The following is a 72089-nucleotide window of genomic DNA, read 5'->3' as shown; positions in this document are numbered from 1 at the left end:
TAATCCTCATTATTTTTGTTAAGCTCTGCAAAGTAATTCTGAATGCTATTTCTTATCTGTTACTCGGGGCATTAGTGTAAAGGCATTTGTAATTGATTTACTTGGAATCTGAGTAAATATAGATTTCTTGCTCCCTGTGGAGTCTTCATGACTTTAAAAGTTCTCATTATACTCATCTGGTCTGGACGCTCCTCTGTTGTAAGTAGTGACTATCTTGTTAAAAACAGTTTAAACAAAATAATAGATACAACCTTTCAGTCTTAGAATAGCCAAGCCAGAACCTTATAATAGTTTGACCATTTTATTTTATTTTTCAGAATGTCTGCTTGAATATCCTTCCCCCCCTATTTTATGTTCTATTTTAGTCTCTGTAAAATATTGGCAACAATTTCAAAAAACAATTTTTCTTTTATTAAACAGCACCAGACAAAATTATTTCTCACTGAGGCAGATCATCATGAAAGATGAGTGCACTCACCTAACTCACTAACTTTATCAACATGAAGCTTCTGCTGACTTCTATGATCATAAAAGTCGACTTTACTATTATTTTTCTTCTGCTTTTTGGTTTTTTGTTTTGGAGATAGTATCCTCATTTTCACAATATATTGATATATAGATGTCATTTTTACCATCTATATGTTCACCATTATAATTTTTTCTGTATCTTCATGATCTTAATGCTAGAATTGTTGGCTTCTGTTGTTAATATTGTTAACAGAAAGCCCCCAAATTCTGTATAATAATTTAAAGAGATTTATTCTGAGCTGGACATGAGTGACCGTAGCCTGAGGATCCATACCCAACTAGCCTTGAATAAGTGCTCCTGAAGAATTTGTGTTACAGTTTGGTTTTATACATTTTAGGGAGACAGGAATTATAGGCAAAAATCATGAATAAATACATGGGAGGTATACATTGGTTTGGCTGAAAAAGGTGGCACCTTGCTGATTGGGGGCTTACAAGTTAAAAGTGTGTTCAGTGTCTCTCTGATTTGGTTAAAGAAATAAAGCTTTATCCAATGTCTTGGAATCAGTACAGAGGAAAACATTAAGGTAAGTAAGTCTGTTAATCATAGAATAGACCACAATACACCAACTGAAAGTTATCTGCTAGGCAAAAGATGGCCTGCAGGTGCAACTGAACTTCTGCCTTCCCTGCCTTAGGTCCAATCTTCAGTTAGCGTAAACTCCGAAAAGGAGGGGGTGTGAGAAGTGTGTCTGACTGCTGAGAAGTCCAGGGGGAAGGCGCTGTATCTGGCGAGGGCCTTCTTAGTGGGGCTCTCTGCAGAGTCCCAAGGTGACATGAGTCATTACGTGGTAAAGGGGCTGAGTGCTACTTTGCTACCTCAGGTCCTTTTTCCTTTTCTTATGAAGCTACCAATCAGTTCCACTATGACCCATTAATCCATTAAACTATCGACCAATTAATCCATGAACACATTGATCCATTCTTGAGAGTAGAGCCCTCATGATCCAACCACCTCCACTTCTTAATCCTGCCATGTTGGAGATTGAGTTTCAACTAAGTGTTGGAGGGGATGTTCAAATCATAGCTATAGCCATTAGTAAAAATTAAATTATATTAACTTACAAGTAGATTGTATTAAAAACAGATACAATAAACACTGAAACACATTACTACCTGGGCGGCGCCTCTGGCTCAGTGAGTAGGGCGCCGGCCCCATATGCCAAGGGTGGCGGGTTCAAACCCGGCCCCAGCCAAACTGCAACAAAAAAATAGCCGGGCGTTGTGGCGGGCACCTGTAGTCCCAGCTGCTTGGGAGGCTGAGGCAAGAGAATCGCGTAGGCCCAAGAGTTAGAGGTTGCTGTGAGTTGCTGTGAGTTGCTGTGAGCAGTGTGACGCCACGGCACTCTACCCGAGGGCGGTACAGTGAGACTCTGTCTCTACAAAAAAAAAAAAAAAAACAGCCAACATTGGTAGCACCTGTGGCTCAAGGAGTAGGGTGCTGGTCCCATACGCCAGAGGTGGCAGGTTCAAACCTAGCCCCAGCCAAAAACAAAAACAAACAAAAAAAAACAAACAAGAAATACATTACTACCTATGCATCTATATTATAATACACATGTATTATGAATGCTTTTGTGTTTTATTTATACCTTTTTTTCTGTATGGTAGAAACATGATATAATGATGGGCACATCTTTTTCCAACTCTGTGTTAGGTGACATCATGTTTATAACTCTAAAGTATCCATGATGGGAAAAAGAATGAAAGCGTCCATGATGGAAGTATTTGTACCATGAAAATAAGCAAGCATTCAAACAACCACCCTGGGCTGGTTGTTAAAATTTCACCATCAAACTACTTCTCTTCACAATTACATTATCTTATCCCTAAATAGCGGTCATTTCTATCTATGAAAATGCTATAACATAATTCATGTGACAGAGAATTGGTCTCATCACTGACATGTAATTCTGTAAGCCTTTGGTCTAAAGGTTTTTGTATAGTTTGCTATTTTACATATTGTGGACATGCATAGGTGAGTTAACTTACCGTTGCCTCCTATAGTAATAGTAAAAGAACAAAATACATTTTACTTGGGTTTCCAGAGGCCTAAAACATTCAACGCATTATATAAGAAGTATCAGGGAAGTGATAGATTGTTGTTGATCTTAATCTGAGCAAGGGAAAAAATGAATATTTAGAAAACAAAATGAAAAATACTAAAGATAGGATGTCTTATTTAGGCTATAGACAGCAAAAGAGACTTCTGTGGTTTGCGTGTTTGTCCCCATGTCCTGTTGAAGTTTAATGGCCAAGATAATGATATTGGAGGTTGAATCTTTAAGAGGTGAGTGGGCTACAAGGGCTGTGTGCTAATGGGTAGGTTTAATGCCTTTTAAAGAGGGCTTTTCTCTCTCTTTGCTTTTCTATTGTTCTGGCATGTGAGAAGAAGCGCTTTTCCCCTTAAGAGGATGCAGTGTTCAAGGCACTATCTTGTAAGTGAAGACCAGGCCTTTACCAGACACCAAATCAGGTGATACCTTCACCTTGGCCCTCCAAGCCTCCAGAACGGTGAAAAATAAATTTTGTTCCTTAGAAAGTCCCCTGTCTCAAGTATTTTGTAATAGTAGCATGACATGGACTAAGACAGGGACATATTGAAGGATTTTAAATCAGCTCTCTGCCCTCGGAAAATTCATATATTAAATAAGCAATAACTAGCAGAATTTGGAGTAAATATTCTCTTATCCTCCGTCCCATTGATTGTGTATCTCATTTTGAATCTCCTCACAAAGGTCAGAAGAACAAAAACCTTTATCCTCAATTCTAACTTGAGCTGGATGCAATTTATTTTACAACGTTAAGTCATGTGCTGATACATGCCCCGTGAAATCAAAATGAATTACTCTTCTCTATTAAGGCTACAAGGCTGTTGTTCAGAGTTATTTATAAAATTATAAATTTTCAGAACTTGACGTGGATAAAGCCCTGCCTCAGCCAAGTGTTTAGTAATGCCTTCTGCATTTTCCTCCAAATCACAAGTTTCCAGAAAACCATAGGTAAATATGAAAAGTGAAAGATAACATAAAATTAGAAAATTGCTTCATTAAGAACGAATCCTTGACACAGTTCCTCACTCTCTAATATAGAGCAGCTATGGAGCACAGAAAAACAACTCAAAATGGAAAGTTTTGCCAAGGCAGTTTTTTAAATTGGCCTTATTGGGTGACAAGCCCAATTCTGAACATTACGTAGAAACATAAAATTAAGAATACTGTCAAGAGCAATCGTTTAGTTTGCCTCATTAGGCAGAAATATATGTATATCAGTAGTTCCTAAAGTTACAAAAGATGTTAATAGGTATCTATGAATAAAAGGATTAGTTAAATAAGCTTGAGAAATGCTGCGTTTTGGTTTTTTGTTTTGTTTTTTTTTTTTAGCTTCATTCCGACTAGACTGCTCAGAAGCCTTAATATGCAAAGGCTTGCTATAAACCTTGAGGGTATTTCCTGGCAATCTTTAACCTAGGAGTTCTTGAGTCATGGAGTCACCTTTAAGGACCAATATTTCAGCCAACGCTCTGGAAAATGCTAATTTCTACCATATTAAACCAAGAAAGCCTGTCTTTGTGGGGAGTTTTCCCAAAAAATCTATTAATTATCCTTTAGTAAAGCTGCTTCTGTGCTCATTTTGGTGTCTAAGTTCTTTAATTTTTCAACTATACCCCAGGAGCAGGACTGTTGCTGAGTGTCCAGGTGGTGTTAGTACCAATACAATGTGCCCACAACGCCAGCCTGGGACCTGCTTGTTTTCCAAAGAGTGTAAGTGAAGAAGTTTTGTAGCATTATTACAGAGCAACTTCATGTCTAGGAATCTAATGATTAAAAATCAGAAGATTAATTGGGGTTTGTATTTTGTATGCCTCTTCATCTCCATTTTACTTTTCTAGTTATTAATTTTTATTTTTTTATCTTATGAAAGTATTGGTTCTCAGCAAATTGGAAATTTAACAAAAACTATGAGTCCGTCATGCCAAGTTTGTGAAGGACTTTTCTAGGTCAAATTCTATGGGGAGGAATTTATTTTGTAGCTATGTGATGTCTCTTTTCCAAAGTGATCCCATGAACTGGCACAAATTTTGATGGCAATCCCAGGAGAGGCATGAGGTCAGCCTGCTGAAGACCAAGCTCCTGTCAGTCTGCCCCATTCCTGCAGGTGACACTCTCCAGGTTCCGGGAACCACTCTGTCCTCGTGACCCTTCCAATCTTAGGATGGCAGAGCCCTGCTTGTTTCTCCTACACCGGCCCAAACATCCATAAACATAATGAAACCCTCATGAAGCTGCCCACTTACATGTGTCAGCTGCTACCTCCCAGCCTCTGCGTGATAATCACACCTCCATAATTTCCTCATCAGATCTACAAAGTCACGCCTTTTTCTTCTGGGGCTTAAACATATCCTAGGCCATGGAGATGAAGAAGTCCATTTTGGATGGACCATTTAGCAGGGGTCCTCAAACATTTTAAATGGGGCCAGTTCACTGTCCCTCAGACTGTTGTAGGGCCGGACTATAGTTTAAAAAAAAAAAAAAAAAAAACTATGAACAAATTCCTGTGCACACGGCACATATCTTATTTTGAAGTAAAAAAACAAAATGGGAACAAATACAATCACATCGCCTCATGTGGCCCACGGGCCACAGTTTCCCTGAAAAGGCTAAACAAATCCTCACGTCTTCCATAAGCACCTCGTTGGCTGCTGTTGATGGATAATCTTCCCAGATGGGGACAAAAAAGACTCCCAATAGAGGGTGGTGCCTGTGGCTCAAAGGAGTAGGGTGCTGAGTGTCCCATATGCCAGAGGTGGAGGGTTCAAACCCAGCTCTGGCCCAAAAGACTCCCAATAGCTCCTCATTCTAGATGACGTGTGTCATTCGTCTGAATGGAGACTGGACGACGTCCAGATATAGCCGCCATCCCTTAGATCTCCCAGAAAATTGCCTCAGAGGATTCGGGCTCAGACAGAGCTTGGCGATGGGTTGGGGCTGAGATCTCTCCTGTTCACGTGGTCCCTCTTTGACCCCCTTTCCCACTGCGTGGAATTTTATCTAGTCTTGGCACAAGAAAATACTATCTCTGTCCAAACGTTTTCTGATCTACACCTGGAGCTTGGTTTTTTGAACTTAAAATCAAGAATTGCTTCTTGGACTCTCTTACTTTCATCATTCCAGGGTTGATGAGAAAGCTCCTAAAATAGACAAAGAAATGCAATAAAGCATGAAGTGGTCTGAAACCCAGCGGGATGCACCCAACTGCATTTTCTTGCCACATAAATTTTGATAGGTTCTACTTCAGAAAGGCAGAGCTAGTACATATGTCTCTCTCTCCTTCCAAAAGTGCCCTTGAAATAACACTATAAAACAATAAAAGGAATAAACTTATCAAGGCCCTGGGAGTACAATGACAAGATACATGTTTCAACAGAGAGCTTTAAAGCCAAAGGCAAGTAAAACCAAATCGATAAAGAAATCATAGTGGAAGAGTCCAGAACGCAGCTTGTGTGGAGGAGAAGAAGGCAACGGAAGTGAGAGCGCTCCTTGCGACAGACCAGAAAACCTCTCACTGAACTGACAGGCACGGAGATCAAAAGAAGAGAAGGAAAACCACCAGAAACAACAACCAACTGGCCACAGGCGGCCTGCAGCCCAAACCTGTTAGGAAGGCACCAGGCCAAGAACGTGCCTATGATCTCCCGAGTCTTGAAAACAGGGAGAAAAGCGCTGGGAGTGTTACCAAGTGCAGTCACATCAAAAGCTGACAGATGTCTAGTGATGGAAGTCTTCAGGGACTGTCGAGGTCTGAAACCTGTGTGAGAACATGAGGGGAGATACTGTGAAGAGTCATCACCCAGACCACGTAGCAGTACTGAAGTCAGGCGGCTTCACGGGGATCCCAAGGCAAGAGGCTCTCACTCACCCCCCGGCAGTGCTGTGGGGTCTGCTGCGGTGCACAGCCGACCAGTTTGTGCAGTGGTGCCCTCGGCACCTGCAGGAACTCACGGACTTTACCTTGTGCATGATCAATGTTCTGCAGTCGCATCCTGACCCTGTCTGACTACCTGGCAGATTGGTGTCAGGAGGGGGACAGACCCGAACACACAAACAAATGTCAGATCACACTTAGAGGCAGGGTAATATACTGGTTATAAGTACAAGCTTTAGTTCCCAGCTGCCTTAGTGTAAATCTTATCTCTGATATTTAGAAAGTATGTGATATTAACCTCTCCCATCTCAGTTTTCTCATCTCCAAAATGGGGACAATATTTCACTTCTCAAAACACTTAAGACTCTTGTAAGATTTCTGTGAATTACTATGTAAAAATCCCATGTCCTTGTCATTTAAAAAAAAAATGTTTTAAATTGTCATTTTATTCTAGTTATTTTAAGATGGGGTCAGAAAATATTTTTTGTTAAAAGTCAAATACTTAATATTTTGGACTTTACAGACCAAATATGGTCCATGTTGCATATATTGTGTGTTTGTATGTTTACAACTCTTTAAAAATGTAAAAAGAAATGAGAATGATTAACTCATAAGCCTTACAAAAACAGGCTGCAGGTTGAATTTAGCCCACCTCTGTCTTAAACATTCTTTTATTTTCTATTGAGGGGACGAACATCCATTCCTTTCTTATTAAGAAATGGCAGGGGCCCGGCGTGGTGGCTCATGCCTGTAATCCTAGCACTTTGGGAGGCTGAGGCAGATGGATTGCCTGAGCTCAAGAGTTGGAGACCAGCCTGACCAAGAGTGAAACCCCCATCTCTAAAACTAGCCGGACCTTGTGGCAGCCACCTGTAGCTACTCAAGAGGCTGAGGCAAGAGGACCACTTGTGCCCAAGAGCTAGAGGTTGCTGTGAGCTATGATGTTACAGCACTGTACCAAGGCCAACTAAGCGAGACTCTGTCGAAAGAAAGAAAGAAGGAGGGAGGAAGGGAAGGAGGGAGGGAGGGAGGAAGGAAGGGGAAGGGAGGGAAAGAAAGGAGGAAAGGAAGGAAGGAAAGAAAGAAATTGAAAATTGAAATCACCTATAAAGAAAGAAAATTATTTCTCCAAGATTGGTAGACTTAGAGAAAACAACTGTATTGCCAGACTTTTCCTTATTTCTGTTGGGCCCTGTTCAAGAGCGTCATCTCCTCTAAACAAAATTATGCCTGTGGGAATAAATTATTTATCCTTTTCAGATGACTTATGTTGACAACAGTACATTTCAATATTGTTAGGAACCATGTATCATCCTGGAAATAAACTTATAGATATCAATTTTCAGACACTTTATCTAAACATTTTTCTATTTATACTGAACAAGGAGGGTTTGCGAAATGGAGAATGTTGAGCAAAGAAAAAATATATAAAGGAGATAAAAACTGGAACAAAGTAAAATGTCAGGAATGTGGGATGGGAACAAGCTGAAACCGGTACAACAAAACCCAGCAGGCCACAGCTCTGAAGACAAAGTAGGTCTGTGGAAGTGACATTGGGACAAACCTGGTGTAAGAACACAGGGTGCCCTCAAAGGAAGGACGTCCTCTACATGTGTTCTGATGCTAATTGGACACAGAAATTGAGAAATTGCAGTTTTATGTGTTTCTAACAGATAATCTGAAAATTCAAGCTCCTAGGAATCTCATTGGAGGAGAAGCATTTAAAATAAAACATGGAATTTTAAGAATAAATTGCTGATCATAGGCAAAATCAGCCTTTCAAGAATATGGCAAAACCGTATTCTAAATATATGGATATCATGGGGCTCAATTTACTGAATTATAAGAATAAAGTACAGTGATGGCCTTGGAATTCAAACTTAGTCTGTTCCAGAACCCCACTGGAGTTCCAAATCATTCAGGTTCCAAGACAATTCTCTCCTTTCAAATAATAGAAAGTGGATTAATCCGTTCCTGGGTCCCATAGATTCAAATTTTCAAAATTGTTTTAACAGTAAATATACTGGATTTTAAGGTAAAATATTAACAAATCATATCGGAATAAAAATATAAATTAATAAAATTAAAAATATAAAAAGCTAAAAATGTAAAGGCCTGTTTCATCACAATTAAACACTTGGTTCAAAACATCCCCCCCACTGTTTGAAAACTCCTTAAATTCCTTTATAAACTTTTCTGCTGCTTCTGAAATAGAACTCGCAGGCCCTCCAGACATAGCAACGCTATGGATCCCAGTCCTTAAAGTTCTCAAAACAGCCTCTACTGGCTTTATTTTATTTTTATTGTTTGGGATTCATTGAGGGTACAGAGAATTAGGTTACACTGATTGCATTTGTTAGATAAAGTCCCTCTTACAATTGTGTCCCGCCCCCAAGTGATGTGCCATCCACCTTGACGCCCCATCCCCCTCCCTCGTTCCCCTACACCCCCCTTGTATTAGCTCATCTCCTGCCTTCCTGTTAGAATTGAGTACAATGGACCCTGCTTCTCCATTTCTGTTCCTCCCGGCTTTAGACTCTTCCTTTTGAGCACCTGTATCAGGAAGGCCTTTCCCTGCATTCTCTGGAGGACCTGGGCTTTCTCACAAATGACTGGGAAAGCACATCACAGCCAGGTGTTTTCCATTAATCCAAACTAACAGGAGTCTTTCCATCTCTTCTTTACTTTTTGATCTCCTGGGGGTCAGCGTCGTAACCCCTTTCGCCATATCAGTTGCTTTATGGCTTCTTTACAGTCGATGAGGCCTCCTGAACTTGGCAGCGAGATCAGTCACACCGCAGGTGCACCGCTTTCCTGCTCCGCGGTTAAGATCGTTCGTAACTTCATTGCAGCTTTAACCGCTTTCTTCTTACTCTTGTTTTCCTCGCTGCACTTTTTAGGACCCACGGCTAATACACTTAGTTGTTATTATATATTAAAAACACACACACAAAAAAAAAGATACAAAAGCATAAAAGTAGCAGTGAAAATCACACGAGATGTTTCCCTGCAGCTTCCAAGAACCAACCGCGCCACCAACCCTTTGGGTGGCAGGAGCGCTGGGGAAACATTGGCACAAAAACACCAGGAAAGCGTGCGGAGCGTTTGGATTCCAAAGCAGCATTCGTATTTGGGGCAAAATTTGCTCCAAGTTCAGATTCCAAGTCATTCAAGTTCTGGGGTGTTCAAATTCTGGGGGCAATACTGTAAGGGATTTTATTTTATGGAAATCATACTGTTAACACAAGTTAACTTTAGGAGTATCCCATACTGTGCTTTGATCTATTACATTTAGCAATTACATATATGTTGGGATGTTTGAAATGAAAATTCCTATTGCTAAAACTTAATAAATTTTTTTTGGTCTTGTATAAAAATAATAGACGAAACATTTATGTAATTATTAGTAAAGGAGTTCAAAATACTATGTATAAATATAAATATAGTTTACACGTAACATGGACTACGAACTGTGTTATAACCCAATGTGCTATATGACCTATTTTGAGTTGAACCTCCTGGTGGAACGAGACAACGTGACCCGCAGAAATTGTTCCTCCGGGTTGTAAAATATCCTCATGATACTTGACACTTACTATCTGACCCTGTAATTGAAGTATTGGATTAACACAATAATATTGAGCTGGTAAATGTTTGTATATGTCCATTGTAATTCAATACCAAGGATATCTGAGAGAAAAGACAAATATTGACAAATGCCTGTGGAAATGAAAAGTTAATGGTTAAAGTTTAATTTTAGACAAAATCTCAAAGATTTGTCCTTCTTATTTCTAAATATACAGAATTCCACATAAGATACTAGGGTATCTTCTGCCTGTAGATTCTTTATAATTCCTTAGGGGAAAGGTATATATATATATATATATGTATATATTTTTACTTTTCAGACTATTTGTCTTCCAAAATGCTGATAAGGAGAGCTGTTTCGATAGCCAATTCTAGAATACTCTAGGCAAGAGACAAAACTAGAATAGGAGAAGACTTCTAAATACAGGAGACAAAAAGGTTGTTTATTCAGAACATGTGGAGGAATAATTTTAAGAAGAACCACTGCTTGGTACAACAAGTAACAACAAAACTACCAGAAAAAAAGAGGAATTAAATTTAAAATGTTCATATTAGATCTAAAATAGAAACTTGGTAAAATTGAAATCTTCGACATGAAATTGTTACTTTTTATTTAAAACGATATGTATTCTGCCTCTGTAATTTGGCTGGCTTTATTAGATACATCCCCAATTCTCATATAAAATACTAAAATCCCTACTTCTATCCCCTAGATTTGATCTTTATTACTATTTTTTAAACGAAAAGACCCAGAGCCCCTTGGGGAGTGTGGCTGATTGCATATTAAAGGCAATAGAATCCAGTGTGAGACTAAAATATCTTACTGAAGTTAGGAAGCAAAAATGCCCCTACCTGTACCATTGAGATGCTTATCACTGTATCTGCATCTGTATGAGTGCACAGTAATAAGTAAGTATAAGAAAATGTAAGTATCAGCTCGGCGTCCATAGCTCAGTGAGTGGGGTATGGGCCACAAACACCCCGGGTGGCGAGTTCAAGCCCAGCCCGGGTCTGCTAAACAACAACAATGACAACTGCAACCAAAAATAGCCAGGCATTCTAGCAGGTGCCTATAGTCCCAGCTGCTTGGGAGGCTGAGGAAAGAGAATCACTTAAGCCCAAGAGTTTGAGGTTGCTGTGAGCTGTGACGCCACAGCACTCCACGGAGGGCAACATAGTGAGACTCTGTCTCAAAAAAAAAGAAAGAAAGAAAGAAAATATAAGTATTGCTCTTTATAATTATAGTAGAACCTCTGTAATTTGACCACCCAGAGGACTGTAACAAACTGGTCAACATAAGGAACTAGGCCTACTGTATAGATGCATACATGTGGACATGCCTATGAAAATGAGGTCAGCTTAAAGCGGTGTTCAGTGTAGGGAGGTGGTCAGCTGTGGAAGTTCTACCGTATATAATTCAAGTTTATGTTGTGTAGTAACAAGGTGAAAGCACTGCTCCTTTTCATGCCATGCCTCCTCGAAGACCTGTATACAGTAAGAAACTTATTTCACAGAAAGCACCATGGCAAATAGGATCAGTGGCCCGGATATACAGTGAAAATTCTCTTTCTCCAAATGACTGTCATCCCCTGATTTAATTGCCTTGTGTCTGGCTCCCGATGATCATGAAGTGGAGGGCGAGCTTTCTGGGTATCATCAGCGTGCTTCCTTCTCCATTCTTCTCACCTGCTGAGACCCACAGACAGTTCCGCAGTCTCTGGTACGTTCTCAGTTATGTTATTTCCTCCCTTACGTGCTCTTGAAACGCACACACAGAATATCCAGACCTTTGCCCAACAGTTGAACAACTGGCTCACAAAACCCTAGAGACCTGACAAGCATCCCTTCTGAATGTAAGCTGCCTTGGACACACCGTTGGTCCTGTTTTCTTCATTTTGCCTATCTGAACCTTTCTTTATGCAAAACAAGCCACGTCTGGTTGCTTTGGGAAGCATTAATCCATATAAATTCACAGATGCTACTGTCTGTGCCACTCCCTAAATTCTACTACCAGTGTTCATGTTCTGGGTGGGTGGCTGAGGTTGAGACTGGCCGACCTGGTAATTCCCACTTGCTGGTGAAAGTTTTGCACGTTGTCTACACGTGTGTTGATGAAAAGGAAAGACAAGGAGGCAGAAGAGAAAGGAAAGGGAGAGAGTGAGAGAGAAAAGGAAAGAAAGAAGCACCATTCGCACCTGTGCTTTATCACCTTACACTTGTCTTGTGGAACAGTCTTTCTTATACACATAACAATTTAAAAATACCTTGAACACTTAATCTGTGTCTCATTCATTTCTTTTTCTCCTACAGCTCCCAGCTACCCATTTAAGCTTTCAATAAATATTTATCTAAAAAAATAAGATGAACAGGTAAAAGAATTCCCAAGTAAAAATGATTAAGTAGAAGATTATTTCAATATCAAGCCAAATAAATAAGTAGTCAACCTGCTAATTTGTTTGCCATAAACTTTTCCACCAAAGACAAGTTGGTATAGCCGGCTCATCGTCAGCCCCGTAATGGGGACACGCATCTGACTGCCTTACTCTGCTTCAGGGAAGAGTTTTTGTGCTTCACTGAGACAATCACTCTGTGCTGATAATAGATCAATTATTTGTTGGAAGACTGGTGTTCAGCGTAATTTCTTTTCTTCTGGCTAAATAGTACAGTCCCTACAGACATGTTCATCATGATGTGACTGTCAGAATGGATTAGAATTTCTTAGTTTTTAAGGGATAGATTTTCACTATATCATCCAGACTGGACTCTAACCCTGTCCTCCTGCCTCAGCCTCCCAAGTTGCTGGTGTTACAGGCAAGTGCCACCTCACTTGACTGTGAATTGGATTTTATATTTTACTCTTAAGTTGAGATACCATTCAGAGCTGTCTACCGTTCATGAAATTTGGTCCATGCAGATAACTCAGTGCTGAGCTCTCTGAAATAGTTTTAATATTTAACTCTATTTAAAATTTACAATTTTTAAAAATAAAAACAAACTATACTCTCAAAATGAGAGAACTTGTACACTTGGTTGTGTTATTATTTGCTTGCTTAATGTAGGAGGTACAAATCTTAAGCAAAATCTTATTTCATTATTGTCTGTGAATCATCTAATTTCCATTCAAAGTATATAGTCTCAACTAGTTGGTAAGAAATCCAAACCCAGTTATTTCCAGGCTTTCTCCCACCCCTATGTATGTGCTGAGGGTCTGCACTTTCAATCCAGATCTAAGTGTTAGAACATTGATTGCTAGAGAGATTCATCCCCATTGGGAAGAGCTGGGTTTTGCTGACGCACACGATGCCGTTTCTGCACTGGGCTTCACGCATTAAGGACTCCGTAACAAGCCTGGGACCCCGAGTTGGGCATCTAACCATGAACGTGTCCCTTGAAGTCCTGCCACACTCCTGGGTCTTTTCAGGGAAGAAATTCCTCCCTGTTCAAGGACAAGAAGACCCGTCCTTCCCCCGCAAACCTGGAGGAAGCTCGTTTCCTTTTGCAGAACCTTCCGTTTCTCTTGGTCACACACGGGGACACCAATTTCCCCTCCTCAAGTTCTATTATCCTCAGTGGGCAAACAGAAGACAAGATTCCTGCCAAGAATCCTTCAAGTAGCAAGAAAGTAGGGAACATTTTATGTGATTGAACGGAGGACAGAAAAGTGAAAAATTCAAAGAGAAAAATTAACATATTAAAACTTCAATTAATATCTTCACACACAAACTAACCCATGTTAGCAAACTGTCAAATATCATTCTTTTTTTTTTTTTTTATTGTTGGGGATTCATTGAGGGTACAATAAGCCAGTTACACTGATTGCAATTGTTAGGTAAAGTCCCTCTTGCAATCATGTCTTGCCCCCATAAAGTGTGACACACACTAAGGCCCCACCTCAAATATCATTCTTATGCTTAGGGATGTCTGAATTTAGGGATTTCATAGCTTCAGTCTAGACGGTCCAGTTTTCCTATCCCTTGATCTCCCCTAACGTACTAGTGTGGGTATGTTTCTGCCCTTTCTATCTACTTGCTCTTTGCTCAACAAAGATAACATTCTGCTTAAATATAGAATTACCTAAGGGCTATACTTCGGAGATACTATGAAGGCCCATCGCCTTTCAGAGATGCTCATTTCTCCTTCACTAATGACCTTCATGCTACTACTATTGATAGAAAATTGATGCTTTGGATTGAGGCGTAGCTACGAGGTACATAAAATAACCCATGGAGTCAACTAATCACTCAACAAAGATTTATTGATCACCTATATATGCCAGAGACTGTGCTAGAGACAAGATAGACCACAGTAAATTAGCAGCACACCTCCCCTCTCGTGGAGTTGACGGCATGTTCATGAAGAGAGACATGACAGAACTCACTTCTAAAAATGATTATTTACAATTACCGGTGTTAGGAAAACGGAGGCAAATGTGAAAACGTCTAACAAGGGAACTTTCCTAAAAGGAAGCAGAATTTAGGCTGAAATTTGAAAGTAAGTGAAGTGCAGAAGAGACTTCCAAAGCACAGAAAGCAGCACATCTGGAGTCCTTGAAATGGGCGGAATGTTGTTTAAACAGCAAAACAAAACTGAATAAAGACCCAGGTGGCTGAACCAGAAGAGTGGAGGAAAATGCCTCTTGAGGTCAAAAGGTAACCAGGGGCTACAGCAGGCAGAGCTGTGTAAACCGTGAGAAGGATTTCGGTCTTGTCAAACCACCCCCGCCTCAAGTGTCTTACACAGAGGAATAAATGATCAGGTCTCTATTTAACAATTCTGGCTGCTGTGCGGAGGAAGGCAAAACTTGAATATGTAAAACATTATGCCATTATCAGCTATTAGCATCCTAGTCTCTCAAATTCTTTCCAACTAGCTGTTGGTACAAGAATGTGACAATTAAAGCCCTCAGACTGAGATCCCCCGCATGCCCACATCAATCCTGAGCCACAGCTTCCGCTGTTCATTTCTCCCCTCCCCCGACCCTGTCTCTTAAACTTTCTACCCGGCATGTCAGTCCCATCACCAGAATCCCCATTTTAATCACATGGAGGTTGATAATCTCTAACACTCTGCATATTTAAGCCTCTTACCATGTCTTATGACCATGGAACTCCAGTCTAAGGGGTGGAGTTTTATTACCTGACCACAGGTTCACCTGTCAAGACCTCCCCCAAGACCCCTGTTATGATGCTTCATATCCCAGGACACTCCCTGAACCGTTCTTCTCACCATCCTTCCTGACAGCCCCCGCCCCAGCCCCAGTCCAGGCTTCTGTTTGTCCTTGCTTACCTCAGTGGTTCAGCACTCTAGCCACATGCCTTCCTTTCTGGAACCCCGCTTCCTTCCGCTGCTTTAGCCCCCACGACATCAGGCGAGGTCTTTCTAAACCAAACCTTTCAAGCCGGGCCATCTTCCTGCAGCCCTTCCACAGTCCCCTGTTTCTCCTCGTATGTGGGAGAGGCTCTGCACAGCTGAACACTCACCTTTTCAGTCTTGTCTCGGCCGCTCTCAGCCTCACGCTCTGTGTCCCAGGCCCTGTTCCCTTATTTAGGAATCTGATTAGAGGCTGGACCAGCTGCAGTGCTCACCTCACTGGGGCCCATTAGAAATACTGGGCTTACTCCCCTGGCTCTCCCATTCCTTGTTTAGCTGGCAAAATATGCTCTGTTGTTGCTTATGGAAAAGGAGTCAGTACCCTCACAGGTAAATAAAAATATTCTCCTTGGGCCCCAAACGTGCACTGCAGTAACAGCTGCATTTGCCAGGAGCTGAATTTCCAAAACCGAATCACGTGTGGCGCCGCGATGTTTACCAGGGACGAGGCATTCGTTTTAGTATCTACATTTTTGCACTTTTAATACACCTCCCAAGAAGCTCTCTGGTTCAGAACACACAAAAACTGAATAACTGGAAGAAAATAGGAGAGATTTTTCTGAGTAATTCCACAGTATCAGCACGGCTTCAATCCAGCGGGAGTGAATTACCAGGTGAAGGTGCTTTGCATATAATTGTTTGTAATAGAAAAATCAATTTCTCTCTGGCCCCAAGAAATACCTATTGAACAAATAGTTTTTAAAATATCCTTTATAAGGGGTGACAAAATGTGAGCCTGCCTCCGGGCACTCATTCCCAGGGTGTTTAAGCAAGCCCTCCTGCTTGTTCACACGCTCTTTGTCCTCCTTGAAATAAGGTTCCTTCGCTCCCTGCCGCTGCCACTCAGCTTAAGAAACTCTCCTTCCAGGAGACCCGGGCAAGGCTCGTCTCCAAGGCAGGTTCTTCCTTCCCCTCTTCTGCCTGCCCACACTACTCTCACCATTTAACGGTGCACGCTGTAGTTACTGTATATTTTCTCTATTTTGTTATACATCTTTTCTATGTTATTGTATGTTGGCTCTGTTTTGTTTTTTTTTTTCTTCTAGACCTTTAGCTTCTGTGGCAGGAAATTCCATCTTTAACTTATACATCTAAAGCGCCTAGACCAGTGGTTCTCAACCTTCCTAATGCCTCCCAATGCTGCGGCCCTTTAATACAGTTCCTCATGTCGTGGTGACCCCCAACCATAAAATTATTTTCATTGCTACGGCGTAACTGTAATTTTGCTACTGTTATGAATCGTAATGTAAATATCTGATATGCAGAATGTATTTTCATTGTTACAAAGGGGTCGCGACCCACAGGTTGAGAACTGCTGGCCTAGACCGGTACCTAGAACACAGAAGATGCTCCATAAATATTCAATGAGGGCAGTTTCTGATGGCTCATGCCTGTAATCCTAGCATTTTGGGGAGGCTGAGGCAAGAGGATCTCTGAGGTCAGAAGTTAGAGGCCAGCCTGAGCAACATAGTGAGATTGCGAGATACTTGTCTCTACAAAATATTTTTAAAAAATAAATTAGCCTGGGGTGGTAGTATACCCCTGCAGTCCCAGCTACCAGGGAGCCTGAAGCAGGAGCATCAGTTGAACCCAGGATTTTGAGTTTGGGGTGAACTATGATGACACCTCTGCACTTTAACCCAGGCAACAGAGTGAGGCCCTGTCTCAAACACAAAACAAGACAAAAGTCAGTGAATAAGTGAGTGAACGGGCTCTCTGACTCTTTGCTTGCACCGTCCTTATTATCTATCACCACAATGTCCCATTACCATATTCTGCTTAAAGCTGTGTCACTGAACTAAATTTATGCCAGAGCCAATGACAGCCGCTGCCAAACATACCCAAGCACATTGTTTTCAATAATGGGCATAAGAGAAAGTAAATGCTAAAGCTATAGACACCTTGCATTTCCTTTTTTGTTTTATTTTTGGAGATGTGGTGTCCCTCTGTCACCAGAGCTGGAGAGCAGAGGGCAGAATCACAGCTCACTGCAGCCTGGAACTCTTGGGCTCAAGTGATCCTCCTGCCTCAGCCACCCAAGTAGCTGGGGCTACAGGTGCCCACCACCACTCGGGGCTAAGCTTTTATTATTATTATTTTTTGTAGAGATGGGGACTCACTATGTGGCTCAGGCTGGACACCGTAAATTAATTATGTCCTTGATAATTTGGTTTAGCTCTCCCCATATTCCTTCCTGTTTCATGGAGTAACCTTCAGGCATTTGACAAAACAGTTCAATGAATAAAGTTCCAACTCAGCAACTCCTGAAGGGCTGTAGTTGATGAGGCTCCAGTGAATTCGAAGCTGCAAAGAATGTCAGGCTGAGGAAGGTCCTGGGCCACTATCCATGTGCGATGAAGTCAGCAAAGTTTTCTCCTTCTGACTCCCAAGATGCAAACGGTGTTTGCTACGTGCCATGCTGTGGGTTGTCTTCTAGAACCACTGTTTAATTTAATAAACATGAAAATCCTTCAAGATAGGTGCAACTGCTTTATACTCAGGAGAAATCTGAGTCCCAGAGAAGTTAAATAATTTGGCCGAGGTAATCCAGTTAGGGAATGGCAGAGCCAGCCACGCAAATTAATCTCATTCCAAAATACAAGTACCCTGAGGATCGCTTGTGTTCTTTCCTCCAAAATATCAGCTTTTAGAAGAAATGCAAGCTGGTTTCAAAACTAGAACAAGTTAAATAAGAACAAAATTAATCTTCCAGTTCACAATAATTCTTCATTTGGGGTTCTTTTCAACCAGCTGTTCTATGATCTACTTTTGTGGTAAATAAAATTTCTTTAAACAGAAAATAAGTCTCCCTTTATTTACATCTAAAATTAATTAAGAATGAATAGGAAGCGTTCAGAAAAATGTCTGAGCATTCAGACTTTAAACGCATTCTGAGAAATGTACGAAATACAATCCCTGAAAGGTCTGGCTGCCATTTAGGAAAAAATACACAAGAAAAGTTGCTCAAATTATTATCATTCACAATAGTTTTCTCAAGGAATTTTTAATGCCGTGGTTACACATAAACAGCTCATGAATTATGGAAGACTTCCAAGGGAAAGAGGTTGGCATATTGGTTGAAGGAAAAAATTAATTTAGAAGACGCTGAGCATAATACTGTCTAGCAGGAAGAAGTTTTATGGTGGTGGGGGAAGAGACAGAAGATAAGGACCTGAGGAAAATGAGTTACAGCTTCTCTTCCTCCTGCAGACTTTGGGGAAGGATGTGTGGGAATGTGTTTTGGAGAAGGGGTAAGTATGAAACATGTTTTATTGTAACAGAATAACCCGCAGCAGGGAACAAAGTGGTGAAGGTGATGGTGACAGAGTTCACATCATCACACATCTGTATATGCCAGAGTCTGTGCATGGACAGCTTCTTAAAAAGAATAGAGTCCAAAATAAGTAGACAGTAGTTTGGGGGAATCAAAAATGCTATAGTGTTAATTAGGGAGACAGAAAAAAAATGAAAGCCCATTTAGAACTTTGAAACTAAAAAATATCAAATTTTTGTGAACTTACTAGGTTTCCAACATTCACTAGGGATCTGGAGGAAAAAAAAAATATATATATATATATATAGCTCTGCTCTGATATCGAGGGCTATATAATTTATGAAGGAGTTCAATTTGATGAGTAATCATAAAATATAGCAATAGTTCAGAGAAAGGGTAAGTTTATACGGCTTGCGGGGTCAAATGAGATGGACAGAAATGATCGGGACCGTAGAAGAAGTGCTAGAATTAGATGAGTTTCTCTGGGGTAGCCAAAGGGGAAACATGAGCCGAGCAACACAGGCGAAGTTCAATGTGATTTATTAAAGAGTATAAGATTTGCCTGATTGGAATTAAGAACGTGTTCTAGGGAGAAGTGGAGAAGAATGACCAATAAATTGGAATGAGATTATAGCAAGCTTTTAAAAAAAAACATTTTATTGAACTGAAATATAAAGTATTTGAGCCTCAGCTGGTCTATGCACTCTCTCCTCACTCCACCTGTCTCACCAAATCCAAGTTTGTGTCCACACACCAGATACCACCTTATACCTGCGTTTCCAGTCGCTTCATGTACAGGAGTTTCACAACCCGGCCAGGATTTGAGACAGGTAGAGGGACAGTGCATGTCTCTTAGGTGGGAAAAAAAAAAAAAAAGGAGGTTTCCTAAAAACAGCAACCTCCTGCATACGACCAAGTCACTCCACGTAAATCAGCATCTCCCCTGGCCCTAGGTTCCTGCCTCCCGGGAAAGGCTTGGGTCCTACTCTGTATAAAGAGCGGAGATGGTGAACCATCAGTGGCAGGTTTCATCAGCCTGCAGTGAAAGATGTGACCTGGTAAGCAGCGCTCCCCCGTAAATCCAGCCAATGGCCGTCATAATCTCCTCCAAGAGTCCCTGTAAACAGCATTCTCTATAGGTAAAGCAATTTCCTTTCTCACATGTAGTGAGGGGTGGAGGACACTTCTTTCAAAGGCAGAACAGTGTGAACAGGAAAGGCTGGACTCCGGCGTACCTCGGCCCCCCACCTGCCAACACAGCAACCTGCTTCTGTCAAAGGTGCCAAGTCTCACGTCAACAGCAGTAATGATATGGGGAAAGGTGCTCCTTGTAGCCACTCTGGGCTGTCGTAGTAAAAGATACTGAAAACTTGAACACTGTTAGACGGTGAATTTGACATTCTGAGTAGGATAATACCTAATGGTGATAGAAAAAAAAAGAAAGAAAGAAATGAAGCAAACTCCTGACATGAAATCTCTTTCGTGATTTGAAATTGGAGGAACACCTACATAATCCCTAACCTCAGGAGGGAATGTAAAGGGACGTGTCGTTTTTCATGACAGGGACTTTCAGAGCAGAATGGAACATTCAGGACCGTTAATAACAATTCCCTTTTCAGGTGAAGAAATTGAAACCCGGAAGAATTAAACTCCTATAGCTTTGACAGGCAGAGCACAACTATTTGGAGAATGTCTCAGATGCCCCACTTTTTCCAGTGATGCCCTGTGCTAATAGCAATTCAGACTTGCAGTACACAAAACAATAGGCGGTACATTCTTAGGCTTGATCTTCACTGCAATTCTGCGAGGGTGGTATTATTATTTGGGTTTCCACCCAAACCCAAGGCTTAGAGCCAATAACTGACATGTCTAATGCCAGGGGGTTGGGCTCATGGTCTGTGTCTTTTTCCAGAAGATGGCACCAGTCCCCAGTACCATGTCGCCCGTCTCACACATAGACCCCCCCAGAGACCTCCTACCCTCTCCATTGCACCCATACAGGAGAACACAGCTATTGAAAAGAGGCGATTGTTTATCAATCACTTCATTCAACACGCAGGTATTGAGCACCTACTGTATACCAGACAATGATCTGGGTCACAGAGATATGGAAGAACTATAGAGAAAAATCACTGTCCTCGGAGATAGACAGTAAATAAAAACACTACATATAGGTGCGGGTGGTAGTAAGTGACGTACAAGAGAAAGAAAATTAGGTATGAGGACGGAGAGTGTTTGGGGGAATGACTCCTAGTTACCCGGAGGCTCTGTCCCGGGCTGGTGGATCAGCACGCTCAGATTTCATGGTCAGCAAGCGGTAAACACCAGCGACGCACCCAGGTCTATGATAGACTGTCAGGGGTCTCTAAGCTGTCTCGGTGTTTCCTGGAAAATAAAAACAAACAGTTTGTAAGTATTTCAAACTGTATATAAAACCCCATCGTACCCCATAAATGCATTATAGTACACAGCTATGATTTAATAAAGAAATAAACAATAAAAGCATAAATTGAAAATTCACTAGAATAAAAATTTAAAGAATTATTTTTGAAGAAAAAATTTAGGACAGATTATATCAACTCTGTGGAAAAGTCGAAAAAGTCCTGATTGACAGATGTATATGTCACAAGAGGGGACCCCAATCATTACTCAATAAATGCACTTTTCCTGGTAGAAAAAAAATGAATCTTTCCAAAAATGAGGGATTAAAGGTGGAATTGTATAAAATAGTCACTGGCTAAGATGAAATTGTGATTCATTGTCCTCCCTGGAACAAAGCAGAGCAGCGTCTTTCAGCATCACAGCAGGTTCCTCGGAAAAGAACCAGGTCGAGGCCTTACCGCAGCTGGCTGTGCTGACCCTGGGAAAAGCTAAGTAATTAGCAAACTAGATGTTCGTTATCACCTCCCACAGTCTTCCTCATTCACAGGACCCTGTGACCTTCCCACTCCACTGTTTCCTCAGGAGCCAAAGCACCTGTGTGCTGTGCCAGCTGCCCACAGCCCACAAGTGTGATGCCTGCCTACGGCTGCCCTGTACACCTTCAAGACAAACAGTACTTGTTAAGCACCACACAAGTTATATGTTCTATATTAACTCTCAAAACAACCGACCGATGTAAACACCATCATTTTCATTTTTCAGATGAAGAAATTAAGGTTTCTTTTTTTTATTAATATTAAATCATAGCTGTGTACATCAATGCGATCATGGGGCACCATACACTGGTTTTATAAACAGTTTGACACATTTTCATCACACGGGTTAACATAGCCTTCCTGGCATTTTCTCAGTTATTGTCTTAAGACAATTATATTCTACATTTACTAAGTTTCACATGTACCCTTGTAAGATGCACCGCAGGTGTAATCCCACCAATCACCCTCCCTCTGCCCATCCTCCCCCCACTTCCTCTCCCCCTTCCCCATATTCTTAGGTTATAATTGGGTTATAGCTTTCATGTGAAAGCCATAAATTAGTTTCATAGTAGGGCTGAGTACATTGGATACTTTTTCTTCCATTCTTGAGATACTTTACTAAGAAGAATATGTTCCAGCTCCATCCATGTAAACATGAAAGAGGTAAAGTCTCCATCTTTCTTTAAGGCTGCATAATATTCCATGGTGTACATATACCACAGTTTATTAATCCATTCGTGGATCGATGGGCACTTGGGCTTTTTCCATGACTTAGCAATTATGAATTGGGCTGCAATAAACATTCTGATACAAATATCTTCATTATAATGTGATTTTTGGTCTTCTGGGTATATACCTAGTAGAGAAATTATAGGATTGAATGGCAGATCAATCTGCCATTTTTAGATCTCTAAGTTTTCTCCAAGCATCTTTCCAAAAGGAATGTATTAATTTGCATTCCCACCAGCAGTGAGGAAGTGTTCCCTTTTCTCCACATCCATGCCAACATCTCTGGTCTTGGGATGTTGTGATATGGGCTAATCTTACTGGAGTTAGATGGTATCTCAAGGTAGTTTTGGTTTGCATTTCTCTGATGATTAAGGATAATGAGCATTTTTTCATATGTCTGTAGGCCGGGCGCCTGTCTTCTTCAGAGAAGTTTCTCTTCAAGTCTCTTGCCCAGCCTGCGATGGGATCACTTGTTCTTTTCTTGCTTATACGTTTGAGTTCTCTGTGGATTCTGGTTATTAAACCTTTGTCAGAGACATAACCTGCAAATATCTTCTCTCATTCTGAGGGCTGTCTGCTTGCTTTACTTACTGTGTTCTTGGCTGTGCAGAAGCTTTTTAGTTCTATCAGGTCCCAGTAGTGTATTTTTGAAGTTGCTTCAATTGCCTGGGAGGTCCTCCTCATAAAATACTCGCCCAGACCGATTTCTTCAAGGGTTTTCCCTACACTCTTTTCTAGTATTTTTATAGTTTCATGTCTTAAGTTTAAATCTTTAATCCAGTGAGAGTCTATCTTAGTTAATGGTGAAAGGTGTGGGTCTAGTTTCAGTCTTATACAGGTTGCCAGCCAGTTTACCCAGCACCATTTGTTAAATAAGGAATCTTTTCCCCACTGAATGTTTTGAATTGGCTTGTCTAAGATCAAATAACGGTAAATAGCTGGATTCATCTCTTGGTTCTATTCTGTTCCAGACATCTACTTCTCTGTTTTTGTGCCGGTACCATGCTGTTTTTATTGCTATTTATAGTATAATCTCAGGTCTGGTAGTGTGATTCCTCCTGCTTTGTTCTTATTTCTGAGTAATGTCTTGGCTATTCGTGGTTTTTTCTGATTCCATATAAAACAAAGTATTATTTTTTCAAGATCTTTAAAGTATGACAGTGGAACTTTAATAGGGATTGCATTAAAATTGTATATTGCTTTGGGTAGTATGGACATTTTGACAATGTTGATTCTTCCCAGCCATGAGCATGGTATGTTTTTCCATTTGTTAATATTTTCAGCTATTTCTTTTCTTAGAGTTTCATAGTTCTCTTTATAGAGATCTTTCACGTCCTTTTTTAGATAAACTCCCAACTATTTCATCTTCTTTGGCACTACTGTGAATGGAATAGAGTCCTTTACTGTTTTTTCAGCTTGACTATTGTTGGTATGTATAAAGGCTACCGATTTATGAATGTTGATTTTGTAACCTGAGATGCTGCTGTATTCATTGATCACTTCTAAGAGTTTTTTTGTAGAATCCCTGGTGTTTTCCAGATATGCAATCATATCATCTGTGAAGAGCGAAAGTTTGATCTCTTCTGACCCTATATGGATACCCTTGATTGCCTTTTCTTCCCTAATCGCAGTGGCTAAAACTTCCATTACAATGTTAAAGAGCAGTGGAGACAATGGGCAGCCTTGTCTGGTTCCTGATCTGAGTGGAAATGATTTCAGTTTAACTCCATTCAATATTATATTGGCTGTGGGTTTGCTATAGATGGCCTCTATCAGTTTAAGAGATGTCCCTTCTATACCAATTTTCTTAAATGTTCTGATCATGAAGGGATGCTGGATATTATCAAAAGCTTTTTCTGCATCAATTGAGAGAATCATATGGTCTTTGTTTTTTAATTTGTTTATGTGCTGAATTATACTTATAGATTTACGTATATTGAACCAGCCTTGAGACGCTGGGATAAAACCGACTTGGTCATGATGTATAATTTGTTTGATATGTTGCTGGATTCTGTTTGTTAAGATCTTATTGAATATTTTTGCATCCATATTCATTAGTGATATTGGTCTATAATTTTCTTTTCTTGTTGGGTCTTTTCCTGGTTTGGGGATCAGGGTGATGTTTGCTTCATAGAACGTGTTAGGTAGTATTCCTTCTTTTTCTACATTTTGGAACAGGTTGAGTAATATAGGTACTAGTTCCTCTTTAAAGGTTTGGTAGAATTCTGACGTGAAGCCATCTGGTCCCGGGCTTTTCTTTTTAGGGAGATTTCGTATGGTTGATGCTATTTCAGAACTTGATATTGGCCTGTTCAACATTTCCACTTGATTCTGGCTAAGTCTTGGAAGGTGACATGCTTCCAAGTATTGGTCAATTTCCTTCAGATTTTCATATTTCTGAGAATAAAGTTTCTTGTAATATGAAGATTGATTAAGCATCAAACATGCCTGTGGTCCCAGTCTCTTTCTCCTTCCAATGTAACCTGCTAACTGGCCAGCTAGTTAATCTATGAAGTAAAAGGGTCAAGTCTGCCTTTTAATATGCTATTGCAGTATCTTTAAGGTAATAACAGAATTTATGGATAAGCTTTGGGTAGAATACGGCAGGATGGTATGAAGGTGAAAGGCTGGACTCCCCAGCACCAAGGCCCTCAGCGCCCTTCCCGCAACACAGTGGGGAAACTTCATTGTCTACAAACTCCATGCTCACTCGACATCACAGTGACAACAAGGGAACAGATGCACTTTCTCTTCATCTTCAAAAATAAAATGGATGTTGTTTGTGTAGTGGTGTGTATTTTAAACATTTAGTTTATTGTAACTTAATTTTGGTTAGTAGTAGAATGAGCAAGGTGTTAGCCTACGTATTTTGGACTCTTTCCCTGAGAATATTGTTATGTTTACTCCTCCTCTAAAAATAGAAGTGTAGGCATAATATTAAAAAAATAGAGATTGTGTTTAAATTATACAATAGGTTGGAGATCATTAGAGGCTGGGCACCAAGATTTGGCTAGAGAAATGTTTTGCTTTTTAGTATTATCAAATTTTATTTCCTAAAATCTATTAAAAATTGTTTATAATAGTTCTGCTAATGCAGTCTTCAACCTTGTTTAATCCTCACAACAACTATAAGATGAGAATTAGGTTCCTCATTTTACCAAGGAGGTGACTTGGACTCAGAAAAGTAAAACCAATTCCCCAGTGTCAGGGTCAGCACTGAAACGCGAGTGGACCCCGCCCCAAGGCTTGTGCTCTAAACATCCCAAGGCTTTTTATGTGCCTTGCTCTTATTACCAAAACCCAAGTCTTACACAGAAGCTAACTTCATTCATCTCCAAGCAGTGCCAGAGGGCTCCCAGGACCAGACACAGACCCGTTTCTTTCTTTTTTTTTATTATTAAATCATAGCTGTGTACATTAATGCAGTCATGAGGTACAATGTGCTGGTTTTATATACAATTTGAAATATTTTCATCAAACTGGTTAACATAGCCTTCACAGCATTTTCTTAGTTATTGTGTTAAGACATTTATATTCTACACTTAGTAAATTTCACATGTACCATGGTAAGATGCACCGTAGGTGTGGTCCCACCAATTCCCCTCCCTCTGCCCATCCTTCCCCCTCCCCTCACTCTCCCCTTTCCCCTTCTTCTTGGGCTATAATTGGGTTATACCTTTCATAAGAAAGCTATAAATTGGTTTCATAGTAGGGCTGGGTACATTGGATACTTTTTCTTCCATTCTTGAGATGCAGTCCTCATGGACCAGTTTCTTTTACAGATGAATGATAATACGGGACATCAGGCAAGAGGAACTCTCAGAAGAGACGCAAGCTTAGCCCATCGGTCTGAGAATCCAAAAACACTTTAAGTATTCAATGCATTCTGCCACTCATAAAAATGAAGATGAATCACATTCTTGACTTCATATTAAAGATTCTTGTTTTTGCATGATTTGTCCTGAAATTAATACGCCGATGATTCACAGACCCTTGCAATATCACCTTCGGCCTACCATTTTTTATCAACATCTTATGAGAGAAATTGTCTCTTTTGGTTAAAGCCTATTCATCTGAAGGAATGTTATTATGGTCTCCATAAATAGCACTCAGTTATTTTGAAAGAATTATTTTCTCCATCTGTTCAAATCAACTCTGTGCTTGTTACCCTGAAACAGGTGACATTACCTACCAAAATTCTTAGCATTAAGGGACTTACTTGGCTCCCCTTGTGAACCTTTTATTAAATGATCTGGATTTATTTTACTTCTTTAACAAGTTTTGCTTGACTGTTGTTTTAGTCATGCAAAAAATAAGCCAAGATTTTTAAAAATATTGTACAGATTGCACACGGGGAGGCTGGCAGTCTTTCTCACCGTGTTCATTCTCTGCAGCACAAATTGCCACCACAACAAAAAGCCTAAAACAAAAGGCAAATGCTGCATAAGGAGGACTTTTCCTGCTGAAAAAATTCTAACATTGGGGAGCACGCTTTCCTCTGGATGCACACGCGTAATTCCCATTATTGTTAATGGGAGCCATACATGCATAACACCCATTACTGCTAATGGGAGCTAAGTGCACACACAAGGGTAAAATACAGTGAAATCTGTCTTAGAAAATCACCCAAGAGACTAGCAAAAATCAGTTGCCTGGGAGAGAATGGTTTTAAATTAAAAGCAGAACAGAACTGAAGTTGAAACCACAGGGGAACTGTTCAAACTTCAGGGAGCAGAGGGAATTGCCTTCTCTCCTTCTCGCTCTATCCCAGTATCTTGTTTTCCTCATCCACATTCTTGATGAGAGCCAACGACCTTGTGATCTCCTAAAGAGATGATCTGGAAATGAATTTCACACCTCCGCTGATTCAAATGACAGACTTGGGAATCCTTCGGTGGGGGAGGGACTCTCCTACTTGATTATTACATCACAGCACGCGCAGAATGCAAGTCACACACGGCAACTTTAATGACAGTTAATGAACCAGGATGGAAACAGTAAAGCAATATTATTGTGGCAATTTATATCTATCATTCATTAATCCTCAAAAACATCTGTTCTATTATTATGTTATTGCAAAAGTCAATGAAAGATAAACTGGAAAGTGATTTTTATCCACCCCAGTGGCCTATTGCATTTACTTTGGCATTTCAGGGCACTGGAAACACAGACTATTCCTACAGTATCCTAAGATCGCAGGATTTTCTCCTAGTCCAGTCTCTACATCTACAGGTAATGAAGGTACACAGAAATCACGTGCTTCCCCCCCAGACACACCAAGGTCAAAGAAAACAAAAAGCAAATCTGAAGCTCAGAATGTAGAATTTTCCTGACTCCAAATCCAGTAGTTTAATGTTCAAAGGCACAAAGTCTCCCAAAGACGTTCCTCTTTTTTGGATCTGAATTGGTCTCCAGGGACCAAATGCACAGATGGGTGGGTGAATCGCAAACTCTAAAAGGGACGGTTCAGAAACTCTGGAGAGATGGGGACTAAACGTTCTGCATGTAACTTAAGTAATTGCATGCTCCAGTTATTTCCAAAAATAGTTTCAAATACAAATCTCAACAAGCGCTTTAAAGAGGCAGAAACCAAGCAGGCAATGGAAACAGAAGGTGCATCGTTTCGCGTGGAGAGGAAAGGAATGGAAATATTAAGCTTTCTGTCCAATTCCCACTTCCTAGTTATCTTTCTTAGACTATCCTTGTAAGAGCTCCAGTAAACAGTCATCCGTGTGCCACCTGAGTGACAAATGGGACACATCTTGCTTTTGTTATGCTTCATACACAAATGTTGTTAGTTGGTCTTGTTTGGGACTCACCCAGAAATGGGTGGGGTCAGACACAAAACAACATTGGGAACTGGGTATTATTTGGAAGAGCCACCAGCATCTAGACGCCCCTATTACTTCTCTCATACTCAGTTTCCCAGGAATGTTTTCCTTGTGGCCTTGGTGGCTAGAACCCCTTCCCTTCATTGGCTTGAAAATCAGGCTTAAGGGAGATGAAGTGCTCAGTGGAAGAACCGGAAAAGCTGATTGAAGCTCCGTCCAAACCCTGGCATGTCGCATGTTCTGGCATATGAATATGATTCTACAATAAATATCATCCTTCCTCTACAGGTCTTTAAGACTTACAGCCCTGCTGATTTCACTCCCTGATGGGAGGGCTGTTCGGTGAAGCCAGGCTTCCCTCAGCTAGACTACTTCCCTCAATCCCAGTCTAGTTAAAAATGTCAAGCGGAGCAATAGAAGAGGGCGGGAAAGGGGGGAGCAGAAAGGAAAGGAAAAGACGGAGAGAGGAGACAGAGTGGAATGGAGAATGTCGTGGGGGTGAGGAGAGGAGAAGGAGCAGGCCAGGGAGAAGCGGGGGGCAGTGAGGAGCAGAGACGCAGAGACCCGGCGCCCTGACCCCTGGGCTGCAGCGCCCAGCCAGGGTGCTGCAGAGAGAAGAGACAAGATTGCGGAGCCTGAACAACTGGGTTTTACGCTCAGCCCCGTCTTCATTCTCCATGTGATAGCAAACAAAAGACATAAACTTGCCACATCAGAGGAAGAGAAATGGTCACTCGTCCCATTTCACAGTGTCGTGAAACGAGGTGACACACCGAGATGTTTATAAACAAGCACAAAGAGCCACGATCTGGGAAGCCTATGATTCCAGCAGCTTAACAAAACAAATGAGCAGAGACACATCTCCATGACCTCTGAACATCAGTCTAATTGACAATAAGCTTCATCCCAGTTCCATTTGTTTTTCCCCCGTAAAACAGCTACCTAATGGAGAGCAAAATCTTGCTGCAAAAAACCCCCATATATATGTATATACACACAAACACATATGTGTATGTATACAGGTACACATATAACGTGTGTATGTGTGTATATACATACAGATATATGTGTATGCATATCAGTTCACCACGTAATTTGACAAAACTTGATCAAGAGGCAACACAGAAAAAACTCCTCTAAGAGCAAGATGGCCTTGGAATAGATTAAAGCTGACTGTACAGGAAACCAGCTCCAAGGAACAGATATGACTGCAGGCAGGGACGGACCAAAGGCCCAGGGCCCAGAACACTGGTTGACTCAGAGAGCCGGAAAGCCCTTCCTAAGGTGCATAACTCTCACTGGCTCCACTCAACTCCTTGCAGAAAAGGAAGAAGGGCCCTGATTCATTCTCTAATTCATTTTTGTTATTTTTGTGGCTCATATCACAAACTAGCTTTTGTTGAAACCTCTTCAGTGTATGTGATATATTTTGTCTATTCCATTTTTTGGACAATTACTGCTTTTTTTGTTGTTTTGTTAATCTCCAGCCTTGAGCTTTACAAGGCACAAAGTTGAAGCTAAACTAATATTTATATGATTTATTTATATATGTATTTATCTTTCAATAGATGAAACAATTATGTAGACACAAGCCGTTTCATACAGGCCTGGGCCAGCACATAGTTTACATATTAAAATAGTTGTATAATTGATCATTTGCATAATTAATTAATTCATCTGAGTATAAATCAGAGCCTACAAAGCCAACTAGAAAGAACAATTTATTCTATAACAGGCAGGAAGTCCTGCCAAGTGCTGCTAGAACATCTAATAATCATGTTTCTGAAATTCATTTTGCTGTAGCTCTTTAATAAGACAAAGGAACTGTGGTTTGGTCTCCAGACACATATTTGGGGAAGATGTGTTCTATGAAGAAACGTTGAGATAATTGTTTTGTTTCTAAGAAACACTGCTTCTTGCACTTCCATTAAATGGTTTATTTTCTTTGCCGTGGAGTACACATTTTTCCTTTAATTAATATTAGCGTTATGTAAACTATGCAATCCTCATTTAGTCATCTGCAATGGAGACAGTACACATAAACGTTTTCTTCCTGCAGGAAGAGGGCACTGTTGCTTCACTCTTAAGAAAGTATAGTGCAGGGAAGGCTGGTTAAAAATTGAAAGACTTGGGTGTGGGTTCCAGCTTTGACGTTTCATCAACACATGACTTGGCAAGTTGCTAATTTTGCTAATCTCGCTGACCCTCCACTTCTTATCTATAATTCTGTTTGACAAAAATCGAATCAGAGAATGTCTGGTGTGAACATGTCTGTACACTACAACGCACCACAGAAAGGGTCACTGGTAACAGTTATAACAGTACATACTGCTTGTTTAATAGCTACTGGAAGTTAGGAATCAAGCATCCCATATTGTTAATCCTTACAAAAATCATGCAATATAGGCACTATTTTCCTCATGTAACAGATGAGGAAAATGAGGGTTAGCAAGATTAAGTAACTTGTTGGAGATCAAACAGGAATAAAAGGGAAGAGTCAGAGCTTCAAACCCCAACTGGCTGATTCAAACATTAAAAGAGAAACCTTCCGCTGAATTTGGGATGAGCCGTTCACAGAAGCAGAAAGTCCACTTTCACATGTCTCTCCACACACTTTAAAATTTCCCTTATCAATTCGATCTCTAAACATCCTTCGTTTTTCTAACTTTGGAGAGGACCATCTGGTGATAATCTGTATTACATTACGTTGTTTCTTATCTTTGAGGTTTACTCTTCCCCATTTGATATATATAGGATTTATGTAAGGTTGATGTTCATGTGATCTACTTTAGTTTTACTGGAGATGGAAGAGGACAGATACAAGTAATAGCTTATGTGACAAGAGGTTAGGAGCAAAATTTTCCAATTTGGGAATAGACACTGCATGGCATAAAATGACAAAAGTCCACAATAAGATGAGATTGTTGGATGGTAACTTCGAGAACAAATATTTCCAAGTCGAGAATGAATATCACATTTTCAGCTCCCTTTCCCCAGATCTTTTGATAACATCTTCATCACACGGCATGTGGGTTAGTGTAGTTTGGGAAAATAAGCTGAAGTGTAAAGATACAGAAATTATGTCCATATGGGAAAGGAACCTACATAAATCTTTACCAAGATTTTTCTCTTGAAGAAGGGACTTCACTATGGAAATATCTGGTGGACCCCAACATCATAAATGAGACAGACTACGTCATATGAGCCTCCTGATATAATAATGGCTTCTATGTAATAGTAACTTACAACAAAGAAACAATCACACAAATCTAAATTGAAAGTCACTTCACAGAACAATGGGTCCAGACTCTTCAAAAATGGTAATGTCATAAAAGACAAAAAAAAAGTGGGTACCGGAGTACTGAATTAAAATATACCACAGACTAAAGAGACGTGCGCCTGGAGTCAGTGTGCGGTTTGAGTAGGGAAGTTCTTCAAAGAATTAAAAACAGAAATACCACAGGAGCTAGCAACTCTCGTCTGTATATACATCCAAAGGAAATAAAATCACTATCTGAAAGAGATCGCTGTGATCGCCTGTTCCCTGCACGTTATGCACAGAAGCCAAGATAAGTGTTTGTCAGTGGGTGAGTGGAAACTGTGGTCTCTACACAAAAAGAAATATCACTCAAGCTGAAAGTGAAGGATGTTCTGTTATTTGTGACAGCATGGATGACCTTGAGAACATCGTCCTCCGTGAAATAAACCAGATGGAGGAGGACAAATGCCAGGATCTCACTTATGCCATGGGAGATCCCACTTATGTATGTGGGATCTAGAAAAAGCCAGTCATAGAAACAGAGAGGGGAAGACTAGATACCAAAGGGCAAGGGGCGGGGGAAATGGGGAGATAGTAGTCAAAAAGTCCAAACTTATAAGATGGGTAGGTTCTGGATACCTCACATACAGCATAGTGATCTCAGTTAACAGCAACGTATACCTGGAATTTGCTGAGAGAGTGGATCACACACACACAAAGCTAACTACGTAAGGTGATGGTATGTAAGTTAGCTTAATTGCGGTAATCATTACACATGTATATCCTTATCAAACATCATATACCTTGAATATAACAATTCTTGTCAATTTTATCCCAATAAAGCTAAAAAACAATGTTTCCAGAGAACGAAGAATATTGAATTTCTACATAGTATAAAACTATGCTAATATGGAAGAAAGACTATGATTTTGTCAAAGGACAGGTAAGCAAATGACTACATATATATCTTCATGCACAATTTTTTTTTTCTTTTGCAGAGATAGAATCTGAGTAGAGTGCCATGGCATCACACAGCTCACAGCAACCTCCAACTCCTGGGCTCAGGTGAACGTCTTGCCTCAGCCTCCCGAGGAGCTGGGACTATAGGCGCCCACCACAACACCCAGCTATTTGGCTGGGGCTGGGTTTGAACCCGCCACCCTCAGTATATGGGGCCAGTGCTCTACCCACTGAGCACAGATGCTGTCCTACATGCACAATTTTTGTAAAAATTATATGCACACATATTTGTATGCTAAATAATAGAAATTCTTAGAAGCAATAATGGGTCAAACAAATTAGGCTGTAAAATTAGTTATCAGTGTACATAAATGTCTCAGGTTAGGTTAGCTTCTGAGATGAGATCCAGTGTGCAGAATTTCGATTAGAGTGTGGGATAGGATTAACACCCCTGCAGTGAAGGGGTCAGAGTCAGGGTTGTGAGCCTGATAACAACTTCATCCAACCACACTGAGAACCCCAGCTAAGATAGTGCATGAGAGCTGTCATGTGTTGTGTCAAAGTGACAATCTTAGTCCACCTGCCTCAACCTGTCTTTGGATATCAGTTGCCCTGTGAAGATGTGACCTTCAGCAAGGGGCTCACTACAGCTGAAGTGAAACCTGTAGGAGCTGACACTGAGGTCTGTCTTTGGATGGCACTCCCAATAGCTCAGGACAAGCCTTTCTGTGAAAGAGGAGCTGAAGGGCACACTCCCATCTTTACATGTAACTTATTATTTTTTTTTTTTTGGCAGTAACTTACTGCTTTTTAAAAATTTTTAGTTTAGTTCTATTTGAAGCTCTAATTTCAACTGCTCAGTAAGAAAATTAATAGGTTTTCATAAGCTCCACCCTCTCCATTCACAGTCCAAGTACTACACATGCGCTGTAGATTAATTCTTAAATTCTTTAATAATCTCTCTGAGTCATACCTAGTGCCACCTCTGGACTGAATTTTGTCCCCCTAAAATTCATGTGTTGAAGCCCTCACCCCCAACTGTGGAGTGTGAATTGTGAGGTGGCAAGACCCCCACAGCCCAGGAGGTAGGTTCAAGGAACAGCCCCGGCCCCCAACTGCTTCTTCTCCCTTTCTAAAACAATAGTCCTTTCTCCTTGCTCCCTCTGCCAGAAGTCACATAGCTTCTTTATATTTTTCTATCTTTTGCCTAAAAGAATATAGCCTTCTCCGGGCGGCGCCTGTGGCTCAAGGAGTAGGGGGCCGGTCCCATATGCCAGAGGTGGCGGGTTCAAACCCAGCCCTGGCCAAAAAAAAAAAAAAGAATATAGCTTTCTCTCCCTAAAGTTAATCTTTACCCCATGTACTATAACTTTCCCTCAACCTTGTAAGATGAAAATATTCCCACTCCCTTTCTTGGCTGATGTGTAACATTGTTAATTTAAGCAACCTTGTATGGGTACTATACAAATAAAGCTGTTCACACCTTTGGTGCTGGCTGTAGTCATCAGCTGCGCCAGACCTCCAAATCCCATCCTTATCTCTTACGTGATCTTTATCTGTTTGTCTTCTTTTCTTCACTCCCCACCATTCTCACATTTCTATGTTTACTCTCTGCACTAGTTGATGAAACCCAATGTCACTGTATCTGGAGATAGAATCATTAGGAGATAATTAGGTGAAATGAGGTCACAGGGATAGGGCCCTTGTCCAACAGGACAGTAAGAGGGGGAAGAGAGAGTTCTCCCTCCATGCGTGCACCCTTGGGGGAAAAACCACATAGGACAACGGCAGCTATCTGCAAGCTGGGGAAAGTGCCCTCCCCAGAAACAGAACCCTAACAGAAAGTTCCTCTTGCACTTTCCAACCTCAGAATTGTGAGAAAATAAATTACTGTTGTTTAAGCCACTCAGGCTGTGGGATTTTGTTATGCTGCCTGAACTGACTAATACAGAGCCAAAACAGAAGGTCAAGTCCAAAATTTCCAAGGTAAGTAGACCATGTAATTGATAGTTCTCAGACTGAGATGATCTCATATGCGGCATGATTTAATTCTAACACGAACATGTACTATGCGAAGTCGCGTCATATTCGGCTTTCTCTCTTCTTTACTTTGTGTCCCGACACAGTGACGTGATCTAACTCTCTATACCTTCACATTTAGTTATCGTCACTTAATTTTACATTTATTTTCCTATGTAAATAAATCATTGAAATATGCTATGAAAATAATGCCTTAAAATTAAGTTTAACTTGTTGTTTGTTTTTATGATCCTCATGTCACCCTAAAGACACCAAAGTTCCCTAGGATGCTAGGAGCCAGATTAGTTCATTTTTCTTTACCTTACTTTGGGAATCCAGGAACACCATACTCACTAAGCAAGTGTTACAGAAAAAGTAATATTTCCCACTTGGCCAGATTCTTTGATATGAGTTTTTTCAGAAGGCCAAAGGTGCACTTCAAAAAATTCATCCAATCTCACTTTTGCATTTTTGGCCAAAATTTAAAAATGGCTAGCCAAAGCGTGGAGATGGGAAAGGCATGTCTTTTATGTTTTGTTCAGTGAATACTGACTGTCTTTTATGGGATTAAATCCGTAGTTTGGAAATTGCTATCACTGGGTGATCAGGAGAGCTAACTAGCCCAAGAAAATAAACGGGAGATGTCATTAATTGAAGACTATAAAGTGAAAGTATTTCCAAATGTAAGTTAATGTTTTACATCCCTAGGCAGAAATCAGAGTATGTACTCTTTCAGATGTAACATTTTAATTGGCTTACCCAATAGAAGGTTAGGTAAAATGTACACTAAGCTTCATTACTACCCAATTGTCAAGTACCTTCCCAGCAGCAGGACTAAAACTAGAAGAGTGAGTGGGTGCGACCCAGAATTATGAGCGAACTAAAAGTTGTCTTTAGTAACACTTTGCAATACAGAATTTTAAGTGTTCCCATTAGGCCAACTACACTCTTGCTATTTTATCCAGTAGTTTTAAGTACAGAACTGGGTATTTGAAATTCCCTTTCCATATAATAATCCATTTTGAATGCCCTCCTGGAAATTATTTCTGATAATACATTTCCAAGAAAATGCCACCATTGAATGAAACAACCATCTGCCAAGAAAACAAAACAGTACATCTTAGCATGAAAACTTGAAAATTTTCGTGGCACAAAGTGATTCCAAAAATAAGAGATTGTCCTTCTCTAACTCCTCCAGCCCCTCAAATAAAACTCTGAAAATGATCATTCCATTCATAACAAACATAGATGTATAAAGATGAGCATCATGAAATGGCAGAAGCCTTTGAAACTCCCCCAAATAAAATTATATTCAAATAAAGATGAACTCAGAATCGGCCATGATTATTTTTTATTCACTTCTCTGCTATTATGAATAACCTACTCAGATTTCCTCTTTATTTCTGTATATACTTTCCACTATAAAGTGAAAGTATTTCCAAATGTAAGTTAATGTTTTACATCCCTAGGCAGAAATCAGAGTATGTACTCTTTCAGATGTAACATTTTAATTGGCTTACCCGATAGAAGGTTAGGTAAAATGTACACTAAGCTTCGTTACTACCCAGTTGTCAAGTACCTTCCCAACTGCTTGGATATTGGTTCTTCCAGCTACCTATGCCTCTCAACAACCAGCAAAAAGAAATACCACAGCATGCATTGCTGAGCAACTGGAATTCCTTCTGTCAAAAATAGAAAACAAAAAAAACTGTTTCTGGAGCTCTGTGCCTAATCCACTGGGGATAACCCAGTGGAAAGATGATAACTTCTGCCCTTCAGGAATTCACTGTCTACACAGGTAGACAAACACTAGCCACATAGCGTAATAAGAGGGAAAATGGAGAAAATACAAGATGCGACAGAAACACAAGAGGAAATCTAACATGGTGTTGAAGGGAGGGTCAGGTTAAAGTCCATGGAGGAGGCCACGCCTGCCCTGAAACATAAAGTGAGTAGAGGGGAGGATCAAAGGAAAAGGTAACAGCAAGAGCAATGACTGGGGAGCAAATAGATGCACCAAATTTGTGGAAATTCAAGTAAACTGGTTTATTTACAGCTTAGTTTTTAAGATAAGGCAGGAGACACTGTGGAAAATAAAGCAGGAGGGGTAAGTTTCTCAGGGAGTGGAAGACTTGAAAGCTTCCTTATAGACTTCAAACTCTGTTTTAAGGGCAACACACAGCACTGAATGATTGTAAGCAGGAAAGTCACAGGATCATACCGCCCATTTTGGAAAAACCCCTCTGGCTAAGATACAAAGAATACATTAAGGTAAGGCCGGATAGAGATAAGACCAAATGGTTGGTTATAAAAAGGCTATAGGAGCAACTCAGGGTTGGTAGGATAAAGAAAAAGAGATGAATTTAAGAAGCATTTGGGAGACAGCTTTGATAGGACTTGGTGATTGTTTTATGTAGGAAATGAGAAAGACAAGAGTGAAAGATGAAAACCAAGTTTCAGACATAAGACTTTGGAATTATCAGATAAGCAAACAATGATAGGGGAAGAAGTATGAGATGGTGGAGGAGTGGCCCTCACACAATCTGCAGCTGCACTGTCACCGAGATTTGGATGAGCAAGGAAGAACTGGTTCCATGCAGTAAGTTTGTTGGTGGGGTAGCAGGACTTTGAAATAATTTCAAGATATTTTTTAACGAACTCAGAGCCAAAGTCATCTACTGAGAAGAAGAGAGGCAGGAAATATGGATGTTTAAAGAGCAGAGGGAGGGGCGCGCAGCAGGATGGCAGAAGAGAAACCTCCAGCCATCTCTCCTCTGCATGAACACCAAACTCAAAAACGCTCCACATGAGCAATCTCCTTCAGAAGGACCAAAAATCAGATGAGTCATCATGCTGCCTGATATTAACATTATACCATGGATATAATGTAGATTCAATGCAATCTCCATCAAAATACCACAGACACTCTTCACAGAAATAGAAAATTCATCCTAAAACTTATATGGAACCACAGAAGACCCAGAACAGCCAAAGCCATTCTGAACAACAAATAAAACAAACAAAAAGAAAAAAACTGGAGGGATCACGCTGACTTCACATTTTACTACGGAGCTGTAGTAACCCAAACAGGATGGTCCTGGCATAGAAACAGGTATATAGACTAACGGAAGAGCATAGAGAACCCAGAAATAAGTCCACACATCCACCGTGAACTTCTCTTCAACAAAGATGCCAAGAGCATACAGTGCAGAAAGGACAATGCCATAAATGGTGCTGAGTGACTGGATATCTGTATGCAAAAGAATGAAAATAGATACTTATCTCTCACCATGTACAAAAGTCAAATCCAAATGCATTAAAGACTTAAATCTAAGACCTTAAACTACAAAGGTACTAAAATAAAACATACAGTAACTGCTTCAGGACATTGGTCTGAGCAAGAACTTCTTGAGTAAAACACCCAAAGCACGGGCAACCAAAACAAAATTGGACAAGTGGGATCACATCAAGCTAAAACCCTCCTGTACAGCCGAATAGTCAACAAAGGAAAGAGACAACCCACAGAATGAGACCAAATACTTGTAAGTTACCAATCTGTCAAGGAATCAACTCAATCAGAAAAAGTAAATATTCCAATGGGAAAAAAAAAAATGAGCAAAGGATCTGAATAGGCATTTCTCAAAATAAGAAATACAATGGCTAATAAGTATATGAAAAAGACATCCAGTATCACGAGTCATCAGAGAAATGCAAATCAAAAAACTACAATGACATAACATCTCACTCCAGTTAAAATGCCTTTTATCAAAAAGACAGGGAATAATAAATTCTGGGGAGGATGTGGGGTATAAATTATTGCAATCACTATGGAGAATAGAATGAAGGTTTCTCGAAAAACTAAAAATATAACTACTACATGACCCAGCAATCCCACTGTTGGGTGTGTATCAAAAGGAGGGGAAATAGGTTGATTGAGGAGATATCTGCACTCCCACGTTTATTGCAGCACAGTTCACAATAGCCAGGATGTTGAATCAGCCTAAGTGTCCATCAGCAGATGAATGGATAAAGAAGTGATGGTGCATATATCGGATGGAATATTATATAGGCAAAAAAACGAAATCCTACCATTGGATACGGTATGGATGGAAGTGAGAAGATCATAGGAAATACCCCAAGCGCTGAAAGACAAATCTCCCATGTTTTTACTCATACGTAGAAGTTTAATATTAACACAATTGACCTTACAGAGACAGGAAGTTGAATGCTGGTGACCAGGATCTGGGCAGGTTAGCAGGGATGGGGGTATAAAGTGCGGATGGTTAAGGGGTTCAAAAATCTAGTTAGACAGTCAGATAGAATGAACAATATTTGACAGCACAATAAAGGGACTATAATCAATAATAAGTTAGGGTATAGTTCAAGATAACTACAAAAGTGGAGGTGGAATACTTCTAACTTAAAGAAATGATAACACCTGATGGATGGATGTCCTAATTACTCTATTTGATTAATTCACATTATATGCTCGTATTAAAACATCATCTGTGCCCTATGGAGATAGACAACCACTGTGTACCCACAATAATTAATTTTTTTAATTTAAAAAGAGTAGAGAAAATTTTTAAAAAATGATTTTCAGAATACGAGAAAAAGTGACAATAAATCTATGTTAGAAATGTTACGCAGTATTGATCGTTTTGAAGTTGGAGTTCTAAAACCTAATTGGCATTAACGGCAATCAAATGGCATTAATTTTCAGAGACGTGTGATTTTTTTTAGTAACATTTATCCTCACGGGTAGAGAAGGGGCAAAATATATCACACGGATCTGAAGGTGAAGATTTTCCAGATGGCCGGACGGAAACAGGAGAAGAAATCTGCGGATAACAGTGAGGATAACCGTGAGGATAACTTGTGACCATAACAGCCATGTTTGAAGACGGTGGGTTTCAGTTATGGAGAAAGCAGGAGGCGACTACAGAGCAGGCTGCCAGGAGAAAAGCAGAGGATCTTCAGGGACAAACGCAGTGACAGCCACAGAGGGAAATGCAAAGCTCACAAAAGAAAAGATGGGAAAATGTGGGCAGAGACGCGAATGTTTTAAGTTGATGTTTCAGAAGTGAAACAGTTGAAGGTGATGACAAACAAGGGCTGACACCCTCTGGGAAGCAAGTTAATAATGGCCAAGTCCCCTGAAGTTGAGAAACTGAGGGCACAGAGGGACCACCATGGACATAATGTGGTGTGTACACTGACTGACTTGGGGATGGGAGAGACCCGGCTGAAGACAGCATAAAGCCTCTGCCGTTTTCTTCAAAGAAGGAGGAGAGGTGATGGCTACTCAGATGATGACACTGACAGTCTGGAGCGGAGGAGGGAGTCAGCCTTTAAGAAGCAGAGATTTTGTATGAAAATGAAAGAATAATAGTCTGGAATAAAAAGTGAAGAATGAAAACTATTCAGGCAACAGTAACCCTGAGACATGTCAGGGGCGGGATGCGGAGGGAAAGGGCTCTGTGCATACAGCTTACTCCCTGGCTCCCTGCGCAGCAAGAGGACCATCTGCCATGAGCTTACTAAAATTTAATCACCATTTTGAATTCTGCTTGTATGATTGTATTTGTGGATAATCAAACCCTTTCTTTTTCTCTTTATAAAACTAGCCAAGATTTTTTGGCGTGAATGTTTGGGCCCCCACGCTGCAGCTGCTGAGTGTCAGGCTCACCTGAGCACGCACCAAAATGTGCATGTGTGGCCCAAGGTGAGACCCACGCTGAGTTCCCCCATCCAGGATGGTCCCCCTGATGTGTGTCATCCATCAACAGGAAAGGTGTGCCTTCTGCAAAGATCCTCCAAGAGGTCACTTTCCTAGGTGTGATCAATCTCCCCCACGCTGATCATGTTACAGTGATTACCACTCTATTCTAACAGCTTCTTCTCCAGGGAGGAACAAACCTGTGTCTGTGAATGTTCAGTGGCGGTGCGACTTGTCAGGTTAAATTACCTTGTAACAGAACTCACTGTAAATTCACCTCATACATAAAAAGCCACTGGCGATTTTAAAACACCACCAAAGAGCATCCTATTTGTGGGGTGGGGGGGATTATGTTGTGCAATTACGAATGAACCGTGCCAGTGACCCTCACCACCAGCCCAAGAGTCTGCAGTTCCTTCCTTCAGCACATAAGGAAAAAAAAATAATGTCTCCCATGCTTTATGACCTGAAAAGTTCTTGCTGGGTCAAGAAAGTAATGTTGGTTCTTATGACCTTTGAAGGGCATAGAAAGAAAAGAAGCACTTAACTGAGCACATAGTATAAATTATGGTAATCTTCACACATGTTCCCTTCCATAAGGCTCAGCTAAGTACCATCGCCTCTGGGGAGCTCTCCTTGACCACCTCCCAAATCAAGGTGTGATGCTTAACTGTATTTGCCAACTTCACTGGGCCACGGGGTGTCCAGAGATTTTGTTAAATATTATTCTGGATGTGCAATGAGGGTGTTTCTGGGTGAGATTAATATTCGAATGTTAACCAGGGGTCCTCAAACTGTGGCCCGCGGGCCACATGAGGCGGTGTGATTGTATTTGTTCCCATTTTGTTTTTTTTACTTCAAAATAAGATATGTGCAGTGTGCATAGGAATTTGTTCATAGTTGTTTTTTTTTAAACTATAGTCCGGCCCTCCCACGGTCTGAGGGACAGTGAACTGGCCCCCTGTTTAAAAAGTCTGAGGACGCCTGCTGTAGACCAACTAATGCAGATCCCCAGTGTGAGTGAGCCTCATCCAGTCTGTTAAAGATCTAAAAGCAGGGCATTCCCAACGTCTCCACATGCAGGAAAAACTGCATAGCAGCAGGTATCTGGGAACATGTTCGCCATTCATGGCAGAGAAGACTTCATGTGTGTGTAGGAAAAGGTGGCCAACGCATGGGAATGTTTTGTAAATATTTTGTAAAATTCTGTAATGAGTATTTTGTAAATAAAGGTCCATTCAGCTATAATTTCCATTTCCCTATGTATAATGACTTTTAGGGACACCCTGCAGAACAAAAACACTGAGTAGGGGAGAATTTTCTCTATCTTTGAGCAGAAATGTCAGAGCTGGAGCACTGGACTCAGGATCAGATTGGGATTCATCAGCAATTACTTAAGGCCTTCAGACTTGGCCTGGCATCATACCAATGGCTGTCTCCACTTTGCTGACCACAGACCTTGGGGACATCTCCATCTCCACAGTCACATAAGCAATTCCTTATTTTACCCTGATGAACACACATTTGGGACCCTTTCCCACCCTGTGTATTCCTTAATTCCCATTTCCTTAACCTTGAGTCCTGGCTGTTTTGGTTTCTTGACTACAAGTTATTTGACTTAGTCTTACTTATTTTGTTCTTGTAAGTTGTTCCAATTCTTCCAGCTATCTAGAACAGTATCTATCACAAAAGGGTGCCCAGTGAGTCATTAGTATTTAATACTCATGATGTAGTCAATAACATTTTCTGAGGAAACTAAAGTTCAAGGACATCAAGTTATTCATACAAGGACAAGTAAGTGGTAGGGTTGAAATTTGAACCAAAGAATACCTGAGTTTAAAATTCGTACAGATTTTTTTTATATAACTCCACCTTTATTCCTCTCTCTCTGTGTGTCTCTAGAGATTCCTGAACTAGAGTACAATGGCGTCATCACATCATAGCTCTCTGCAACATCACATCCCATGTTCAAGCAATCTTCCTGCCTCACCCTCCCAACCAGCTGGGACTACAGGTGCGTGCCATCATGCTTGGCTAATTTGCTAATTTTTCTATCTTTTTTGTAGAGATGGAGTCTTAAAATCCTAGCCTCAAGCAATCATTCTGCCTGGGCCTCCCAAAGTGCTAAAATTATAAGCGTGAGCCACTGTGCCCAGCCTGCTTCCCTTTCCAAACAGAATTCCTGAAACATGAGATTTACTTTCAGTGTTATTTCCATGAGAACTTTAGAGAGGCAGTGCATGGGGTTAAAGAATTTTGGCTCTGGAGACAATCTGCCTTAAGACAAATTCTGGGTCCTCTCCTTACTGAGCAACTCTGAGCAAATTACCTAGCCTGCCTGTGCACCGAAGTGTTTCCTTACCCATAAAATGGGAATAACAATATCACCTCTGCACATCAGTAAGCTGTTGCCATAGTCATGCTGCCAAACAAGCCACTCTGAAATCTCGTAGCTTAAAGATTAATCGTTCTCACAGATCTGCAAATAGGCTGGTGTCCAGCTGATCTACAGTAGCCTGGCTCGGGAGTGGGAGTGGGGTGGGAGCCGCCGTCTGGCTGTCACAGCTGGAGCTGCTTCACTTCTTACTATAAGTCCGTGGTCAATCGGGGCAGCTGGGCGTGAAACAACCATCTTCCTTGCAGGGCAGGCTTCTTTTGGGGCGACAGCAGGTGTGCAAGAGGAAGGGTGGAAACATACTTGGCCGCTGAGGACCTATGTTTGGAACTGGTGTGCTGGCCTTTCCACTCACATGTGATTGGGCAAAGTAAGTGACATGACCACCTCAAGGGGTAAAATATATGCTCCTCCCACAAGGAGGCCAGGCCGAGAATGCAGTGAGGAGCCAGACACGGGGGCTGGGGGTGCAGTTAAGAACAGGGGCCAAATTTGACTCTACCACTCTATCTCTGAGAGTGGTTGTGAGAATTTACTAGGCTAATGCATCGAATGCACGCATCGCACAGAACAGAGACAGCCACACATCAGGAGCCAAGGAAACGCCTGGCCTGGTCTAACTGTCTGTTAAAAATGAGGCTGCCTCTGGGGAAGGCCTTGCTCTGTCGCTAACTCTGAGATTGTGACAAGTCACAGAGTCTTTATTTTTTTTTTACTTACCATCCAAATTTACAAAAGCTTCTTCTCTTTCTTGTATTGCTCAAAGGATCAAATAGCATAGAGAAGATGATCATGTTTCAATAAATAATAAAACATCCTGGGAATACAAAATGTAGTATCCGTGGCTAATTCTAAATAACCATTTGGTTAAGGTCAGTAAATTCGCTCCATTGTAAGTAGTAGGAAGCCGTAGTTCTTATTTTATAGATGAGGCAAATGCTACAAGGAACCAAAGCACTTCTTTTCTGGCCATAAACCCAAAACTAGGCTGAGAAGAGAGAGAATTAAAGTTTCCTGTCTTCTGGATGTTCACTGGGTCAGAAGCTGAGCACTGGGGCCAACCGTGAGGGTTTATCACCCTTTCACATGAAGTGGTTCGCATTCAAATGGGAGCGGTTTGGGGTAGTGAGGAAATCTCCAGGCAAAGACATAATCTCATCCACTCGCTCAGCTAAGAAATCCTCTAAGTGCTAAGGATACAAAAACAAAAGGCCCCAGTGCCTATTTGCAAGGACTTATAGCTGTGGGGTTAAAGCTGTGCGAGCCACCTGTGAAAAACAAGCCCAAATACCATAAATGGCGAGATTAATGGCCTCAGCTTCCTGGGTTCCCAGCTGCTCGTGCGCCGTTCTCTACCCACTCTTCATCTGCATTGATGAGACAGAAAAACCGAAAAAGAAAAAAGAAAGGTCATGGATCATGAAAACCACATCTGGGGGGAGTGGGGTGATGGGAGGAGGCAGCAGCGTGCCCTGAGTTGGCATGCACCCTCCACGCTCCCAACCCAGGGCCCAGGCCCCCCATGCTGGGGAAGCACTCTCTCCTCCTTGTGCTGTGTATACTGGTGTAAGACACAAGTTACTTTCTAGCAAATTCCTTTTAGGTAAGCCTTAGTGTCATGACAGAATCTGTGGGAATGGTGGAGACTACTGAGGCAGGGCTGACAGATTCCCATCAAAAGCCGCGAGGGAAAGCCAGCCTGGTGTTGTGATACAATTCAGTAAGTGTTATATGGTGGGAACACAGGAACAGAACTCAGAGGCTTCGCAAGGAGCACAACATGTCTGCTGAGATTTGAAGTTTGATTTTGAGTAGGAGGCTGACAAGCAGGCCAGCAGATCTAAGGCCTTGCAAGCAGAAGCAACAGGTGCAAAGACATAGAATGTGAGGAGACGGAATGCTTTGGAGAAGAATTAGTGTAGCCCATTCATGGGCGTGTTTAAATGCAATCTAGAAAACAATTGAAGGTCGTGTTACTTCTTTCTCTTGAGCCTATAGTTTGGAGCAGTCATCTTAGAGTCTACAGAGAGAAAGTGAGGCCTACAAAGAATGAGGACCACTCCATGTGATGCAGGTTAAAATGGAAATGTACACAAAATGTACACAAAAATGTCGGCATAGAGAAAAGGGGTCTTGGGGTATGTCTGGAGAAGCAGGGATGCCTTCCAGTCCCTTACACTCTTGCAGAACCACTGTTCCTCCCTCCCTCAGCACTGTAGCTGAACTTGGCCCTGAAAATCATTCTTTTTTCACTCATGGAAACTTTTCTCTCTGTGGCCCTGTATCCAGCTTCCATTAAGCTTCCCTCTCCGCCTGTTCATCTCCCAACCCCATTTCCTATGGGCAGGTTTCACCATTTTTCCTAAGAGTCTCCTAAAATTTGGAAAATAGGGAAATCAGCTAGTACTTTGATACTCCAAATACCTTCACTTTTTTCAAGAATTATTTATTAATCACATACTGTGTGCTAGGCATTGCAGATACGCCATCACCATGAAAAAATAATCTGAGTTCTATGGTGCTTACCTTCCCAGATCTCAGCACCTCGGCTCTAGTCCTATGATCCAGGTAGAGCTCAAAAAAAAAAAAAAATTAAAAAAATGGAAACCCAGTGAGGGCAGCCGGTGTTATTACTAAGTTATGAAGAGAACCACCATTTAGAACGACTTTCTAAATAAGAATGCCAATGAGACAGTGTCACGTGGATTGATACATCAGCACGGTTTTTTTCTCCATATTTTTTGTATGTCTACCTTTCAACTTCTGATTTATTTTTATCCAAGTCCTGTTTGTGAAAATAAGATTTGGATTAAGCTCTGTGATGATCTTCACATCTTGTTATAAAACAGCATTATTTGAATCCCTAATCCTGTTTATTGCTTTATCTTGAAGAGCAGAGTCTTGGTTTGCCTTTTGGTAGTTCATTCCTTACAATTGTTCAGTTCCTGAACTTACTGTGTTAATCGTCAGGAGCGTTCATTGATTTTGAGGAAAGGTAGTTGGAGTTCATTCCATTTTCCATGCACAACAGCCTTCCCGGTTGCACCCACAAGGTGGACCATTGATGATTCTCTGAAGTTTGGTCTTTATGTATAAATGGAGCCACATCATATGCATACTTGGGGTGCACTTAATTCACTCCAGTCCCATGGGCAGAGAAAGAGAGAGATGGAGAGAGGGAAAGGAAGCTTAAACACTGCAGGTAATGCCACTCACCATTCTGCTCAACGAGCACACGCTTTAAGGGTGAAAACAAGAATTATGGTATTTCCTCAGTCCCAGGCCTCATGTACATCTCAAAAAATGAGCATGGTTCCAATGTTTAAAGATAGCATTTTTTTTCATACAACATTGCCCTCAAACGTAGGCCAAACACTTCATCTGATGCCCAATTGCAGAAATAGCACACTGTTCCAACACTGAAAATAAACCTCAGAGTTGGATCTGTTGAGAAAATGTATGTCAGTCTCCAAAGTGACATCTTTCTAATGTAATTCCAAAGGTAATTTTGCGTTGTGTAACATTTGCCTTATAATCTGTCTTTGAGACTTAACCTCAGTGTAAAATATGATTTTATTCTGCTGCCAAGCTGAGATTGATCCAAGATCTTTGAAGCTTATCTCTCTGACCCAGCGTAGCAGATGCTGTCAGCATCCTCCCATATGCTCTCCACATTCGCCACTTCTGTACACACCTTTTAAACATCAACTGCCAGCACCTGCAACACCACCTGAGGGCTTCCTCTGGCCACTGCAGCCTGCTCCGCTCATACACAGGGCAGGCCAAAAGGGCAGAGAAATTAGTGAACACTAGAAGTGGTCCAGGACCATGACTGGCAGGCGGTGACAGATGACAGGCTAACTCTGAGGTGCATTTTCGCAGCGGCCCCCAGAGTTCCCCAACTAGACTAAGATAAAGCTGCTCAGAGTGGCAAGTTGCTTATGAAGACACGTATGGGCTTCCTTTCCTTCTCTTTCCCTTTCCTATAAGTGTTTTCTGGGACTGCTCCTAAAAAAAATTGCCCTTGAATCCCTATCTCAGGAGGATCAAAACTTTGGGAGGAAACCAAATTACAAACCCAGAAGCTTTGCCCTTGCTCATAGCATCAGACTCAAAAAGTAAAAATTATCGGAAGTGAGTGAAGTATGTCCAGTCCCTGAATCATGACATCTTAGTTGTGCTTTTGAGCAAAAAAAAAAAACAAACCCTAGTCTTATGTGAAACTTGGTTTATATAATCTGCATAACATTTCCCAACACCTATGCCTAGAAAAATATCAACCCTGTTATAATGGTACACAGTTCGAACTTAACCAAATGAAATCCTAATTTGATACTTGACCCCATTTACCCATAGAAAGTGAGACGTCTGGTGCTGACTTGGCTATTTGCTGTGCCCAGTGAGATACTTGGACCTTTCATCAGAAATACTGCCATCTATTCTGCCCCTGGTATATGAAAGTTTAAACATTTATATTTCACATGTGGTGATCCATGGGTATTGAGATTGAATAATTGCTGTTAGAGTTCACTTGCATGAACTAATTTAAGTTATATGCTTAGAAGATTCCCTGGGTAGGAGCCTTTAAATTTGCTGCATACACTCAGACATACCAAAATAGACACAACAGTAAAACCCCATGCTTGTGGGAAAAATCATTACTGTTACTTATAGGTCGGAGGTATCCAGCATTCCATGAAATTTTACTCTCAAGAAGATAAGTATATTCAAGCTGCATTCCGGGAATAAAGCTTAAAATACATGGGAGACCATTACATTTTTAGGGCAAACAGAAATACAATACTCTCCTATAATATTGTTAAATCTTGTCTCAGAAACTGTAGGTTTTTGTTGTAAAGGGAAAAAAGACTCAAGAATGTATTTCTCAACAGTGCTTTTGGCAATTTTCCTTCTAACATTATATTTTATTGTGAATTTTCACGTGGAAGTTTAAGATACTAAGATGTCATGTTGATCTTCCCCTCAAAGGGCTGCGGTGACTTGGGGTGAAGTGGTAGTAGTTGCCCACTATCATGGTTCTTAACAAACATCTCATTAAGTGGACGCCCCAGCTGCCGTGTCTAAGGGAGCCTTCTGCTTTGTTCCCGGGAGGGCTGCGTGATCTTCCTCCCTTGCACCTCCTCCATGCTGTGACGTTCTGCAAGCCAGCTGACGCCGAGTGTTCCTGGCACCCTGGAGACTCTGAGTGACTGACTCTGGAATATATTGTATTTTTCCTGCTGTGACATTTGGGACTCTAGCTTGTTCCCTTGCTGGGGCCTAAGAGCAATCCACACCCAGGGCTGCCTCAGGCTTGAAACAGACTCAGTCTGTTGAGCTGTACCTCTAACCATTATTTATCACTTGATTCTCTTTAGAGGACCAGCCTTTGTTAATATTCAATTTAAAAGGTAAAATAAAACCATCTACTCAGTGCATTTCAGAAAAAAAATAATAAAAACAGAGCCTGACCACATTGATTTTATGTAGACTTGAAATTTCCTTTTTCTTTTAGGGAATAATTATTTCACGTTTGGATAAATATGATGTAAAAAAAATTATCTGAAATACCCATACTCAGGGGAGACATGACCTACCTCATTCAAATGACAGAAAAATAGATTCTAAATCACAGTAAATCGTAAGGGTTTAGGCATAGAAAGGACACTAAAAAGGCCTTTTTATTTTCTTTAACATTTTACCCGTGCAGGACTGTATCTCATTTCTTTGAGAATAACCCTTTGGTGCTTATTACTGTGCTGTCTTTGACAGCCAGATCTCCTGACTTCTGTTATAATAAGCTCTAGAAAAAAAAGAGAGAGAGAGAAACAAAGGATTTTAATGGGAGTCTATCTTGTTAGAACAAATAAAGCTAAAGCGGCCCTAGCATGATAGACTAAGTTCCATCATTTTCAAAACAACATTTGATGACTATGCCAATATCTTCTTAAAAAGCTGTTCTTTCTGCTTATAATCCCAAGCAGGAGTCTTCACATATCGTGAAAGTGCATTCACATTTCACTACCATGGCCGCCCAGGCAGCTGTATAGAAATCAATCCATCAGTTGTTGATGTTTCTGAAGCACTGACTGACAGGCAGTCTGCAAGGGAAATCAAATAAAAAGACTAACCCTGAATTAAAAGGTATACAAATAACTCTTATTTTTATGATGAATAAATTTCAAATAAAACCACCTAGAAAACATGCACACACAAACACATTTCTCAGGTAATCAGAGCAGAAATAACAGTAAATGCACAAAACCCCGCTGAGAATGGTCTAGTGTGCTGGCGAACATAAACAGACTTGCCCTGTACAACAGCACCATGACACCAACATAATTTGTTTTTCTGAGGAGTAAAGAGTCAACTTCACCCTAAATCTGCATCTTCCTCATGCAATTATGTCCATTGGAGCCAATTATTTTAATCAACTTCATGATCAATATCCTTCAGTAAAAGTGGTACAGTGATCAAAGTCTAGTTATTGAAACCAAAATACATGGCCTCCAGAAAGAAAAGACTTGATTTCTGGGATATTGAAATTGTTTCTAAGGAACAAAAACTCATTCTCCTACCCATTTCTTAGGTCTCCAACTCAAGAGAAAATAACTTATCTACATGTCAAAAATGAGCATAGGCAATGACATCTAATTGATGATACAGGCTAAAGTGTCAAGAGTAACAGCACCAGATGGATGAACACACTAAAATAAACCATCTTGGAAAGGGATCAATGAAGATTTTGTAAAGAAAACCTATTCAGAGGGGAGCAGGAAGGTGCAAACCTACCCACAAAAGCTGAGGGAGCGGAGAGGCTGAAGATGAAAGGCTTACAAATCCAGTTTCTCAGAAAGAAACATTGAATGAGGACTTTCAACGAGATAGAAGCCCTATCTCAGGCAGCTAAGATGTGATTGATGGATCCCCACGTCAGCCCTCCAGAAAATATCCTTTGGATACCAAGTTTGTAAGTAAAACAGGTGCAGCTGTTCCTACTTCAGTCTTTCCTGCAGACCTGTGACCACTGGGAAGGTTAGATGAACATCTTTATGTGGGGCTGTCTGTGCTGCAGGAGACCTCAGCACATAGAAGTCAAACGCGGGTCAGCATGGAGGTTTGCTTTCACGACAGCAATGTTCCCGCCATGCAACAGGCTGTTTTCCTACAAAAGAAAATATATATTAAGACCTAATAATTAAATCTGAAAAATATTAAATCTGCCTAAGACAAGTGCATTCAGATGCAAATTTGACTTTTATTTCTAAAGACCATGATATAAATGAAGGAGGAAGGGCTGCTACCCCCAATCTCTGAGGAAGTGTCCTGCCGCAAACATCTCACGCCTGTTCCTAAGCCTCTTACCTTCTCTACACACAGGAAGAAAGAGTCTGGCATATACACCAGAGGTGTTATTTAGAATGTTTTTCAGTTAATCCAAATGAAAAGCTACTTAGGTAGCAAAGTACATTTTCTTCTTCCCACTTGTGTATTGAATTCTAGTTCACAGAAATCCAGGGGGATGCACAATAGTTTCCATCACTGATCCTGATACCAGGAGGTGAGTAACTGGGTAGTTGTATTCCCTGGAATCTGCCCTTGTTTCTGGAGCTACACTGGCTTTCTGGAGAAGAATATCTCTCTCCAGAGATTTGGAGGAATTGTATGACAGGGTTTTGTGCTCTGGTGTATGGAACTGAAATACGATCTTCACTCTCACACACAGTGATTGCATATGGCAGATTAATGTCAAAGAGCCTTTGAACAAGCTAGGTTCATCATCAGAATGTTCCTCTAGTACTGAGTTATGACCTAATGTGTTTCCCTGCAGTGTCCCAAAGAGATGAAAGAAGGTGGTTGGAAATACTATACAGTGCCCATAAAAGAGGTGTTCTTCCCATCATTCAGAATAAAGCAAGGGAAAGACTTGCTGAACCGTCATTCCCAGATAGCTATTGAGTAGTCACTGAAAGTCACCTAAGTTATTTTGAAGTAGATCATACTTTGAATGTCATTTTAACATACTGATATGACCAGATACACATATTACCAATGCCTCAAGCTACTCACTCACTGCAGACATAGTCATCACACATTCTACCAAAGATGGTTGTGGGTGAGAACAGAGGATAAATGAAGTCATGGTCATGGTTTTGATTTCTATATAAACTATCTAACTTGGTTTTCTTACAGTGCCAAAGACTATATCTCTTACAGTGACAAATTTCACGCTATTGGTCTCAAGGTGAGCCGGTATGTGTGGCTCGGTGTAGACTAATTCAGTGCGTCTTTCACTGGCTGTGCCTCAGAATTGCTGTTATTTCTACTTTTGTTTTTCTTTCTTTGGGCCACCCAAACTTCTAAATACTAATCTCTGAGATGATGCTGATACAGATAATTATTATACTTGGGAAATATTAAGTAGACTATACTGATGCTCAATTTAGGGGGAGAAGAAACCCAAAACACCAAAAGTAGTGGATCATTCAAGTCAGCTTTAATCCCTTTTTGCTGCCCAGTAAACTAATGCTACTCTCTCTTCCCTGGTTTTGTAAGGGAGCTCCTAGAGGAGTTTTCAACCAAGAAATATGTCAGTTTCTAGAAACCAGGAAGACCGTCCCTCTCCAAGCTAAGGGTTCCTTATTTGTATCCTGAACATATTTCTATCATTAAAGTTGCTAAGGTGTGCTTTAATGTTCTGTTAATGTTTCTCTTTTCTCTATTATCCTATCTTCCAAGGTTCTTGAGAGCTAGGACAATTTTTAATTCCTCTTGGAGTCTGTTATGTAATGTACACATGTTCTTAGTATGTATTGTCTGTTCTGAAATGAATGAGAATGCTGAATGGGGACGCAGGTGCTCACACACTATCTCTGACACCGCAGGCAAGTTTCCTGGCCTCCAGGGTCTTCCGTTTCTTCACACAGGTGCTATGATAAATGACCCTTCTGGCTTTCCTAGTTTCATCCTTCTGCTGCCGTATATTTACACGTAATGAATTGACACAGGCTGGATTAGTGAGACTCTACTTTTGGGGAGTAATGATGTCTTGACTTCTTATGATCTGCTTGGCTTAGCACAGAACTCAGCGATGCCCTGCAAAACTTGTGTTTTATGTGTCTGGAATCTAAAATACTTGTGTCAACTTTTATATCCATTGGAGACATGAATTATACATATTATCTTCCACCTAATGTTGATCAATCATCTGTTTGGCTTCGTTGGGGTGCTTATTACCAGAAATGGTTTTAATGTGCTCCAAAGGAGCTGGAATCTTAATATTGAAGGGAAAAGAGAGAGAGAGGAGAGTAACCCAGAAACCATTTTGCCAGAAACTTGATGATTAAAATTATATCTTAATGAGATTTTAAAAAATCCTTCAGTGTCCCTTTCTGAATTTAAGCAGATGCAATCTAAAATTACTCAAATATTTACATTTCTTTCAATGGCTTTAATCCATTTTGTCACTTAATTGTATAAAGCTATCTTCTACAAAATGGTATACTGATATTTTAGAATAAATTGATTTTTATAAGTGGACATGGATAAAAAAGCTACAGATGGGGTTTTTATATACAGTTGTTTGCTCAGTAGATAGAATATTGAATCCTTCACCCATTAAATGTATCCTCACCACAGATTTGCTGCACCTGCTATTTTACATCTCAGTATATTTCATAGTGAATATTTATGGTCCTTTCAAAATAATATGGAGACACCCTGGATGGTCAGAAACAGCCCAATGCTGACATCTACTGGATATACAATTCGATGCATTTGACTAAAAAAAAACAACAAAAAACAGATTCAGTACTTAACTAGAAACTGTAAAAGTATAAAAAGCAGGGTTATATTGTAGTCCCAGCTGCTTGGGAGGCTGAGGCAAGAGAATCGCCTAAGCCCAGGAGTTGGAGGTTGCTGTGAGCTGTGTGAGGCCACGGCACTCTACCGAGGGCCATAAAGTGAGACTCTGTCTCTAAAAAATAAAAAAAAAAAACAGGGTTATAGCTTTTCTATGCATGGTGCCCCAGGATCGCATTAATGTACACAGCTATTATCTAATAATAATAATAAAAAAAAAATTAAAAAGTATAAAAAACATAAAGCCACACTTATTTTACTTATTCCGCTATACTTAATAAGCATTTGCACTTGTTTCACACAAACTCATATTTCATATCTAAACCAAGGATAACATTATATTTCAAAATGGCTAACATTAGGAGGTTAGATGCTATTGCACGAGACCTCACAGGAAGGGAAAAGAAACTGTGGTGTTCTGAATGAGGTAAGCTCAGGAATAAAGCCCGCTAGCCACTGACTCTCCTTCAGCCACTAATCCACCTCTGTGGTAAACGGTTCTTTCTCTGTGTGTCAATAGAAAAAAAAGCTCCACCTCTTCTCATCTGGCCTTGGGAAATCATGCAAGTCTATGTAATTACTCTTTTCCACACTGACGTGCTTTCTTTGCCAGATTTTTCTTGACTTCTACGGGACTTTGACACGTACAAATCAGCTGTTTATTTTCCCAACGTTTGTATATTCAATTATAATGCAAGTTGCTCAAATAGAGACAGTCAGACAGACTTGGATTCAAATTCTGGCTTAGCCTCTTCCATATGTGCCTGAGTGAATTAAGAAAGTTATATAACGAGTTAACTAAACTTTTTACAGTAAATACATTTAACAATATGTACCCTCTTAAAACCTCTTTAGGTACACAAAATAATACTGTTCATTACAAGAACAATGTTGTACAGAAGCTTTGTTCATCTTGCACAACTGAAACTTTCACAGGCAGGCTTTGTTTCCTTGTGCTTCAGTTTATTACACTTTTGGAAATATTGCACTTTTTACAAATTGAAGTTTTGTGGCAACCCTGGGTCAAGCTAGCCTGTCCATGCCATTTCCCCAGCAGCATGGGATCACTTCATGACTGTCTGTCACATTTACAGAATTTTCTTGCCATATTTCAAATTTTATTATTATCTGTTTTCATGATCTGTGACCAATGATCTTTGATGTTACTATCGTAATTGTTTTGGAGCACAACAAACCATGCCCACTAAGATATTAAACTTTATAGGTAAATGTTGTGTGTGTTCTGACCATCAAGCTGTTTCCCCATTTCTCTCCCTCTCCTTGGGCCTCCCTATTCTCTGCAAAATAATGATACTGAAATTAGGCCAATTAATAACCCTGCAATGGTCTCTAAGTATTCCAGTGAAAGGAAGAGTCACACACTTACTTTAAATCAAAAGCTAAAAATGATTAAGTTTAGGGAGGAAGCCATGTCAAAAGCTGAGCTAGGCAAAAACTAGACCTTTTGTGCCAAACAGATGCCCAATATGTGAATGCAAAGGACAAATTCTTGAAGGAGATGAAAATGTTACCCCATCGGACACACAAATGATAAGAAAGGGAAGAAGCCTTATTGCTGATATGGAGAAAGCTTTAGTGGTCTGCAAGGAAGATCTATCCAATTACAACATTCCCTTAATCCAAAGCCCAAACCAGAGCAAAGCCCGAACTCTATTCAATTCTGTAAAGATCGAGAGAGGTAAGAAAGCTGCAGAAGAAAAGTTTGAAGCTGGCAGAAGTTGGTTCATGAGGTTGAAGGAGAGACGCCATCCCCACAGGTGATGTGGAGCAATTGCTGATGAGGAAGGCAGAGCAAGTTATCCAGAAGATCTAGCTAAGATCCTTGATAAAAGCAGCTGCATTAAACAGCCAATTTTCAAAGCAGATGAAACAGCCTTATATTGGCAGAAGATGCCATCTAGGACTTTCATAGTTAGGGAGGAGAAGTCAATTTGCATTTGCTTTTATGCCTGATAACACAGCATCCATTCTGCAGCCCAGCAATCAATGAGTAATTTTTACTTTCACATCTTACTATTTGAGAAATACAAATCACAGGGCTATATAGCTGCCTTGTAGACAGTGATTTCTCTGATGGGTTCAGACAAAGTAAATAGAAATCTTCGGGAAGGGACTCTGGAAAGAGTTTGAAAGAGGTGGATTGCAACACTCATAGATGACTTTAAGGGATTCAAGACTTCAGAGGAGGAAGTAACAATAGGTGAGGTAGAAACAACACGAGAACTAGAATTAGAAGTGGAGCCTAAATTTCAGCTGGAACGGCTGTGATCTCGTGATAAAACTTGAATGAACGAGGAGTTGCTTCTTGAGGAGGAGCAAATAAAGTGGTTGCTGTGAACACTGGGTTTGGGGATTGTTTTGGAGTGTTTATTTATTGTTTTTTTGAGTCAGGGTCACACTCTGTCACCCAGGTTAGAGTGCAGTGTCCAATCACAGCTCATTGCATCCTCAAACTCCTACACTCAAGCAGTCCTCCTGCCTTAGCCTCACAACTAGCCAGGACTACAGGTGTATGCCAAAAACTTACCTGGCTTTTTTTTTTTTTTTTAATTTTTTTAGAGACAGAGTCTTGCTATGTTGCCCAAGCTGGTCTTAAACTCCTGGCCTCAAGCAATCTCGTGCTTCAGTCTCCCAAAGTGCTGTGATTACAGATGTTGAGTTGCCAAACCCAGCCAACATCATTGAAATGCCAAAAAGGGATGTATAATATTAAATAAATTCAGTTGATAAAACAATGTGAGAGTTTGTGAGGATTGACTTCAATTTTGAAAGAAGTTCTACTGGGGGTTAAATGCTGTCAAACAGTGTTGCAGCAGCCTTCCATTTGTAAAAAAACAAAATATCGGTGAAGCACAGTAAAGCTACCCACAATGGAATGAGGTATGTCTACAGCTCAGATAAGTTTACTTTAAGTGCTCCGATTAACATAGTCTTTTGTGTTACTCCCACCATGCCTCTAAACTAGCATAGCCTCTGGTTATAAATCATATGTTAAGTGCCCTCATGGAAAGAAGAAAACCCAAATCAGATGTTTCCTCTTGATTTTTCTTCTAGAAACTTGCTGGTCTCCATAAAAATGTTCGTGACCCTTATGATTATTTACATCCCTCTGAAGTCTGCTATTGAAATTCATGGCTGGAGAAATGTGGGCTATTTTCTAAGCATGTCTGAGATCTCCAGACGCACTCTGATAACTTGGCCCATACGAGCTCCCACTTGTACGACAGAGTATCTGTAATCTCAGTGCTTTTTCCAGATGGCCCCTGTCCAAAGCAGGCCTTCTGGCTCTCTACTATTAGCTACCTCTGCGTCATCACTTCTGATTATTCAAGGACATTCTGTATCTTTTTATGCCACCTAGAAGCTGAGGAAGATGCCTGGTAGCCAGTGTTCTCTCTGCATAAACCTCACACCATCATCCCCCTCCCCTCAGCACCCACACTCACGTCAATGCTGATGTGAATGATTCTGATAGGCAGGATCCTCCCAGAAGCCCATAGAGGGAAGTCATGCATAAGTTCTTCTCATTTCAACTTCCTGCACAAATTTTATATTTTGATATTCTGTGCCTGTCTTCCAGGATGACTGTGGTGCGGCAGGTGGAGCCTACAGATAAAAGTCACTGACATCTGAACTTCTCCTTCACGTATTTCATTTATCTCTATCTCTCTCCTCCTCTGAAATCGAAAGGCCCCTATTTTTCTCCTCATCCCCATCCAGCAAAGTTTTCCTCTATATCATATTCATTTTCCTGTTTCTCTTCCAAGTAGTCTTAAAACTGAAAGTCTATAGTTGAAGATGCTGTTGTACTGAGGCCAAGTAGAAAGAGAAGGATTTTTTAAATGATATGCCTATGGCTAAGGAAAACCTTCTCTCTTAGAGGAGATTGAGATGTTTACTTTTATTTGAGTCATCAAATGAAACGTCTGTCCACACAAACCAAAAAAACAAAAAAAAAATGTAACTTCAAAATAAGTGGGACACAAGACATTAAGGCTTTATATCTTCAATGTCCCACCCAGACTGTAGGAGTGGATCTAGTTGATTTGGGGGGAATAACACCCCTGAATAAGATCCCATCTTTGTCAAGAGCTTAAATTGACCATATTCATATTCAGAATTACAAAATTTTACAGAGAGGTAGCCAATGGATAGATAATATTCTGTAAATATTTTGTAAAATTTTGTAATGCACATCTTGTAAATAAAGGTATATTTAGCTACAAGTTCCCATTTTCCCTATGTATGGTGAATTTAAGGGGGACTTTTGAGATACTCTATATATTATAACTCAACAAAGAGTTTAAAATAATTTTGCTATTCCCAAAAGAGTAATTTTAGGCAAGTTGCATATGCTTTTTTTTTTTTCAATTTCTTCAGTATAAAAATAGATATAATACTATCTTCATTCAAAATTTCCTATGAGGACCAAATTAGATTAAATCATACGAATTGCCTGAGACTTAGTAAGTGTTCATCAGAGCCCTCCCTCCACCTTGTCTGTTTTTGAAAGGTAAATATCCTTTAAAAAAGTAACTCTTTAAGCTACCATCAGGGTCCTGGGACATTAATCAACATCTTAATCCATATAATTGACAGACAGACAGATGTTCTTTCTACACAAGTATTGAAAATAAAAGCTATGAACAGATAGGGCTGACGTCCAGTCTCTACCTCAGAAAAATATTTAGCATGCTAGCCCAGCTTAAATCAGGTGTAGGGAAGAGGGAGATACGGGAAGGAGAAAAAGTAGCAGAAGAAAGGAAAGAAGTATTAAGAGAGTCAGTTGGAAAACTTTCAGTTGCCAATAGAAGAAAACAACACAAAGTAATAAACTCTGCAATCAATCCTCAGGTCTTCCTGGGTTAGTTTAGCAGCTTGCTGACTTCTTGGAGGACATACTGGAGATGTTTATATCTCCTAACGTCTACATTGTCCACAGATCTGTTCCTTTTGTGGTTACGAGAGTGCTGTCACAATCCCAGGTGTTACCACCAAGCCTGGTGATGTCCACGGGCTCTTCCAAAAAGGAAGCAGAGGAAAGTCGGATTTATTACGTAGCAGCTACGGGGTTGCACATGCTGGAGGCAAAGGGAAGAGCTGCAATTTAAATGCAACCCTTTGACAGCTGTAATTATTAGCAGTGTTGCTCTTGTGGCTGCCTGCAGTTGTAGACCACAGCAAATGGGACGGGAATAAATTGTCTTAAAATCCAAACTTCAGCTTGTGGAACAGTTACTGCTATACCTATCACCAGAGGGGACAGGGGTTCTAACTCATCCCAGCTATTTGTCAGTTGTGTCTTTAGAGCCCTGGTCTGTGAAGGTAGGTGTAATGGAGACTGTAGGTCCCTTTTCTCAGCCTTAGTCTATTCACATAGTAAGAAATAGCAAGGAACCATCTTCCAATGTAAGCAAACAGAATGAGGAAAATTCAGCACTGCTGTACCAAATACATCACTGCTGTACCAAACGTGTATTTAATTTACCTCAGAGAGGGCTAAGGAAATGGGCTTCCTTCTTAACAGAAGGCCTGCAACGTGATTTATGAAAATTACTCAGGGTAAGAATTAGGGCAGAAATGGAGTTTAATGGATGCCACGTACCTCTCAAACATGCACACCAGTAAGTACTTTCAACAACTCCCGCCTTCATTTCATCTCCGCTGCCAGCAGCCGTATGTACATGTACTCAGCTGAACTGGATACCGCTAAAGAATTCTTTTAGTTATTGGTGTTTTTTGGCATGCCCGTCCCCTTCACTTTAAGTCAGGAAAAAAGACATGCCATTATTTGGTCTCAATTTCTGGATTCCCTTCCCTCCACAGCCACAATGATCACATGAGTGTACATTTCACTCACTCCCTTTTACCCAGTCGACCTTCAGAGAGAAAGGAGAATGAGTTAGAAGCTAAAACTCAATTAGGAAAAGAAAATAAATAATACATAATAGTGAGTAAATGTTGTAATTAGTTGAAAACCTAAATCCAGATGTTTTTCCCAGTGTTCAAAATAAGGGGACTATTTTTAGCCTAATCAGATGCTCTAAGGTTCTTTCCCTCTTTCTAGAGCGTGAGAAGGGGGCAGAGAAAGTGGAAGACAGCACTTCCATGTACCACACCAGGAGATCTAAAGCCATGTTTCCACGTTGGTCGTCTTCTTTTTCAACGAGCTCCTATGTGGGCTTCTTCAGCATTCTCTACCAAATTCTAATGTGGCAATCAATGTGGCTAGGACAGTTTCTTTATTATACATGGTAGGCTGTTGTACAGAAGGAATGTTCTAGACAGATCAGTCCCTCTCTTCCCAGGACAAATATCCCTTTAAACAAAACTATTCCACAACTAGATCACACTGCTTAGACTTGTGTTTTCAACTACAGAACCTCCCTCCACAAACAGTTGATTGGTCTAGAGGCAGACACATGACCCAAGGGCAGCCATGATATAATCTGGCCAAGACCGTGTATGGCCTAACTGAAAAAGATGGACAAATCAGTCAGCCCTTCTTTTATTTGCAAGAACTTGAACAAAGCAATAGAGAGACTTGCTGTTTGAAACAGAAAGGAGGAAACCTATGAGGTGTTGCTCGTCACATTAACGTAGAGGAACTACAGTAAAACTGCGTGAGCACATCCTATGGTGGTCCCCAAAGCCACTCAAAGAGACAATCGCCTCCTGCTCCATTCTCGAAGTGGCGTGGACCTATAACCAAGTTTAGCCATTCATGCAAAAAGCATTTACTGGTAACTGCCATGTACCAAAGATAACAGGAAGCTCCAATAATACACTGCCTGCCATGCCCAATGTGATTACTGCCTTCACAGAGCTTGTAGTGCAGAGGTAAAAACACTCCTAATAGGGGGAGGTACAGAAATCTCTAAAGGTATTTAACAGCTCCCTAACTAAGCCTTTCTTAAGAGGAGAAGTGCCACCTATCTGCATTATCAAAATTCTGTTCATCCTTCAAGGCTGCCGTAATCACCCCCGCTGTAAACCATCACACCTCCTCTGAACCTGTTGGGGTAACTCCTCTCCTAGCTCTTGCTTCAGGCCATCCTGGTTTTTAATTTGTTGCTTCTGAGGCTCATTCCTCACTAATCTCTAAACTCTCTGAGGAAAGTAACAGCATTTCATTTATCTCTGGTTCCTGCAGCTCACAAAACAATACTTTACAGGTAGCAGGTTCACAGAAATAGGGTTCGGAAACCACTCCAGTGTAATAGTCTCTGATGGAGATGTAGAACTAGGAAGATCCTCTAGAGATGATAATTTTTTCCTCATTTTTACAGATGGTAGAAAGTCTAGCTATCTTTCTGTGGGAGTTATTTCCAAATCCAAAGGCATAAAAGTTTCATGCAAATGGTTCCCTTTGAGTCCTAAGAGAGAAATGGTGGTGCTGGTTTAAATGCTGCTAATTAAAACAGCAAGGGAAGGGTTATATTTTTAAAGATGGGAAGTCCTGAAGGAAAAGCTGACCCGCAAAAGAAATCCCTTGGATGGAGAAATGGACTGATCAGGATTGTTTTGCTTGCATGTAACAAAACTAATTTAGAAATTTTGTTTAAAACAACTTAGAAATGTTGTATAAAGTTTGGACAAGGAACTTAGTTGTGGCTGAAGGAAAACTGAAACCATAATTCAAGTACTACCCAGGTGTACTCCTTGGCCCCTCTTGGCGTACCCATACCATTTTTCCCTCTTGCTCAGATTTCTCTGCTCCTCAGACTTCACCCTATCTTGATTATATCTGCAAAGACCTCATCTCCAAATTGGACCACATTCCCAGGTACCAGGGTTTAGCACTTAAACATATCTGTTTAAGGGAAATAAGTCAACCCACTACATCTATTTATGGAGATACTGGTTCAACTTTCTTACTTCCAAGTCCAAATATGAAAGGAAGGGACTCACTGATTACTGTGTGAATGCTCACCCCTGATTCAATCAAATTTAAAGGATATATTCATATGACCACATTTTATTAACATAGTAACTTCTGCTACTACCATGTAGATAAAAAAAAAAATCCTAGCCATGAAGAAATAGGTAGCAAATTCCATATATGTTCACTAGAAGGATGAAGAAGAAATAAGAATGTAGGAATAGGGACCCGATATCTCAGCCAAAGGGTCTCTCTTAAAATGTTTGCTGGACTAATACCCTAATTCTTATGAAAGTCTTACCAATATAACCAGCTTCTTAATTACTTTTTTTAATCTTGGGTATTCTTGGTTGAAAAGTGCTAAGTGCTAAATTTCTGCCTAATGAAAGTCTACCTCTCAATCAAAGGAAAGAGGGCTCTTAACCTGATTTGCACGAGTACCCACTATTGTTCCTAGTATTGACATACATTTATTTATTCAACAAATACTTTTTGAGTGTTTCACAGTTTCATAGTCACTATCTTAGGCAGTGAGTATACCAGTCAACAAAACAGACTGCTATCCTAGTCACTAGGTAGATTACATTCTAGGTAGTGAAGAGAGAGAGACAATGAGCAAAAAGTAAAATAGATAAAAGAAATATCAAGCTAGGATTGGGGGGGTGGGTTATTTAAATAAGGAGGTCAGGGAAGGCCTTACAGAGGAAGTAATGTCTGAGCAGGGTTGTGAAGGACAAGATGAGAAGACACAGAGAGATTGAACATAAGGAAGAGAATGAAGAACAGACCATGGACCCTAGGAATTGAATATTATCCTGTCCCCACTTTACTGAAAAGGGAGCAGAAACTCAGACATGGCAGGTAACTACCAAGATCAGACAGTGAGTAAGCTGCAGAGCCAAATATACAACCAGGACTTCCTGAGCCATTGTGCCACACTGCATACGGTGGCAAACAGATCTGACACCATCAGTGAAGCAGCCACTCCAGCAACAATGTCCCCAAATGATTCTGCAGGTCACTGGGTCCCAAAAGCCTTTCTACACACCACATGCTCCCTGAGGAGTTTGTAAAAGCAGAGTTCTGGGCCCCAGTCCCTGAGCTTCTAGTTGGTAAATCTGTAGAGGAGTCTGCAAAAGATTTTTTTTTTAATTTTACCTAGATGATCGTGATACATATCACAATTAATTAATAGAAAGCATCAGATAAAAAATGTGAGCTAAAATGAAAAATGAAACCTGAGCACCTTCCTGAAGCCTTGTGTAGAGACGCCACCGACTCCAGGCTGAGCAGGTGGACCGCTGAAGGGAGGCAGGGCCAGCTCCAGGCACCACACCCTCCAACAACAGAAGTGGTGCGGTTTGAGAAACGTTCAAATTCTGGCCCATTTACACAGCAGAAGCTACTTCTACTGCTATCTAAAATCAAATGACCTTGGTGATTTTCACAGGTGACACCTATTGAGCTTATTGGCCAATGGTCTCCAACTCAGACATAGCTAGGAATAATCAGAGTTCGTTTATAAATAGAAATCCCTAAGATCCACTTAAGATTCAGTGATTCAGAATCTCAACAAATCTGGGAGTCTGTCATTTTAAAAGCTACCTGGGGGTCTCTTTGCAGTATCAGTTTGTGAACTCACGCATTGGAACCATTGTTGCGAGCTCCTATGTCTTTTTCACATGTCCTCATTTGAAGCTACAAATCCCTCATTGAATAGTGCGCATACACTTTAAGTGTTTGTGGACATAAGTGCAGACTTATCATTGCATTTTTCTAGATAGCAGCCGCCAGCCACCTGTGGCCACTGAGCCCTTGAAATGTGGTTAGTCCAAATTAATACACACCATAAATCTAAAATACACACTAAATTTGAAAAATGTAGTGGAAAAATGTAAACTGTCTCATTAATTCATGATTATGAATCTATTCATCAGACAATGAATACATTTCAATACATTGAAATACTATTCTGGATCTATTGAGTTAAATAAAATATATTATTGAAGTTAATTTCAGGCATGCCTTTCTGCTTTTTTCAATGTACTTCCTATGATGTTAAATTATGTGTGGCTTTCAACATTTTCTATTAAACCGCCCTGACCACCATGTATCCTTATTGATTTTCTCATTGTTTGCTAATCGCACTATATTCTGGACTCCCAAACTCCTTTGTCCATACCCCTGTAAGAGGTTTGTCATGCACTGTCTCAACCATCTTTTTACATGTCCATCTCCACTAGTAGTTTGTGGATGGTTGAGGGCTTTGTTCACCTGTCCCCTCCAGACCTAGCACAGTGCATGGTGCCTGACAGATGTTCAGAAACAGCTGACTTCTTCTCCTTCCTTGCCCCGGGCCACACAGATGGTTAATTATGGAGTACGGACTCTAACTCGGGCCACTTGGCTTCTGCTCCAACGTGCCATCCATGGCATCCTTCTGCCTTCAACCCTTTCTCTAAAGATTAACACAAGAAGCAAATAGAAGGAAAACTCAAATCAGTCCAATTTACTACTCATTAGCACTTTCTATGAAGACTGGTTGTGGAAGAGATTGAAACTCAAAGCTAATGTGACATGTTGAATTATCTCAAGTTGTCACTTTTCCATGCTGTGCTTCACTCTCATTAGGAAATGTAATCAAGATCTGGGCCTCTTATTATACTGCGTCCCTCCCTGTTATTAAAACTCAGCACGTGGAGGTCTCCAATGTTCATATGGCTGCTAGGCTGTTTCCATTGGCACAAAAAATTATCTATTCATTTTTCCTCTGATTGTTTTGGACTTTCCCCCTTTTCAGACTGTACCGTCAGCCTACCAATTAGGTCTCCATATTGATTTTCTCTGAAAGCATTTGCATTTCCATAACTCCATGGATACATTCAGGTCCCTGTATGATGGGGATATCCTATGAAGCTTCAGTTTCTTCTGGGACTGTCTGCTAATGTCAGGGCACCTCTGGATTGTACAGGGCCAGAGTTCATAATATAAACAATTTTACTTCAAACTTTATTGAGAAATTCACAAGCCCATGTTAGGTAAGTTTTCCAAATAAAGGTTTGAAATAGTAGACAGAGAAAAACATTACTTATATTGCTGTCCAATCAGTGCATGTAAAGGTACTTCACAGGGTCCAGCGGCGTCTCTTCCTTTTCAGGTCTAGGAACCATCTCTTTGTGTTCTTTATTGCCAAATGCTCTATTTATTCCCGGCTAATTTCATATCTCCTGCCAAGAGAAAAATGTGCCAATGCTGCTATTGCTCACAATGCTGTGGGCGTTCGGACCTGTTGTATTGAAACATGATAGATCTTCCTGCCTGTGCAGTTCCCTAATACCATTTATTTAATGCTGGTTACATCATTACTCACGTAATAATGTGATCACTCATTGTGCCACCCACGAGGACTGGCTTCCAGTGACTCTCTCCAAGGTTTCATTGATGCAGGCGTTACGCAGAGTATTGAGGAAAATGTGAATGATACTTCATGTTCTCATTATTAAATTTACCATATAGAATTTCTATAGCCTAAATACAGGAAAATATTTCTTCCAAAATTGTCTTCACTTGAACTCGTGAAGCAGTTTTCACTGCATTCTCAAAGTGTGATTTCTTTTTTTTTCCTTTTTTTAATTTTTATTCAATCATAGCTGTGTACATTAATATGATTTCTTTTGATGTTGACCACATGCCACCTTCCACATACCACCATTAGCAAGGAGAATACAGGAAGGGCCCACGGACAGGTCAAAAAGAATATTTGCATTGCTGAAGGAACGGCCATTCAGTGAGGATGATGTAAGATCAGCCAGGGAAAGCATAGCATCGTCACATCTATCAGAAATACCAGAAGACATTGATTAGAACCACCCTTCTGGGTCACAGAGCAATGATATCAAAATCCCTCAGGGGCCTGGCTGGGGCCACATCAGAAGGACTGCTGCCAACTGGCATAGAACCTACAGAGAAGTTGGGATGGTAAGTACCATGGTTTTCAGTGTGTATGCCAGGTCAAAGATACCCACCACCCTCATCACAGTCTTCTGGTGCTGTGGGCCAGAGGCGGCCCCACAACTGGACACAGCTGGGGAAGAGCTGACACAGGGACTCAGACACACAGCACAGGCCAAGGATGGGAGCTGGTCCTCAACTCTGTCCATGGCCAGAGTCATATGTAAATGAGAATCCTCCAAAATTTCACACCCTCAAAAATAAATACCCATGCTGTCCAGTAGGAACAATCTTGTAACCATTCCATCCTCCTAGCCCTGAGTCCCAGTCTAGGACTCAGAGATCAGATCATACACTTAGGACCCAGAGCTTATCTGGGCACGGGAGGGGGTCAGAGAAGAGGATATGGGAGCACTATAGGGCAGATAAAGTGGAACTGATCCAGTGGGGGCACGCCTCTCTGAAGGCATTGTGACCTCAGACAGTCCCACTCATCATAAGGAGAGTTAAAAGTGTCAGGAGAAGTACCCCAAAATGTGGGAGCACCCCTGAGGGACTTGGGTGGCACTGGTTACATGTTGAATTCAGAGGACAAGATAGTGAATTGAGGGACAAAAAGCTTTAAAAAATGCCTTCAAGAGCACACTAGAATGCAAACAATATCCTTGAAGGAAGCTATAACATGTTACAGGAGAGAGGGAAATTCCCAGAACATTCCAGGTAATGACACGTTTTTTGGTATGTTTCACTGACCAACCTTGTGGGTATAATTCAAGTTAGATTCTTTGAAGAGTTGGGGTCTTGCTCTTCAAAGAGGCTGGAGTGCAGTGGCATGATCATAGCTCACTGCAGCATCCAACTTCTAGGCTCACGTGATCTTTCCATGTCAGCCTCTCAAGTAGCTGGGACAATAGGCCCACACCATCACACCCAGATAATTTGTAAAATTTTTTGTAGAAATGAGGTCTCACTACATTGACCAGCTTTGTCTTTAGTCCCTGGCATCCAGCATTCCTTCACATTGGCCTCCCAAATCACTGCGATGACAGTCATGAGCCACCACACTCACCCTTTGTAAGTCAGACAAATATAACTCTGAACCTTCACCTCTCCACCACAGGGATGTCACCCTTCAGGATTTACTCATAAAGTTCAGGCTTCTTCTCTCTCTTTTTGCCAAGTGTAATAAATAACACTTGTATATCCACTTGAGTCTGGTGCTGAAAGCTATTTCGGAAATTGGCAGTATTTTCTTTCAGCTTAATAAAACTGTACAGCGTTGGGCAAGTATTAGTGACACAAAATCGTGATGGTGTCAAAGTTTGTCAGTATTACCTCTTTTTTCTCTTGTAGGCAAGTCTGGCTTTTGAGTCTTTAGAATAGGATTCAAATCCTGTCTTTATGATATATTAACTCTGAAACATTAGCAAGTTGCTCAATCTCTTAGATTTGTAGAAGAGTTTAAAGATCCCCTCTATCCATCTTAATTCTTAAGTGGGATCTTCAGCTGGGTCTAGGAATCAATCTACACAAGACAGGTTAACAGGAGAAAAGCACAGACGTTTTATTAATCTTAACATGAATGTAAAGACCCTCACGAGAGAGTGGGGACCCAAAGAAATGGCCAAAGTAGAAAGCTTTTATAATTTTTAGACAAAGAGCAATAAATTTGTGAAGAAATGTTGGGACAAAGAGATTTGGGCTAGGGACAGTGAAATCCAGGGAAGTCATTAGGAGATCTGGGGGGAGAGTGTGGGGAGAAGAGTGGCAGATAAGGCCCCCTTCAGGAGGTCTATCATGCAGGCCAATTGCTGCATGGTTCCTTGTGATCAGGGTTATGTCTTCACCCTGGTACAAAGTTATGTTCTCACCCATCTCCCTCAAAGAAACTTTATGGCAGGCTGCAGGTAGGAAAGGACCAATCAGATAGCCCTTTCTGCAGCTACGGCTCTCAAGAGCTTTCAATATGCCAAATCAGCATATTTGAGGTCATTGTCCTTCAATTTTGTTTTCTATAAAATAGAGTTAAGAACATCTGCCTAGCAGGATAGCTGTGAAAACTGGATAGGATAATGCACGTTACGTCCTTGGCAAATAAGAGGGCAAGCAGGATAGCCCAGCTAAACTCCCTCCTACTTCACTCGGCCAGCAGCCTCTGGCCCCATACCCTAGTGCAGAGGGCTCCTGACCACCCGGATCTCACTGCCATAGCATCTTGGCCCCAAAGGAGTCCAGGCTCACCCTCCTAACTGCACACTCCACCCTTCCAGAGGAATTTATGGCATTTGATTCTCTTGGGAATTATCTGTCATTCATGACAATGACAGGAATAAATGATTAGTTCAACGGTTAGCCAGGTTCTACTCTTGGCTAAGAACATATAAGACGCCACGTCACGTGAATCACATCCTGCTTTTACACAGCTTCCTCTAACAGCTCCATTTCATAATCTTAACTAAAAGTCACCACAATACCTCTATTGTGTAAAGGACATCAATTTTGGAGCATATACTCCAGAGGAGCAAATCCTCCTTTTCGGTTCCACCCACCCAACCCTTTACTATTGTCTGAGTTAACCAAGTAAAACTTGCAATTCAGGGCCACATGGTCTAGATATTTATCCCCAAAGCAATAGCAACAATTTTTATTTGTTGGCTTTGGCCTTTCACTCTGCAGACTCTTTGAGATCAAAAATGCCAACTTCCTTTCCCTAACTCAATCACATTGACATGAACATGCTACCATCAGTGTGTCAGTATCTGCTGTCTTGGAGATGTGGAGAAACACTTGAATAGAGTAGCAATTTGGGACGATCCTAGTCTTCTAGTCTCCAAGTCATGATGTGCTTTGCAGACCAGTGTTTCTCAGGATAGACTGCCTGTTAAAATATGCTGCACCACCTTCTCAAAATCCACATACACACTTCCCGCCCCCGGAGACTCTGATGTAACACATCTGAAGTAGAGCTCAGGCATCTGTATGTTTTCTGAAGCTGAAAGATGGCTCTAATGTGTGCCAAATGCTGACCACCATTGTTGGAGACTGATGATTATTTCTGGACATAAAGCTATCCCTGGTACTATATCTAGAACTAATTCAGATCCCCCAAATGCTGCCTGGACTTCTAGGTTTGGGGTTTTTCTTTTTTAATGTCTCTTTCAGCTAAAACTCTGTTGCTGGCTCAGTGCCCACAGATCAGTGGTTACAGCACCAGCCACATACACCAGGGCTCGTGGGTTCAAACCCAGCCCGGACCTGCTAAACAACAATGACAACTCCAACAACAACAACAACAACAAAATAGCTGGGCATTGTAACAGGCACCTGTAGTCCCAGCTCCTTGGGAGGCTAAGGCAAGAGAATCGCTCAAGCCCTAGAGTTAAAGGTTGCTGTGAGCTGTGACGCTACAGCACTCTACCAAGGGTGACATAGTGAGACTCTGTCTCAAAAAATAAATAAATAAATAAAATAAAACTCTGTTGCCAATCAGACACAGTATCATTTGAAGAACATAATTATGGGAGATATATTCACATTAGAAAATTAATTAGCACCTCTAACCTGTAAGACAAAAGAACTTCATGAGAACAGGTAATCTCGCAGTGGAAAGTTTGATTCATAGATTAGTCCTTTATTCTATTTTACACATTCTGAGAAATATTTTGAAAAGATCATGGCTGTTCTCTGTGACATCAGACTAAAATATTAGGGCATTTTTCAAAACATTCCTGAGTTTCTTAACAAATTACATTTATAGATGCATCCATTGATTTAATGAATTCTCTTTTGAAGTTAGTTATATATTTAGCTTATTCCACTCTTAAAACAATGAGTATTTAAAGTGTGCTACCGTGGCGATTATTATTTCCATTCCCGAATATTTAGCTCTCTCTTCGCTAGCATGTGATAGGGTTGCATTTCCCTATCCGCTGAGCTCAAGCACAGCCCTGTGACTGGCTTTGGTCAACAAAATGCAAGGGAAGTCAAGTGTGCCACTTCCTGGAAGAAGGTTCCACAAGAGCTTCGTGCTTCACCATGTCCCCTTTCCGCCTGTCAGCAATTTTTTGAATAGTAGTAATGTCATTAACTTGGGTTCCAGAATAACTAAGATAACAATACGAAACAGAGTCCCTGTTTATTGTTGGACGAACACTGTTACTGTTTCATGCCTCTGAGATCTGGAGACTGAAACCTCAGAAATTACCTTTTAGGTAAAAGAGTGCTTCCTTCTATTTTTTCCTCAACTTCCTTAAATTTTATATGTATTACTCATTATATTCTTTCAGTGCGACAGACGTCAGTCTTCATTTGATCCATACAGTTTATGATTCTCTGGATTTTTTTGATATCCTTTATGCTCCCATTAAACTCTCTAACCACACTTTATTATCCCACCAAATATCCTAAATGTTTGCTCTTTTGATTTGAAATGCCCATATCTGAAACTTCTGTGGTTCTCTTATAACTTGCTTAGGTGTTGACTAAGAATTCCAAAGTAATTTAAATGCAAAGGAAGACAGAAGAAGGTTTCCTGTTTTAGTTCCAGCACAGCATTTCCCTCCTACCCCTGGGAAAACAGTAGTCCACGTGCCTGAAAGAATCCCCTGCGCATTTTAAAAGGGTTCTGCCAGGCCTGTTTAATGTGAAAGGAGTTTTGCCATTTAAATCTCTCTCAAATTCTTAATCCTAGCACTCACTCACTTCTCTAATTCACATTTTGTTTCAATTACTCCGGACACATGAAGGTCAGGAAACTACTTTAGCTTCACTTTGACTTTGTGCTTCCCTCCTCTCTTAGCTGTGGCGTTTATCTGACACTTTTCTTCTAGGCAGGGTAGGAGCATTGCTGCTCTGGGTTCTACTGTGTCTCACCCACGGTCAGCAGAAGGGACTGCACTCTCTCGTTGGTATCTAACATCGTATTGGCCTTCTTGGCCTTTGTGAGCACATTAACAAATAGAGATTAATATAGTTTTCTTCTTAATCTACATAAGCCCCATTGCCCCAGCAAGTAGAGCTGTTGGTTTTACCCATACATCTGATGTTTAAGAAACTGTTTTCTGAAATGTTTTTCTGTTTCTTATTTGAACAACAAATTTGAAAATTAAAACTCCCAACACTATAATTTTTTCCCCAAAGATGAGTTCTCTAACCAGTGGAAAATTTCTTTGGTATTTATATGTATTTTAACCAATTGAATCTAAACTGCTTCAATTTCCAAGTGTAAGGTAATAGTGTACATATTACTAATCATTTTATGGTCAGTTCACAGTGTATTTTTGTGAGCTACCTAAAGATACAGTATATGAATGGGTTATAGAAGTGAGAATTTAAGTGATGAGATTTATAAAAATAGCTCTAATGGCATTGCCAGGAGATGGGGGGAAAAATCAAACCAAAGAAATGGGTTTTGTAATAGAGGCGATTTGCTCTAATAAAATGCAAAGGGCCTATATAAAGTAGTAATGGTGACATTCTTAATAGCTGAAGACAGCGCTACAAGGAGTCTGCACAATTACTATAAAGAGCAAATGCAGTAAGAAGGTTTATCTACTGCTGCGCAGACCCATCTGGTGATTCTCCCATAGCAAAACTCTGATCTTATTTGCTTGAGTTCAAGTTATAGTGGAGACCAAAGTCAGAAGCAAAAGCTTTTAAGTGGATAATGGAAGCCACACAGTTCACAGCTATCCCTGTCTGGTGGGTTATTTCTAACTCTTACTATTGTTAAGGCTTCCCCCTTAATAATATCTCTCCCAGGCTAGGTTTTGCAGCCCCCCGTCCTCTACTTCTTGGGTATTAGTGGGTAACGAATGTTCCAGACCATAAGATCATCTCCATGGGAGCAGGGATGAGGTAAAAATTGGGCTGTCTCAAGAGAGAAAGTAGGGATTCAATCTGCATAATACTGGAAATGACCACCCTCAGCAATGGCAAGTCAAAGGAGCACCTCCTTAGCTGCCTTGAAGGGCCCCCAGGCCCCCAGTAAAGATCCTTCAAAAATTCTTCTTTAATGGTCCTGCTCTTCTGCCTACGTGTTTCTTTTTCCTTTTTCAGTTTCTGGCATCTTTCATCTAGTTACCTGATGTATTGGGGGGACTAGATCTACAAGTACACATTGAAGTCTTTCTGTCTTAGGGTCAGACCAATGATATTTTTGCCTAAGATTCCAACAGTTTCTGCCCTTCACACTGGTTCTGCAGAGGATGGTCCAAGTTTATTTATACAAACCATAGTGTATAAGCAAAGAAATTTCATGGGCATGGTTAGTGCAGAGGAGAGATAAACCAAGGATTACTGAAGAGACATCCTTTTTATTGCCAAGTCTCCTTGTACAGAAACAGAGCCAATTCTTGTTGTGAAATATCACTATATTTTAAGCTCCCAGGAGCCTAGAGAATTTTTGTCTGTTTAATTCACTTCTATATCCCTAGACTCTAGATCAGTTCCCGGAATATAGTAGCTCCTCAGTAAATACTGTGTTAATAAATAAATAAAAGAATAAATGAACAAATGAGCTCTTCCATCTGTTGAATGGAATGGATGAGTTTGCATGGCTTATTATTTCTGTGACTTGGATTCTTAACTTCATAAATAAACTATTCTTAGAGATTTAAGCAATAAATTTCTTAATATCTAGGATCTTCAATTTATGTGTCTAGTATCCAGAATAGTGCCCAACAAGTGTTTGTGGAGGTAAAGAATGAAAGAATGAAGAGAGATAAGAAAAAAAGGAGGAAAGAAAGAAGAGGAATCAAAAAGAAGGCGAAGAAAGTAGGAAAGAGATAAAGGCAAAATAAACACAAAAGGAAGAAGGGGGAAAATACTTATAAAAAGATGGGTATGTGCTGAACAGTATAATGAGAAGATATAACAAACTTACATGTAGTTGTCTGCGGTGTGAAGTCAGGGAAGGGAGGGACAACTTGTGGCAGGGATGGAGAGAGTTGCTTATTTATTTGATTACCATGAGTTGTAATCTTATTCTTAAAAAATTCCTAGGGCCCACGGAATCAGCAATTTAGCTATTGTAGAAAAGAAGAAACTTGTATCAGTGGATATGATGATACTGTTTTTCCTGGAGTTATTCTAGAATAAATAAAATGTACGTGCCTGGTGGTTAGACTGCATTCCTGCCTGAGGAGATGGTGCTCAATAACCTCGTAAGAACCCTCCAAAACTCATTGTTATTTATTTGAAATCTCATAGAAAAGTGCTTTGAACTATTTAAGAGAAGATGTCCTGAAAATTAATGTAAATATGCTGGCTAAGGTGATTAGAGAATTCTTTCAACTTCAGAATCCCAACTTAGATGGGATCTTTGAGAAATTTTGCTAGTCCTTTCAATCTAGGCTAAATATTATGGTAACTTGACAACTATGTGTATGTAGTAAAACATTTTGTCCACAACTAAGGCTTTGAATGTGTAGCTAACGTGGTGGCAGTTATAGACTGGAACATAAATGAACATTTTGCATTGGTAAGAGAAAAATATCAGAACTAATAGGCTAAGATTTTTCCTATCAATCAGATAAAAGTTTTACATATGCATTTGCTTATCAAGGGTTAAAAACCTGTGTTCACATGAGTACACACACATCACCTTTAGTTAAAAGCACCTTTTCAATCCATATAAAGTTCAAAAACAAAATTAAACATTGTGGAGGATGAGGAAACAGAAATTTTAAGTTGCTTTCCAAGGACATCAGTTCTCCATAATACCTCTCATGTCCCATTTCATAGTGGGTAGTCATTCATTATTCAATAAATATTGTTCACTTACTAGGCATCAAACACAAATAGCTTTTGTGATGTTTACATTTTATGGTGAGGGGACACTTAAAGAAAACATTTTTAAT

At 40.5% G+C, this 72089-nt stretch overlaps 1 long non-coding RNA gene across 1 annotated transcript; it reads right to left on the bottom strand.

The window, feature by feature from the left end:
- Positions 1 to 19564: 19564 nt before the first annotated feature.
- LOC128586156 (uncharacterized) lies at positions 19565 to 43876 on the bottom strand. Its single transcript, XR_008380194.1, has 3 exons — positions 43807 to 43876; positions 20944 to 21070; positions 19565 to 20102 (listed from the first exon to the last, which is right to left on the bottom strand). It is a non-coding gene; the product is annotated as an uncharacterized LOC128586156 (long non-coding RNA).
- Between the last annotated feature and the right edge of the window lie 28213 nt (positions 43877 to 72089).

The sequence above is a fragment of the Nycticebus coucang genome, chromosome 5, assembly GCF_027406575.1.
Source record: "Nycticebus coucang isolate mNycCou1 chromosome 5, mNycCou1.pri, whole genome shotgun sequence".
NCBI classification, from domain to species: domain Eukaryota; kingdom Metazoa; phylum Chordata; class Mammalia; order Primates; family Lorisidae; genus Nycticebus; species Nycticebus coucang.
Note: the sequence above shows the minus strand (reverse complement) of the source record. Positions and strands in the feature narration are given on the sequence as shown.